Source organism: Pleurodeles waltl, chromosome 9 (genome assembly GCF_031143425.1).
Source record: "Pleurodeles waltl isolate 20211129_DDA chromosome 9, aPleWal1.hap1.20221129, whole genome shotgun sequence".
NCBI classification, from domain to species: domain Eukaryota; kingdom Metazoa; phylum Chordata; class Amphibia; order Caudata; family Salamandridae; genus Pleurodeles; species Pleurodeles waltl.
Window position 1 is genome coordinate 354,185,175 of NC_090448.1, and position 72,089 is coordinate 354,257,263.

The window sequence follows — 72,089 nt, forward strand, 5'->3', positions numbered from 1 at the left end:
GGGACGGAAGTCCCCTGTGCATGGCCATTGGGCAAGGGGGCATGACTCCTGTCTTTGCTAAGACAGGAGTCATTTCAATGGGGGATGGGCGTCGTAAAAAAATGGCGCAAATCGGGTTGAGGCGATTTTTTTGCCTCAGCCTGACTTGCACCATTTCTGGATGTCCATACGCCATTTTCCCCCTACGCCGGCGCTGCCTGGTGTACGTCGTTTTTTTTAACGCACACCAGACAGCGCCGGCGGCTAACGCCGGCTAACGTCATTCAATAAATACGGCGCCCGCATGGCGCTTCAGAATGGCGTTAGCCGGCGCTAATTTTTTTTACGCAAAACTGCGTTGGCGCAGTTTTGCGTCAAAAAGTATAAATATGGGCCTAAGTATGAAATGGGGATGGTCCAAAAATAAGTCATATGGATGGTTGGAATAAAACTTTAGGTCAATTTGGAGAGTTGCTTATGGGGAGTTGGGAATAGGAGAAAGTGTCAGTATAGTGAAGACTTCAGTGGAAGTCTTCCAAATAGGACTAAGGCCCTCATTATGACATTGGCGGTAAATCCCACTTACCGCCATGCTGACTTCCGCCACATACCATATTATGACACACGCACACAAACCCGTCACTATTCAGAAACACACACAAATCCGCCACACCAAAGGTCAGTGATAAACTGGCGGTATCTGATGATGAATGATCTGGCAGACCTTCTTGGGTGAGCAGCACAGGGATCCACCTGTTAGATGGAGGCAACGAAACCTGGCCTTCAGGAGGCCGAAGGTCCTTTCTATTATCCTTCTTGTTCGCCCATGTGCCTCATTGTAAAGTTCTTCTGCCCATGTCCTGGAATTCCTCACAGGGGTCAGTAGCCATGAGAGGTTGGGGTAACCAGAGTCACCTGCAAGTATCGAGGGACAACTGTTAGCCACACACTATCCTACATGGCCCATACACAAGCATCCATTGAGTGGGAACCAGGACTCACGTATTAGCCACACCCTGGGCCTCTGGAGTTGGCCCATCACATTTGAGATGCTGCTATTCCGCAGGATAAAAGCATCATGCACCGAGCCTGGATACTTAATATTGACATGGGAGATGTACTGGTCCGTCAAACACACCATCTGCACATTCATAGATAGATAATTTTTTTGATTTCTGAAAACCTGTTCATTTTGCACGGGGCGGACAAATGCAACATGAGTCCCATCAATCGCACCAATGATGTTGGGGATATGCCCCATTGCATAGAAGTCAACCTTCACTGTGGCCAAATCCTGGGCACTGAAGACGGCAGAGGCCCAGCTGGGTATGGCCTCCCAACGAGGAAGGGGTGCCTGTGGAACCCTGACCCCCTGATGGCCCGCATACTGGCGGTGGCCTATCTGGAGCTGGATGGGCATTTGGGGCCATCACAGCAGCAACAAGGGGGTAAGTACAGTGCCCTTCATTACAACTTACACCTGGTGGGATGGTATCCGGGTGGGGGATGTGGGCCTGTGGGTGCCCCTAGGCCAGGCCTGACATTGCAGAGTTGGTCCCATGTTGGGCAGGGTTCTGATGTGAAATTCCTCCAACCTAGCTAGTAGGCATCCAGTACTGGGCATGGGTGTGTAGGTCTAAGGTATGCTGCAGTTGGCGGTATGTGTCCGTACCCATGACCTGGTGACTAGCAATGTAACTGGTAGTGCATTGCCTGGTGCGTAGGGCTGCCCCTGTGTGTGAATGTGTTGTGTACGCCAACAGTGGTGTTGGTGCCACCATTGACCAATATATCCTTTGTCTCTCCCCCCCCCTTTTTGTTTTGTCATCCTGTCCTTATGTGCATTAGCATCATCTGGCGGAGGAGCAAAGGCACCAGCGTCAGAGGGAGGTGCTTCACACGGGACCCAGGAGGCCGAGTCCACGGACAGTGAGGGCACCAGTGGGACGGAGGGCGATGGGAGCACCACAGCGGAGACAGGAAGGGACAGTTCGGGAGACGGATACCGCCTCTGATGGAAGCTCCCTGGTGGTGACGGACACCTTTGTGCCCACCCCAGCTACAGCCTCCACTCTGGTACCACCACCGCCCTCACAGCAGCCCCTCAGTGAGTTTCCTGTGCCCGCTCACCCAGGAGTGTGGGCATCTCCTTCACCCCAGGAACCTCAGGCCCTGCCCCAGTTAGCCCTGCTGCCCTGAGTGAGGAGGCTATTGACCTCCTGCGATCCATCTCTGTTGGGCAGTCAACCATTGTGAATGCCATCCAGGGCAGCCCAAATGCAACAGTCCAATGCATTTCTGGAGGGCATTCACACTGGCTTGTTGGCCCAACAAAGATCAATCCAGGCTCTGGCCTCTTCTCTGATGGCAGCCATTTTCCCTGTTTCCATCCTCCCCCCTCCAACTTCCTCTAATCAATCCCATCCCTCTCAACCCCAACCTATCCCAAGCACACAGGCAGACGAGCATGCACACAGGACAACACACAGGAGTTGCTCAGGCAAACACAAGCACCACACTTCATCCCACAGGCACTCACACAAACACCATCCACATGCAGACATACCAACATCTACTGCCTCCACTGTGTCCCCCTCCTTCTCATCGATTTGCAGGGGGCAGGCCGCACAACAGCCCATGGACACAGGTCTACAGAATGCCTGCCAGCGGTGACGGCTGTTCAGTGGTGGCAGTGGTGGTGGTGCTGCTGCTGGTAGTGGGGGAAAGCTCCAGCCCATCCCCTGCAGCCTCGGACGGCTTCCCACTGGTGCTGCTGCTGATGGTGATGGTGGGAAGCTCCAGCCCATCCCCTGCAACCTTGGACGGCTGCCCACTGGTGCTGCTCCTGCTGGTGGTGTAGGGGGGAAACTATTGCCCCCCCAGAGCCAGTGGGCAAGTCACCCACTTGAGAGACTGTGGCCTTGCACTCCCCAGGACCAAGCATAGGGCATGTTGCCCCCTCCAGAGCCAATGGGCAAGTCACCCACTTGAGAGACTGTGGCCTTGCACTCCCCAGGACAGAGTAATGGGCATGTTGCCCACTCCAGAGCCAGTGGACAAGTCACCCACCTGAGAGGCTGTGGCCTTGCACTCCCTAGGACAAAGCAAACGGCATGTTGCACCCTCCAGAGCATGTGGGCAAATCACCCACTTGAGTGATTGTGGCCTTGCACTCCCCAGGACCAAGCACAGGGCATGTTGCCCCCTTCAGAGCATGTGTGCAAGTCACCCACTTGAGAGACTGTGGCCTTGCACTCCCCAGGAGAGAGTAATGGGCAAGTTGCCCCATCCTGGACCAGTGGTGTTGTACCATCTTCCAGCTGAGGTGCCCCCCGTTCCCCTGAGATGTCTGCCCATTTTCGACCTGATGCCCCTGCAGTGTTCTCTCAGTGTTGTTGCAGGAGTAAAGTGGGACCTTGGACTTTGGAATGTGGCCCTGTGGTCCACGAACATTAAAGACTGAGCAGTGTCCCTACATTTGTAAATACGCATATACTTTTTGATTTGATGCACGTATTTCTACAATTTTATCCTATTACACTCTTATGACTCTATTTGGAGTTGTCCTTGCATTATTCCTGAGGGGTATGGGGTAAATATGTTATGTTGCTGCATCTGTTTGTGTGTATGGTGTTGGAGGTGGGGGTGTTGTGTGTGTGTGTGTCACTCTCTTTTTCCTCCCTCCCTCCCCTGTGTGCTAGGCGGCTGTACTCACCGTGGTCATCTTCGCCGCAATTGGTGTTAGTAGTGGAGCAGAACGTAGAAGAGCATTGGGAAGACATGCAGCTCGGGCTCCATGGAGGCGTGGTTGTTCCCTGAGTCTCCACAGGTAAGTTGTTTCCCTTCTGTGCAGTGTTTCCGCCAGGATTTTGATGTCAATGGTACCACCCCAGAAAAGGTGGCGGATTGGTGTGTCATAATACAGTGGGCAGAACATTGTCTTCCACCTGGCTGTAGGTGGTTACCAGCATGGTATCTGTTAATTCCGCTATTGCAGTCGGTGTGTTAAAGTGGCTGTCTGTCTGAACTGTTTCCGCCATGGTCATCATTTGGCGGTATTTACCACCGGACTGTTGGCGGTATTACCGCCGCTTTATCACCAACTGCCAGAGTTGTAATGAGGGCATAAGTGTTTAGCATAAATCCTCAAACTTGCAGGAGTAATGAAAGCAGAGAGGTCTGCATCCCTCAAAGGTCTAAGGGAATCTGCCTTAACTTTTAACAATGTAAGCATTAATTAAAACTAACAGAACCTTCAACATAAATGTTATCTTTCCCTTCCCTCCAGGGAGCAATGATCTTCACGTTTGCCTCTTAAAATGTAACATCATCCAGGTTTCTCATCCCACAGAACCCAAACAGTCTCGGTGGCATTGAGCATCCCACGTACCTGGTATACAATGAATAGGAGACCTCAGCTGCTCATTAAATCTTCATACTCATGCCAAGATTTTCTCTCCTGAGGCCTTACTATCAGTGAAACCAATTTTGTACTCCTCTCATCTAGCTACCAAATTCTTGAAACACACCTGTAAAGAAAGAACATGCTAACCAAACAAAGAATGCATTTGAGAATTAAGGCCTATAGTCAGTTAAGTTAGCCTGCATTCTGAATACATGGCTATACATATGCACATTCAACTTGTCATAATAATTGCAATGTGAAGAAAGAAATACATGCTACTTGAACAAATGGAATTTAAGGTGTAAATATAAAATGTGAATAGTGAATACATGTAAGTATTTTTATGGTTTAAATCTGTTTTATTATTTACAACCAAAGGGTCATTACAATATACTTCCCACCTGCATCCAGAGGTTTGTGGATTTTAAGAAAAATAAAACACAATAACTGGGGATAGACCATTAGGAAGGTGGACCATGAGTGTGAGGAACAGGGAAAGAATAAGGGTGGAGGGACAAGGGAGGTGGGGGGGACAGAACTTCCTTGACAACACACTTGGGGTCAGATTTGTGGAAAGTGGCACTGCACCTAGTGCAGCGTCACTTTCCATACGCCCCTTAGCACCCTCCTACCTCCACCATGTGGGCGCTGTATTTAAAATATGGTGCACCATGGTGCTGGGTAAGGGTCAATAGCGTTATCTTTCATAACGCTATTGATGTGCTCTGCAGAAGTAGCGCCAAAATATTGCCGCTACTCCTGCAGAGTACATAGAGCCCGATTCTAAAGAATGGAAGGCCCCTTTTAACACCTGGTCTTGAGCAGGCGTTAAAAGTGGCGTAAAAATTGGGATAAGGAAATCTTATAGATTTCCTTATGCCATTTTTCCGGCTCCCCTATACGGGGAATGCCTCCTTTGCATACATTATGCCTGCTGCAGGCATAATGTAGCGCAAAGGGTTACAGGGTGGCACAATGCATGCATTGCACCACCCTGTAAATACGGCGAGGAGATTTTGGGCACGTTGGGCCACATTAACGTCAGACTAAATTACATTAATGTGGTGCCAGGTGGCACTAGGGGCCTATAAATTTGAATTTGCCCTATGGGGCATATTTACAATCCCCTAGCGCCACCTGGTGCCACCATTGCATCTTTTTTTAATGCTAAGGTGGCTTTTCCCCCGCGCAATATTTACAAAGTGCTGCAATACTTGCATTGCAAAACTTTGCAACCCCTTGTGCCACATTAGGCCTGCATCCAGCGCTATGTATACAAAGGGGGCGTTCTGACTCATTGAGGCCCGAAACAATATAGCAGTGAAAGTTACAACATTTCACTGCGCCATTTTTAACGCCTGCTCAGAGCAAGCGTTAAAATGATGCACCCATTTTAATCAATGGGCCTCCCTGTGCTTTGCTGTACTGGTGCCATAATTTTTGATGCTAGTGCAGCAAAATACCACAATAGCATAAAAAATGTTAACCCTATTGTCCTAATGACTGCCATGGTGGGCAGTATTGTAAATATGGCGCAACCATTGTATCGTTAGGTAGGGCAGGGGCAATGCAAGAAACGTGGTGCATCAGGACCGATGTGCCACTTTCTTGTAAATATGCCCCTATGAGCGAAAGCGTAACACAACTAGTACAGAAGGTTGGGAAAAGTTAAGAAGCATTTATAGAGTAGCACAGTCCTTGCGGGTGAGTCCGAGGAGTCGTAGGTAGGCCAGGCATGTCAGCTCCTGAAATTCATTGAACAGGAATTGCACACAGCGTGCTCAAGTTTTCTCAAAATGCAGTAACATGCGTGATGCACTGGCTGTTAATTTCTCCATTCCCAGAAGATCCCACAGCTTATGGAGCCAATCTAGGTGAGACAGAACCAAGTCTGAGCCCCAGCATGTCAACAGAACCTTTTTTGTCACCCAGAGCGACAATGTGATAGCTCGCCCCTTTGGTGACTTCAACAGGTAAGTGAGTGGATTCAGAAGGTATAGGGGAATGTAACTAGGGAATCTGAGAATGTCTTCATTACAAATCTTGTTAATGTCAGTCACTACTTCCACCCAAAATCATTGTATCTTGGGGCAGTACCATAGCAGATGTGTGAGTGTACCTATCTGTCAACAGTGTCTTCAACAAATTGCATTTCTGCAGTACCATAGCAGATGTGTGAGTGTACCTATCTGTCAACAGTGTCTTCAACAAGTTGCATTTCTGCTCTGGTGTGTAGTACCAGTAATGTGCAATCTTGAACATAATTTCCATACCCATTGCACTACATGCTGGGGTGTGGACCCTGTGCCAGATGTCTCCTCAATCCTTAGCGGTGAAGTTTCACTCACAATCAAGCTCCCAGCATTTTTGAGCTAGAGACGTCAAGGGCTTTAATAGGGTGTTGAGGAATTTATAGATGTCGGAGAGTATGCATCTGTTGGATGAGCAGGTGATGAGCAATTTTTCAAAGGAGGCCAGGGGACACCTTGTATGGGAGCGGATATGAGGCTGCTAGAGCTAGTGCGAATGGCCATGTATTGCTAGCGGGCAGTGGAAGGGAGGCCATAATGAGAGTGGAGTTGTGCAAAATCCATGATGCCTTCAGTCTCAAAAAGATCTTCCAACCTTTCGCAGTCAGCCTTCTTCCAGGACATAAAGGAGGAAAGTCGGGGTTGCCTATAAAGGGGGTCAGGTGAAATATGCACATGGAGAGTTTATACAGCGTTTGTATTGTGTCCCAGAATCCTACTATGGCTTAAGTCACTGGTGAAATATTTACTACTAGGGGGAGTAAGGTTTAGGGAGCCAATGTACTTTCCAGATATGGATGCCAGCCACAGCTTGATCTATAAAGCACCACTGCTTTTCAATGTATGGCCTAGCCCATTCCACCATGCAGCAGAGATGGGCAGCTTGATAGTATCTTGGTAATTGAGGGATTCCCAATCCACCCTCTGAGGGGGCCAGGTAGTCTTGCTTCTTCACAATGCCCACCTTTTTTCCACCCAGACAAAGTCATCAATGTCATCTGGAACTTGCTGAGGTGCGCTATAATGCTAGAGTTGGTACTATGTGTAGAATCTTTGGTAGAAGAGTCATCTTGACTGTCTCTACCCTCCCTAGCCATGAGAGAGTGTATCTCTTCCAGGAAGAGAGAACAGATCCAGTAGTGGCCAGGATCTATGCATAATTACTTGCTTTGGTTTGGCCTGGTGTTGGGTGTATCTGGAGGCCCAGGTAGGCCTCCCTCTGAGCTTCCTAAGAGAAAGGTAAGAGGCATTCCAAGTGGGCGTGGTCAGCCTTAGGGAGGGTGAGATTAACCATATTGAACTTCAGGGAAATTATTTTAAAGCGAGAGGCTTTTCTGAATGTCTCCATATCCCTCATCAGTGAGGGTAAAGTGGAAAGAGGTTTCATCAGTATTATCATCACATCTTCAGCATAGAGTTCCAATTTATGCTCTCTGCCCCCCATCTGTAAGCCTTCAATGTTGTTATTTTGGTGTATCCATTTGGCAAAGGGTTCCATATAGAGGGGGGACAGCCTTGACAAACACCCCTAGCATTATGAAATGGCTGGGACATCAGGCTGTTGACCCACACTGCTGACCGACGTTGTGTGCAACTGGACAATACCCAGTGGGCCTAATCCCATTTCGGCGAGGACAAGTTGGGGATACAGCTAATGTACCTGGTTGAAAGCCTTTCTGATATCAACATATAATAGAATACTTGGGGCGTGAGGCTGCTGGACTTTCTCAAGGAGATGACACAGATGCTTGGTGTTATCACTGCAGATGTGTTCAGGTATGAAACCTGCTTGATCAGGGTCCATGAGGTTTTGCATGTAAAGGAGCTAAGTAGGCGGATCGCCTATATGTTTAGGTTCTTCTTCCATATAACTCACCTTGTTCTCCACCTGCAACTGCTTATCCCTCCTATACTTGTTCAACTGAGCTGCACTGCTTTAAAGCGACCTCAGAGTACTGCCTTTAAAGTATCCCATAGTAATGATATGGGGTTCTCTTGGATGCCATCCGTTTGCAGAAAGTCACTGATGTCAGTTGTTATTTCATCAACTGTGGCGTCATGGCTTATAAGTGTGTGATTAAGGCACCAGGCACGCTGTTGTGATGTAGGACTTGGTAGGTGGCTTGTGATGGATATGGGAGAGCGGTTGGAGAGTGAAGCAACTGAAATGTCAACCGCTTTCGTTACTGCGGTCAAGCGCTTAGAGATAAGAAAATAATCGATTCTAGCATTGGAGTAAAATGTGTAGCTCTTTGTGAGAGGGTGAAGCTGGTACCAAATATCGACCCAGGCCAGAATCCGCCAACCACTGGGGGCACCCCAGCGACTGCGCTCCAGCATGCCTTGACCTCTGAGTTGAACTATCCAGGGAGGCATCAGGGACCAAATTAAAGTCTTGCCCCTACTATAATAACTGCATCTGGAGTGGTTAACATCTGTCCCACCACCTCTTCAAGAAAGGCCTCCTGATGGTCATTGAAAGCATATATGATTGTCAATGTGAAAGTGTAATCTTCTATATCAATGCATAGGGAATGAGTCAGAAATACTGGGAGTCGTACCATCCTGAGCGTAAGCTCTACACATACGTCTTAAGGAGGTGTGTCTCTTGAATGAGTCAGGCATCGCAATTTGAATTGCTGTGCAGGGAAAGAAGTGCCAGCCGTTTCTCTGTGGCATTCAGACCATGACCATTAAGGCTCAGGACTTTAATTATGTGGCATGAGGAGTACAGAGCTACTGTTGTGGAGGAGGGTAATGACTCCCGTTGGTACTAGTAACATAATCGACTGAGTGTATATTGTCTAAATAGCATCTAGCCTGGTATGATCTGTGAGTGCAAAGAAAACAGGCATAAACAATAAAACTGGGTGGTTCCCCGCAGGGGAACATCATTATGGATCGAAGTCTGAGGCTTCATGTCATCAGCGAGGCTCATGGGAATCCTCCAATGAGGTGGAGAAACGAGGCTCCACTTCTGATGTTGGAAGTCAGTGTGGCATGAAGTTCCTGGCTCCTGCAGTACCCTAGAGAGGAGGGGGAAATTCCAGTATAAGTGGCCAGATGCAGCAGGAACCAAGCAAAAGAGGAAGCATTCCACTAATCATTGACCGGATCATAGGTGCTGTCCCTCTTTTGAAGTTGATGAAGTAGGGAAGTCCATTCCTGGCAAGGATCTAGAGCAGAGGGTTTGCAGGATCAGTTCTTCTTCAAACAGGGGGTGTGAGCATCGCTACAGACAGGGAAGGGGAGCCTCCAGCTTGAGATTCAGAAGGATTATTGAGCTGTAAGCCGTCCTCGCCAAACAATGATTGTGTTTCCTACAGGATGCTCAGGCTTTGGGTTTCATTATTCCATACAAACATGATGCGGAAGGGGTGCCCCCATTTATATCTGATCCTGTTATCATGAAACATACTGGTGAGGGTTCGGAGGGCCCTGTGGCATTGCAGGGTAATAGATGACAGGTCTTGATGTAGCCACACCTTAACACCTTTTAAATCAATAGCATTTTTGTCTCACTCTGCAGACATGATGGCTTCTTTCTGTGTGTAATAATGAAGACAAGTAAGAATGGCTTGCGGTAGTACTGGGGACCGGGCGACACACTCTGTGTGTGTGATCTAGAATAATCTCTTGGTCAGCCAGGGATGGGGCCACCTGACAGAATAGGTGGGAAACATAGGGACTGATTCAGATGTCGGGGGAGGGAAATACTCCATCACAAATGTGACAGATATCCTGTCCGCTGCATTAGGACCCCATTATATCCTATGGGGATCATAATATAGCGGGAGGGATATCTTACATGTTTGTTGCGGAGTATTCCCTCTGCCGAAATTTAAATCAGACCCATAGTCTTCCTGCTTGTTGGAGCCTGCCTGTAGCAGGGCGCCTTTAATGCAGATATTACAGCGACTCTACTTGTTCTCTAGGTCCTCCGGTTGGTAGCTAAGATCAGACATTTTGTCCCTGAGTGTAAGAATCACACAGTAATGTTCCTCTAATTCTTCTTCTCTGAAGTTGTGGACCTTTTACAAGGATTTGTCCCTCTGTTCCAGTTAACCCTCCTATTGTCTTTGACGTTGGTCGCTAGTTCCTGTTTCAAGGCTGCTATGTTATCTCTTAGGGTACTTAAGAGGCTTTCCAGGAATGTCCATGTGACTGGGGCATCTTTATCATGGCCTCTCTATCCCCCCAAGGGGACAGCATCAGGAGCAGCCGCCTCCTCCGCTCTGTCCCCCGAACAGTTGCCTTTCTGTGTTGAGGGCTTTGTGAGCAAGACTTTAATGAATGAGTCCTTCAGAGGTTGGCGGGCCATTTATATAATAGCTGTGGGATATCTTGAGGTCCTGGTGAGAGAAGGGCATGAGCCTCACTTGGTCATTTCTCCCGCCAATAGTTTAAGGGTCCAGCGCTCCACAACCAACAATCCTCTCCTTACAGGCAGCGTTGTGGCCCAAGGGGCATGCAACGGGGGAAGGGAAGCTCCCCGCCTGACACAGCGCAGAAGGATGCCACAGTGCACCCGACTCCATAGTTCACAGCACTATAGGCCCCAAGTGGGAGCGTTTTGCTATCTTGGTGCACTCAGCTGCAGATTTGCACCAGCGTGAGTGTCTCCTGTGCACCCCTATCGGCCAAGATCAGCCCACAGCCAGTACAGTGTGTGGTTTAGGTTCCTCCACGTAGCCAGGCCTCTTCCGCGGGCAGACTGTGCCCCCAAGCCAGTAAAGTGTCCACCGGGGATGGCTGATAACCCCTGCTCTCCATATTCCTAACAAGGCATTGAGGCCAGTGGCCCTTCCCGTTCCTCTAGGGGAGGGGGACATCAGAGAAGGTTGATAGAGTGGCAGTCTATAGGTGTGTTGTATTTTATGGTGAAACACCCATCTTTACTCATTCAGTGCACTTCGGTGGTCATTACAACATTGGAGGTAAAAGCCACTTACCGCCGTGCAGAAGTCCGCCAACACACCGCCGCGGCCGCGGAATTCCGCCACGGTCATTATGACCCACAGCTCGGAATCTGACAAAATTTAGACACCCACACAAGTCCGCCACACCAAAGGTTAGTGATAAACTGGCGATAAGAAATCCTCACGTCACGCCAACAGGAATACGCCCACACTTTCACGATCCACGCAGCGGTCTTTCAACCGCGGTACTCCATTGGCGGTACACACCGCCGCGCTCAAAATACACACATATTTACAAAACACATCCACATTGGCAATTTGAAATACACCTGATACACATACACAAACCACACCCACACACCCAATACAATGTAAAACACACACCCACATCACCCACAATCCCCTACTACCAAAAATTCAGAAGGAAGGCCGGAGAGAGATACCACAATCTACAAACAAGCATCCATAGGCACTCAACACCATCACCCACATAACATCCATGTACCTCACACAACACATCACTAAATATAACCCCACACATCCCAACACACACCAACCCACACATCACCCACACCACCCCATGGCACAGCAAAGACACCCCAGGTTTTCTGAGGAGGAGCTCAGGGTCATGGTAGAGGAAATCATCTGGGTAAGGCCACAGCTTTTCAGATTACAAGTGCAGCACACCTCCATAGCTAGGAAGATGGAGCTATGGCGAAGAATAGTGGGCAGGGTCAACGCAGTGGGACAACAACCAAGAAATAGGGATGACATCAGGAAGAGGTGGAACGACCTACGGGGGAAGGTGCGTTCCATTGTCTCAAGACACCACCTTGTGGTTCAGAGGACTGGCGGCAGACCCCCACCTCCTCCCCCACAACTAACAACATGGGAGGAGCAAGTCTTGGCTATTCTGCATCCTGAGGGCCTCACAGGAGTAGCTGGAGGAATGGACTTGGGTAAGTCAAATCTTTAACTATTTCATCCCCCACCCTACCTGCATGCCATCACAAACCCTCGCCCTCACCCTCATCACTCCAACTCCTCACAAATGTCCCAATATCACAAACCACCCATCCCAACACAAAGCCCTGCATGCAACAACAAAGTATGGACACCCATCACCAAAGCATGGCCACTGCACATACCCATACACACCCCTAAACCATCATCACACAAGGTCCCACACAGGAATGCAAGCAATGGAGTACACGGTCACCCACCCATTGCACACCATGGTACACACAGATGCAATAATCATGCTTTTACACCCCCGCAGGACCCCTACCCAACGTGACCGGACAGGAGGGTCCAGACATGTCCACACCACCAACAGAAGAGGCCCACACTGATGACAGCAGCTCTGTCCAACTGGATCCAGACGACCAGCCCGGCCCGGCCCGGCTGGGACCTCGGGACAGTCGGTTCCCCTGACATAGTTACAGGCCACCACAGACCTTCCCCCCTCTGGAAACACCAGCACAGCACCCACCCAGCGGGCCCATACCTCTGTCCCCAGGACCCGTCAATCAGCAGTGTGTCCACCACTACAGGGAACCCAGGCTGACCCACCACCCCAACAACACCAGGGACCTGGGGGCAGTGGTAGTGGGCACATGGTTCAGGGGACAGAGGCCCAGGAACACAGGGGAACTGGGAGGGCTGCTGTGCGACAGGGGGAGGACAGGCCCAGGGAACCCACTCTCCACGAGGCCCTCTCCAACATCATCGGAGCTTACCATCATTCCCAGGAGACGATGGCAACGGTACTGGCCAAGTTTCAGGAGACCCAGCGGCTGCAGAAGGAACAGTATTTGGGGTTCAGGGAGGAACTCAAATCCATCAATTCTACCCTGGGCACAATTGTAGGGGTGCTGAATGAAGTCCTCAACACCAGGAGGGACACTGTGGCACAACAAGGGGCCCCTGACACTAGCCTGGACGATGAACTGCCCACCACCTCCGCTGGCGCAAGAGGAGAGGAGGCACCTCCACAGGACCACCACACCAGCACCCCACCCCCTGCAGATGGAGAACCACCCCGGAAAAGGTCCCTGAGATCCAGGACAAAGACAGAGAACAATGCCAAGACCCCCGCCAAGAAATGAGACTACCCTGATTGTCATCCTTTTGTCCCACCCTGTCCATCCTCAAACTGCCCCAGCTCCACTTCCTATGCCCCTTTGGACAATGCACCTGTGAGACTAATAGACTGGACTCTGCCATGGACATTCCTCCACCATCACCCCTCACCATTTTACAACCCCCTTCAATATTGAGCACTTAAATAAACACCCTTAAGGCAAAAAACAATCTGGAGTCTGTCTGTGATTTCGAAATAGTGTATTAGCAATTATAGTGACAAAATGCTCTTTCAAATGTAATGTCAACATACCTATGTCACACAGTTAGAGTCCATGAGGAAACAAAGCAGATGTCACACAGTGGGACCCACATCACTGAAATCGTAAGGGAAAGTGAAAACTCAGTGACCATACACTGGGTGAAAATGACAGACAGTAGAGAGGTAGCAGTGTTAAAGTACATGTAGCAGGCAGGTTTGTCTTCTTACCTGTGTCTCACTGGAAGTATTGCAGGATCACCGAGTTCCTGTTGTCGATGTCCTCTTCTTCTGCTTCCTCGTCTTCACTGTCCACAGGCGCCATAGCTGCCACAACACCTCCATATGGACCATTCCCCTGCAGAAAAGGCATCTGTCGTCGCAAAGCCAAGTTGTGAAGCATACAGAAGGCCACGATGATCTGGCACACCTTTTACATGGTGAGTAGAATAGGGAACCACCTGTCAAATGGAGGCACCAGAACCTGGCCTTCAGGAGGCCGAAGGTCCGCTCTATAATCCTCCTAGTTCGCCCATGAGCCTCATTGTGGCATTCCTCTGCCCTTGTCCTGGGATTCCTCACTGGGGTCAGAAGCCATGACAGGTTGTGGTAACCAGAGTCACCTGCAAATGGCGAGGGACAACTGTTAGACACACACTATCTCTTAGGGATGTCCCCAGACAACTATTCCCACTGATTTGGTTCCAGGGGCTCGCCTAATAGCCACACACGGTGCCTGTGGAGTTGCCCCATCACATAAGGGATGCTGCTATCCAGCAGGATGTAAGCGTCATGCACTGAGCCAGGAAATTTGGCATTAACATGGGAGATGTACTGGTCTGCCAAACACACCAACTGCACATTCACCGAATGGTAACTCTTCCCGTTTCTGTACACCTGTTCACTCCTGCGGGGGGGACCAAGGCCACATGTGTCCCATCAATGGCACCTATGATGTTGGGGATATGTCCCAGGGCATAGAAGTCACCTTTCACAGTGGGCAAATCATCCACCTGAGGGAAAACGATGTAGCTCCGTATGTGTTTCAGCAGGGCAGACAACACTCTGGACAACACGTTGGAAAACATAGGCTGGGACATCCCTGATGCTATGGCCACTGTTGTTTTAAATGACCCATTTGCAAGGAAATGGAGTACAGACAGCACCTGCACTTGAGGGGGGATTCCTGTGGGATGGCGGATAGCTGACATCAGGTCTGGCTCGAACCGGGCACACAGTTCCAGGATTGTGGCACGATCAATCCTGTAGGTGATGATCACATGTCTTTCCTCCATTGTCGACAGGTCCACCAGCGGTCTGTACACCGGAGGATGCCGCCATCTCCTCACATGTCCCAGCGGACGGTGCCTATGGAGGAGAACAGCGAGCACAGAGTTAACCAACTCTGAGGTACGTAAACACAGCTTACTCAGAAAACTATTCATAAACCGAAATTTGCCTGTATGAGTGTTGAGCCAAGGCCTAGGTATGTGTGACGCAGTTAAAAATAAAGCCATGTGGGCCCCTGAAATGGCGTCTGCCTGACCTGTAAAGTGGGACAATCGGATATGAGGTAACTGCGCTGGCGTTGTACACCGTCGCGGTAGGCGGGCGAAGACTGCGGCGCAATTCTGCATTGGTTAACATTGGACCCTATGGGTCCCAGGAGCCAATGACGATGTACGCCGGCGGTGACAGTACACACTGCCACGGACGTGACCGCCATTTTCTATATGTTCAGTCACTCAATACCTGATCTTCGACAGGAGAGGACCTACACTGCAAGTGCTGCTGTTACCTCAGTCTGGAAGAGACAATGGCTTGTGTGTCTGGGGAAATAGCCCCTGCCTTCAGCATGGAGGAGTTTGAGAAGTCGTGGATGGGTTCCTCCCCCAGTACACGCTACTCTACGGTCCTCTTGACAAACAGGTAAGTACACTGGGAGCATCTCTGTGTGGAGTGTGGTGGATGAAAGATGGGGGGGGAGAATGAGGCGTGCATGAAACGACAGTGAGTGCATGTGCCACATGGCAAGGGTAGGGATGCGGGCCAATGACTGTGACGGTGCAGTTGATAATAACTTCTATTTTTCCTCTGTACAATTCCTGTATTTGGCGTGCCATCGCCAAGGAAGTCCGGACCCTGGGGTCTACCACAAACGGAGCACCCACTGCTGGAAAAGATGGGAGGAAATTCGCCGCTGGAGCAAGAAGACGGCGGAGGCCCAGCTGGGGATGGTCTCCCAACGTGGGAGGGGTGTCCTGGCAGTGGCGTACCCGGAGTTGGATGGGCGCTTGAGGGCATCACAGCAGCAACAAGGGGGTGAGTACATGCTCATTCAGCTGATTCAGCGTGCATTGTAGGTGTCTGGGTGGGGGAGGTGGGCTGTGGGTTCCCCTAGGCCAGGGCGAGTTTGCAAGTTAAATCCCCTTTTTCAGGCAGACCTTGTGACACCCCACCCCACCTGTGTACAGTGCCAACTACACCTAGTCAGGCTCCTGTGACATCCATGTGTGAAGAAATCGGCCATAGCCTTGTAAGCCATGTCCCAGGGATTGAATAGTGGACCCCAAGTGCGCAGCGTAGTGCAGGGGGCTTCTGTGTCTGTCGTGTCCGCCAACAGTAGCGGTATTGCATGCACTCAACATGTCTTTCTTCTGTCTCCCCTTCCCTTTTTGTGGTCTCCCTGTACTTGTGGGCATTAGCATCATCAGGCGGAGGAGCAGTGGCACCGGAGCAGGAGGGAGCTACATCCCACATGGCCCTGGAAGGCGAGACTATGGATTCCGAATTCACCAGTAGGGCGAGGGGAGCTACACGGCGCGGACAGCAGCTGACACCAGCGATACGGACTCCTCCTCTGATGGGAGCTCCATTGCGGTGGTGTGCCCATCTGTGCCCACCGCATCTACAGGTACAGCTGCCACCCCCCTCCAGCACCGCCCTCCCCGCAGCCCCTCAGCCTTTGCCCCGTGCCCGCTCACCCAGGAGGGTGGGCATCACCTTCGCCCCAGGCACCTCAGCTCCTGCCCCTGTCACCCCTGCTGCCCTCAGTGAGGAGGCCATTGACCTCCTCAGGTCCCTCACTGTTGGGCAGTCTACCATTTTGAATGCCATCCAGGGTGTAAAGAGGCAGTTGCAACAAACCAATGCATTCCTGGAGGGCTTTAATTCTGGTCAGGCAGCCCTTCAGCGAGCTTTTTAGACTCTGGCCTCAGCACTGATGGCAGCCATTGTCCCTGTCTCTAACCTCCCCCTCCAACTTTCTACACCCAGACCTACAACCCTGTACCTCAGTCTATCCCAAGCACACCATAAGACCAGACTGCACACAACTCAACACACAAAGGAAGCTCAGGCAAACATAAGCACCACACATCCCACAGGCACTCACACAAGCATCACACACCTGCAGACATACCAACATCCACTGCCTCCACTGTGTCCCCCTCCTCCTCGTCTCCCTCATCCCTCCCTGTCTCGTCACCACTCACACCTGCATGCACTACTTCTTCAGCCACTACGTCCATCACCAGCACACCCACCACCACACCCCGCTCACACCACCCCCACTATTATTCGCACATCCCCTGTGTCCTCTCCCAGCGTGTCTGTGAGCCCACCTCCCAAGGTACACAAACGCAGCCACACACCCACCCAACAGACATCCACCTCACGACAGCCTCCAGCCCATGCACCTTCACCCAAAGTCAGCAACCGTACACCTCCTACGACCACTATCTCTTCCTCCACTCCCAAACCCCCTCCATCTATCCGTCCCAGTGTTCCTAAGAAACTTTTCCTGGCCACCCTTGACCTCTTTCCCTCACCTCCCCCAGCCCGGCAGTCTCCTAGGACCCGACTATCCAGGTCCCAACCTAGCATCTCAGCCACAACATCTGCGGGACCTTTGGTGCCAGTAGTCACCGGAATATGGAGTGCACCAGGCAGCAGGGCAGGCAGTGTGGCAAGGAGCCACAGCACAGACAGTCCCCCACCTGTCAAGCATCAAAAGTTGGCCAGTGCACGGGGGGGGGGGAATACACCAGCCACCAAAGCCGCTCCCAGGGGTACAGTCGGGATGGTTTAGTCAGCTGCAACACCTTCCCAGGAGGCGACCACCAGCAGCCCCACTGCCCCAGACAGGACCATCAGCAGCAGCCTTGCTGCCCAGGAGGTGACCGCCAGCAGCCCCCCTGCCCCAGACAGGACTGCCAGTAGCAGCCCCGCTGCCCAGGAGGCGACCGCCAGCAGCCACAATGCCCCAGACAGGACCGCCAGCAGCAGCCCCGCTGCACAGGAGATGACCGCCAGCAGCCCCACTGCCCCAGACAGGACCGCCAGCAGCAGCCCCGCTGCCCAGGAGGCGACCGCCAGCAGCCCCACTGCCCCAGACAGGACCGCCAGCAGCAGCCCGCTGCCCAGGAGGTGACCGCCAGCAGCCCCACTGCCACAGACAGGACCGCAGCCGCGGAACCGCTGCCAAGGAAACCGCCGCCCCAAGCAACGCTGCCAAAGACACCACCGCCACAAGCACCGCTGCCAAGGACACCACCGCCACAAGCACCGCTGCCAAAGACACCGCTGCCACAAGCACCACTGCCCAAGACACCCCCGCCACAAGCACTGCTGCCAAAGACACCGCCGCCACAAGCACTGCTGCAACGGACACCGCCACCACAAGCACGGCAGGCCCATGAGTACCAAAAGCTCTGACGCTACTGAGGCCGCCACAAGCAGGATGAAGCACTCTGGGCACAAAGCCCCCTCCAGAACCAGTGGAGATTGACATCCACTACCTCAGTCCTTGGCAGGATGAAGCACTCTGGGCACACAGCCCCCTCCAGAACCAGTGTAGATTGACATCACCTACCTCAGTCCTTGGCAGGATGAAGCACTCTGGGCACAAAGCACCCTTCAGAACCAGTGGAGAGATACATCCACTACCTCAGCCCTTGGCAGGATGAAGCACTCTGGGAACAAAGCCCCCTCCAGAACCAGTGGAGAGATATACCCACTGTCTCAGTCCTTGGTAGGATGAAGCACTCTGGGCACAAAGCCCCCTCCAAAACCAGTGGAGAAAGACATCCACTACCTCAGTCCTTGGCAGAATGAAGCACTCTGGGCACAAAGCCCCCTCCAGAACCAGTGGAGAGATACATCCACTAACTCAGTCCTTGGCAGGATGAAGCACTCTGGGCACAAAGCCCCCTCCAGAACCAGTGGAGAAAGACATCCACTTGAGAGACTGTGGCTTTGCACTCCCCAGGATATAGCAGTGGGCAAACCACCCACTGTAGAGACTTTAGAGACTGTGGCTTTGCACTCCCCAGGATTGAACAGTGGGCAACCCACCCACTGTAGAGACTTTAGAGACTGTGGTTTTGCACTCCCCAGGATTGAACAGTGAGCAAACCACCCACTGTAGAGACTTGAGAGACTGTGGCTTTGCACTCCCCAGGACTGAAGAGTGGGCAAACCACCCACTGTAGAGACTTGAGAGACTGTGGCTTTGCACTCCCCAGGATTGAACAGTGGGCATGGGGCCTCCTCGTGGATTTGGCGTTGTGCACTCAACCGGCTGAGGTGCCCACACTTTCCCTTCCCCCTGAGTTGCCTGTTTTATTTCTATCTGATGCCCCTGCAGTGTTCTCTCCGTCTTGTTCGGTTATCTTGCGTGGGCCTCGCCCAAGCCTTTTGGGCCCAGTTGTCCATGGACTATGATGGTGGACTCCCTTCGGCTTGTCTTCTTGGTGTATATAATTGTATATAATATAAATGTATATATTTGTAAATATTTTTGATGTATGTGATTGAATATATCACAATAATTCGACTCATTTCCTTTTGACCTTGCATTCTTCCAGGAGGGTTTTGTGGGTGTAACTGTGATGTATCAATATGTATTAGAGTGTGTGTTGTAGTGGGTGGGGGTGGGGGTGTTGCATGTGTGTGTCACAGTTTTGTACCTCTCCCCTCCCCTGTGTCGTAGGTGCAGTACTCACTGTGGTCTTCTCCGCCGGCGTTCGTGCTCCTGGTAGAGGAGCAGGAAGATAAAGGCTGGAAAAATCTGGAGCTCTGGTTCCATGGTGTCCTGGTTCCTCGTGGGGTGTGCAGAGATGAGCATTTTCCCTTTGAATTCCTGTTTCCGCCGTGTTTTTGTTCGCGGTGAATCCGCCCCGGAAAAGGTGGCGGATTGGTGGGTTGTAATTCTGTGGGCGGTACATTGTGTTCCACCTGTCTGTTGGCGGTGACCGCCGCTGTGTTTGTTTGTACCGCCGTGGCGTTCGGAGTGTTAAAGTGGCTGTCTATGTTGGCGGTTTCCGCCACGGTCGTAATTCCATTTTTTTTACCACCGGACTGTTGGCGGTCTTACCACTGCTTTAACACTGACCGCCAGGGTTGTAATGACCACCTTAGTCTGTGGGATCCCCAGTGCACTCAGCATTCAGTTAAAAAGGCCACCTATTATCTCTTCATTCACCCAGGATGGCAGTCCAATTCCACTGACCTGAGGCAAATCCAGTCCAAAAGAGCATAATCTCCTCTGTTCTTCCAGTTGGGCCTTGCCGGGTGGGGGTGGGGGCTATTGCTCTGTCTCCAATCCCAGGCAGGCCTCACTGTTGATGGGCAGAGGATTGCCCTATGTTGGAAGCACATAAGGAAGTACAGCCATGCTCCCTGCCATCAAGTCTTCTACTGGCCATGTATGTGGGCTGTCAATAGTTTGTGCCCTGGGGGGCTTGCCATAGCAATGGTCAGCCGCCAGGCCCAGCGGCCTACCCCACTCAATGGCTATGTCCTCAGTGGCTCCTCTGTTCATCACCCCAGGCAACCACAGTTTCCCTAGGGCCTTTAATCCACAAGCAAGCCTGTAAGGCAGTGGGTCTCAGCACCCCCAGTGCAGAAGAACCAGTGCTTCCCTGCACCGCGAGGCCTCGAGTTCGGGTGCCGGAGTCCCAGAAAAAGTCCAATTGTGGCCTCCATTTTGCCCACTGCCACGCTCCGCCTCTCCCCAGTGAAATCTTCGCCGGCTGCCTCCATCCGCCAACAAAACCACCTCAGCTGGTTCCCTCTACATTTGGGAGATAGCTCCAGTCACTGTGATGAGGTAGGGAGCCCTTTCAAGAGCCTGGACCCCACTGCTAATGATCACGGCGGCAGAGCTCCATGGTGTCGCGTCTTACAGGAGTGCCGTGTTGGGCATGCCTCCATATGAGTAATTTTAAATTAACATTAATGTGCACATTTATAAACTTTCAATCTTTCAGTGATTACATTATATTAATGGGTTAAATAGGCACACATGTTAATAATATTAAAACACACAGTACATTTAATGTGAAATATAAATGTGCATTTGCACAAAGATTGACTTGTAAAAGACAGAGTCCGAATTGCACTACTTCAATGGTAGTTTGGGAATGTCAGAAAACTTCCATCATTGTGGGCATTCTCAAAGTTTCAAGGCAAGCCATGCCTTGAAACATCCATTTCCCCACGCCTAAAGAGGACTCATGGCTGAGAAGATTCTCCCTCATGGCAGAGATCTCCACCTCTGCAAATGTGCCTACACTTACCAGTAATCCGTTTGTGAAAACCTGGCAGGCATGGAAAACATAAATTTGGTTGTAAACCTAATTTTCACCAAATTTAACTTAGTGAATAGTGCCATAGTTCTGCAGGTTTACATGTTGAAACTAGGATTGGAGCATAGACCTGCAGGTTTCAAAGTGAGGATAAGCTCATTTGGAAATAATCATTCTGTACTTTGAACTGGGCAGTAGGACTAAGTACCCATGGGTAAAATGTCACTTGTTTCACTACCTCACTCTCTGACAGCAGAAAAAGGCTTTTTTTACATTCTTTATTAAAAAATAATGATTTACCTTCATCTACCAGGATGGTGGAGGATGCCCCTACACAGTCCTGCAAACCCTGCTTATGGGAAATTATCGAAGGTTATAAAGGGACTCCCACCCAGGGATTCTGCATAACATGCTCCATCATTGAGCGTCTCACCTAGAACAATGGTGCATGTAGGTGGGCTTGTCTAGGTTCACAACGCACTTCATATTGTAGGGAATCATGTTTTCAAAAACAAAATTACCTAAGATATTACCCAAGTCTTTGCCTTTATTGTGGGTTACCCTGATAAGATTAAAAGCATAGTCGTACTAGATTGTACCTTGGTGTTTGCTGGAAGGTGCTTAGTGTCCCTGGGACATTGGGCTAGATGTTAGAGCATGCTGGTTTAGGTCAGTTGGCCTTTTTCAGAACTGAAAACATCTCCAACAATAGTGACTGAATTCACACAAGTGAGGTAGCATTTTTATCTGGACAAGTGGGAGAACTCTGGGTGGTAAAACTTTTATGGATTCCTGCTGATCCCTGAAGTTTACTCGCAAAAAATGCAATGAGGATGTGCAATTCTAGGCAAAGGTAGAGGTTTGCAGGGCATTGTGGGTAAGAAAACTCTGTGGGATCCATGTGAGGCATACCACCCTGGACTCTCCTGGGTGTCTAGTTTTCAGAAATATCTGGGTTTTGTAGGTTTCCCTGGGGGGTCATTGATCCCCGTCCAAAAAACCCTGCCTCCATTGCCCAGTCAGATCACTTTTGTGAAAGGAAATGTTGATGTCTCCACATTGTATTTTGGGGCCTCTCCTGTCCCATGCTCTTAGGCCTTCCCACACAAATGAGGTAACTTTTTTATCAGAGGACTTAAGAGAATGCTAGGTGGAAGGAAGCTTGTGGCAACCTGCAGAGACCAGAACTTTCCGTTACAGAAATGTGAGGAAAATGTTTTTTTTGGTTCAAAATGTGAGGTTTGCAAGGGATTCTGGGTAAAAGCACCTGGTGAGAGCCACGCAAGTCAACCCATCCTCGATTCCCCTAGGTGTCTTGTCAAGTCTTCTAAAATGTACAGGTTTGCTAAGTGTCTCTGGGTGCCGGCTGATCTAGGGCCCAAAATCCACAGCTACCCACTTTGTAAAAAAACAGCCAGTTTTGGATGGAAAAATTTGATGTATCCATGCTGCATTGTGGGTCATTTCCTGTCACAAGTACAAGGCCTACCCACACAAGTGAGGTACCATTTCTACCAGAAGACTTAGGGAAATGCAGAGTGGAAGAAGGTTTGTGGCTTCCTGAAGATTCCAAAACTTTCCATCACAGAAATGTAAGGAAAGTGTGATTTTTTTTGGCAAAGTTTGAGGCTTGCAAGGGATTCTGGGTAAAACAACCTATTGAGATCCATGCAGGTAATCCCATCCTGCATTTGCAGATTTGCAAGGTTTCTCTAGGTGCTGGCTGAGCTAGGGCTAAAAACCCACAGCTACCTACTTTGCAAAAAACAGATCAGTTTCGAGTTGAAACATTTTTATGTATCTGTGTTGCATTTTAGGCTGTTTCCTGTCATGGCAGTAGGCCTACCCACACAAGTGAGGTACCATATTTTTATTAGAAGACACGCGGGAGCATAGAATACTAGGATATTTATTATTACCATTTGGATTTCTCTGCATTTGTGCCTTCCATATGTAAGCCAGTGTGTAAGAAAGAAGATATTTTGAAAAAATACCCTCTAAATCATAAGCTCCTATGGGTACCAGTGCATCGCTTGGAGGCCATGCATCAACATCAAACCATCACAAACAATGCATTGCACATTTGTATATGTTGTGCGTAACCCATGCCTTGCCTATGTCACTAGCGATGCATTTTAAAAAGGGTGCTTTTGTAGAAAAAGTGATGCTGTAGTTGGAAATGTGATGCTTTAGTAGAGTGTTGCACGGAAACCAGGCATCAACTACAAACTGTCAAAATCAATGCCTTATCTACTTATTTATTGTAATGTGTGTCTAACTCGTGCCATGCCTATGTCACTAGCGATGCGTGAAAAAAATGATGCTTTTGTAGAAAAAGTGACTCTTTAGTCAGAAACGTGACACTTTAGTAGGAAGAGCATTGCAAGGGATCCACGTATTAACTACAAAGCATCAAAATCAATGCCTTATCTATTGTAATGTGTTGTGTGTAACTTGCACCTAAGCTAAATCACTAGTGATGCATCCAAAAAAATGACGCTTTTGTATAAAAAGTGACACTTTAGTCAAAAACATGATGCATCCACACAGGAAAGGATGCAATGGCTCAGCCATGCTGAAAACCAGGACCTCTGAAGTTCCTGTTGCTTTCACTTACATTCTTTCTGTCAGGAAATAATACAATGGCTCAGCCATGCTGAAAACCAGGACCTGTGAAGTTCCTGTTACTTTCACTTACATTCTTTCTGTCTGCGCTCGGTGTTGAAGGCATTTGTAGTGTGCTGGTGAGGGTCGGTCTGTTTTTGTTCTTGTTTGTGTCTCTGCTGTCCCTGATGTGATTTTAAACCGTCCTTCGTCTACTGTATATTGAATATTTTATAGATTTGTGTATTGTATTGTCCGGTGTCTGTCTATTTAGGAGTTCTGTAGGTTAAGTCTTTTTTTGGGTGTGTTTAGGGAGTATAGTTTTGGTGCTGGGACTTCGGGCAGCTGGCAGAGCAAAAAACATCACAGAGGATGACTTTGTGGCCTGCTGTGGTTGTTGATGCAAGGCTACCCTACCCAAGAGAGGTGACTGCATAGGGAGAAGGTGCAGCACCAAATTGATTGTGTCTTCAAAGTCCAGTGGAACATCAACCAACTGAAGCAGCATTGGGCAGATGATGGGAGCTATGAGGTTGATTTCCTTGATCATCTGGGAATTGAAATTGGTGACTCGACCAGTAAGTTCATATATACCATGAACTTGTTGCTGTGTGCTGTTTGCAAACATGTTTGTTTCTCTTCAAATGTAGGTTCATATATGTATTTGTGATAGTATGGCCTTCTATGGAATAACACACTAAAATGAACAGTAAAGGCCACAGGAGCATGTTTACAGGGGCATGAACATTGCAAAAGGAGACCAGACCATGCTGTGCCAGCTTGGTCCATAGTTCCTGTGGGACCCATTTGCAATTGTGGAGGGAGTAATGTCACCTAGCATGCTAGGTCATTACTGACTCTAAAATGTGGGGGCCAGGCTTGCAAGTATGTTGCAGGAGAGCGCACCCACTTGTCTTCAGGCAACTGAATAGGCAAGGTGTTTGCTTTACCACCCATAGTATCACACATACGTGTGTATTGGGAAAAATGGTCATGATTCCTTGATGAGCCTGCACATGCCTTGAATGCTCATTGTAAATTTCCAGTGAACTGGTTCCATGAAAGGAGCCAAGTGAAGAGGATAGCCTTGGTACTGCCAGAAGTGTGTATCTTTGTGACAAACAGGTACTTACACGAGCAGTCCCCAGCATTTTTATGCTCAAATTGAACTGTTCACATAGCCATCAGATCAAAGCACCCTTGAACCCTGTAGAAACTCATGAGGGTTTTGTACCTTCTGTGCAACTGATACGTAATGTGTCTGGTATCATCTGACTATACTGCAACATGGCAGACATATGTCCATCATCAGGACATTTCAACTTTGCCTCATGTGTACATGTTCAAATGTAACAGAGAAATGTACCATGTTCTTGTCCTCTAGGTCGACCTGGCCCATACACCCGTGGCAAGGTGGACAGTTTTTGTGATCCAAATGCTACCAGTGAGTGCCATCTGATTCTTTCTGTGCTTTGTGTATGGCCCCGGATATAGTTTGCAGTGATGTTTAAGCGGGATCATCAGTCAGCAGCCAAAATATACTTAACATGTAGATACACAACAGCAATAGGCCGTAGAAAATAGAAGTAGGATGGTGGTAGGAAGGATGTTGTAATGGAAGTGGATGTGAACAAATGAGGAACAAACTTCTATCTGCCTGTCTGGTGCACAATGGTAGTGTAGGCCTCCAGATGGAAATCTAAGGTCAATCTTATGTAGCCGGGCCACACAGGCAATGCCGACTCCTAACTCACTGCAGGCGGATTTGTCATGAGTTGATGTGGGACATCACCATTCCACACATGCCAATGCTGTTACATGCCTGACTCATGCCTTCATGTACCAAATTCCCTATGACAGGCACGTTCATACCCTTGTAGTGTTTATATAGGAATAAGAGCAGTGTACTCTGTATCACAGTCATGCATGCACAGTGTTGTCTGCATACAGTCCATTTCACAACCAATCTATAGCTGGTATTGCCCATACTGCCTCCCCAATGAATTGCCACCATAGAACCTTTTACCTGCAACATACAGGACAACATACTCCTAGATATGAGATCCAGAGCATTCATGCACACACACATCACATGTACTAAGTATGAGTTGATGTGCACCCAGGTTATATTCGTAGAGAAATGTATGGACAGACACTTGGCCATGTAAAGGACCACATGCAATATCTTGAATTCCATTGCATGATCTCAGTCAAAGTGTTCCAGGTACCGCCATGAGTCAACATTTCAAGGGTGTCCAACATGTCTGTTGATTTAAAGCTAGCGACTAATATTCTGTCAATGTTACAATTGCCTGCCACTGAGTCATGCTATGCTGCAATGTGTGTTGCCTTATGTTCTTGCCATATCAGTGAAGCATTGCTGAGGCACAATGTGTGTATTTTTACACATTACTAATTTCACAGAGGTGTTTGGCCATATTTCATACCCGAAGTGCATGTTGCCTGACAATCCCCAGGGAGTAACTAGATGAACCATGTGTACCATTCCATGTGAACACATCATTGTTCCCAACCTATCTTAATGTTCACATTTGTATATGCTTATGATGCCAGACACAGCCATTTGATGTAACTACAAGGAAATTACATTAGCACTTTAGCATTGTAACTGTAGGAAAGGGAGATGCCTCTAATGACAGTTGGTCATTCTTCGTTCCATGGGTGCCCAATTTATTGGCTGGATATGCCACTTGTGCTTCTAACACTAATTTGTGTATGCCATTGTTACTAAATTATACAACTTCAGCCTGGTCTGATCCTTCCTCTTCAACAGCCAACATGTCCAAAGAACAGGAAAAAGCTTACTGGATATGTTTGGAATGGTACCAGCACCTCTGAAAGGTTGCCAAGGGCTTCAGGTGCATGGGCAGAAAGCACAAGCAGTGGAAGGCAGGCAGGACCTGGCAATCACCACCTCGGTTCCAGAAACTGCGGGACAGGCCAAGCACCAGTTACAAATTTGAGGAGTCCCAAGCAGTTGATCTTGAACCAGTTACAGAACCCTCTACAGCACAACCAGCAGTTCCACAACTGGCAGTCACCACAAAACCAGGCCCATGGACTGATTTTGAACAGCAGGCCCTGAAGCTCAATGCGAAGGTGAGGTCGAGGCTGGCTGCCCTGGGACATGTTAAAGAACTTGCCCAAATCTAGGAATCTCTCCAATTTGATGCCCCTCCTCAGTTCTTGTTTAATTTAATTTATGTGTAACATTTTTTTATAGTTTAGGATAGTTTTTAGAACAGGGACTGGTTAGGTAAGTTTTAGTGCTACTATGGATGTTAATGTTTTATAGCTGTTAGTTGTGAATATGGGTGGGCAGGTCAAATATCGGGTGGGGGTCAAGTTTAGGTGATGTATAAAAAATAAAAAAACAAAAAAATAACAGTAGGTAGTTGTAGTTAGGACCTAGGGCCAGATGTAGGAAGAAACCAAATTGCGACTTGCAATTTGCGAGTCCGTGCGACTCGCAAATTGCAAATCGCAATTTAGTATGCAGAAAGGTGTCTCAGACACCTTCTGCAACTCGCAATGGGGTCGCAAAGACCCACCTCATTAATATTAATGAGGTGAGTCGCATTTTGCGACCCCATTGCGAGTATGGGCACTCACGGGGATGGTGGCCTGCTGGAGTCAGCAGACCACCATGTCCGTGACTGCTTTTTAATAAAGCAGTTTTTTTTTCTATCTGCAGCCCGTTTTCCTTAAAGGAAAACGAGCTGCACTTAGAAAAAAAAACGAAACCTTTTGTTTCGGTATTTTTCAGAGCAGGCAGTGGTCCATGGGACCACTGCCTGCTCTGAAAAATTAGTTTTGTGTCCAGTCACAAAGGGGAAGGGGTCCCATGGGGTTACCATCCACTTCAAGTTTGAATTGAATTGCATTGCGAGTCGCAAATAGGAAGGGAACACCCCTTCCTATTTGCGAGTCGGAAATGCATTTTGCGAGTCGGATCCGACTCGCAAAATGCATTTCTGCATACCGGTGAGGCTATTGCGCCTCGCAAACCGCATTTTTCGCCGTTTGCGACTCGCAAACGCCTTCTTACATCTGGCCCTTAGTTTCCATTGCAAAAGCGTTTTGACTTGCCTATATCTTTGGCATCGTTTGATGAATCTTCACAAAATTGTCCCAAAAAAGTATGCCAAAAGGTCTTGTTGTGCATGGAAAGGTTTGGAACGATTCACAAGTGGGGGCCGAGAAAAAGGTGCGGGGCAAAAAAAAATTATTTTCCCTTGTAAATTCCCATAGACTGTTTAGACATGCCTGCAGCCCGAACCGCTGGACAGAATTACACTTTACCTTTCTTGGTGTAAATCCGCTCAGTAGTTTTCGAGATATTAAAGAAAACCAGATTTGTATATCTGGGTGGAATCTAAGCATAGACCTCATTGTGAGATTTGATTGGCTGTAAGCACTTCAACCAAAAAGTGATGACAGCCATCCTGGGGCCAATATAAATGATTGCACCCATTGAAATGCATTGTAATGAATGTAAGGTTTTAAGGGTCACAAAAAGGAGAACATATAAAGGGTGATAACAGATTCTATGTCAGGATAAGAGGCTCTGATTAAGCTTTTCTTTCCATGCTTTATTTTTCTCATCAGCCAGTCAAGGAAAAGATTTACAAACACATTTCCCAGAAAGTAAATATAGTCACATGACCAACCATAGACATACTCCTCTATAAAACCTTATAATATCACACCACTTCCGCTTTCTTTGCTCCTCCGCAGCCAGCTAAGTGCTTGTCTATTTTGCCATTATATTTCAAGGTGTTCAGTGTGTTATGCATTATTTTCATGGTGCGCTGTCAGCGCCTAGTCTCTGATTGTTCTAATCATTGTTTCTGTCCTCTAGGGGAGCGTTTCGGCCTCCTGGGATGCGAGGGCTCCTCACAGACCCAGAAATTAGTGGAGAGGGAGAGGGAAGGAAGATGGGACTGCCATCTTGGATTGGTTGCGTCTCCTTGTTCTAGCACTAGAACGAATGTGCACACGAGAGTATGCATGAATTGCCGCACCCCTGTAATCGCAGCATTGGAGGCTTGGAGACAGCGTTGGATGGTGCACTTCACTGTTCTCTTCATAGTTTATCTCCCCAATGATACTTCCTCTTTGGGCCTTATTGTGCTCCCCACGCCCTGTGGCATCAGGGAGTGCCCAGAGTCGTAAAATTCAGCATAGGTTCTGCCAAGAGTGCTTCAGGCGCCTCCCTCCACACTCTAAACATTAATTCAGCACCTGCTGGAATTGGCATTCCCCCGACTGTAACTGAACAATTATATTTGCCATTTTGTCATTTCCCTACGCTATCAAGGCCCAATATGATCCAGATGAGGAGGATGGGGGATTACCAGAAATGTTCCCCCTCTTTTGAAGACAACCTGGTGGAAGCACTAGATAATAATGTGCAATTATCAGGTAATAAGACATTGGCCAAGCCCCTGGACCCCCTGACCTCACACCTCAAGGGTTTTGCTTATCAGCAGGGTTGGCTCCCCTCTCTTACTGCCTCTGGTGGTCCAGCACCTAAACCATCTAAGCAAACGGAGGGAAAAACCAAGGGTAAGGCCAAAGCAAAATGATGGCACTTCAAGGCTTTTGAACAGCTGTCTACGTCAGCCCTAGATTAACATTGATATAGCCATCCTCAACCGCAAGCCTCCTCTTCTGATGAGCCCTTTAAGCTGTCAGACCTTATTGGTTCAGATTCATCCAAGGGCTGTTCGGAGAGTGAACAGGCCAATGTCATGGGGCCCAGCAGGAAGAGGCGTCATGATCCCAGTTCAGATATGGGCCCTATCCCTCCCTAAAGGTACTTACCTTCAATCCAACAGAGATTGTCCATCCCCGGTCCACCAACAGGACTCCTCTACCTGAAGTAGCCAACTATGTTCAGTTACACCTTAGACAAGGTTTTGACAACGGGGTCAGAGCGAGGCTGAAATCTAAATGTCCCAGACCAGATCTGGATGGTAAGGTGATGGATACGCCTGAAGTGGATCCCACGATAGTAAACTTCATAAAAAAATAGTCCAGAGACCCAAGAAAGGACAGTCCAGAGCCTGGAGGTCCTGACAGGATAAACTGTTGGATATTGCCGGGCCCCTTACTAAAATCCTGGAATTGGGGTTCCATTCTAAGGAGTCTGGCATTCCGGTTGACCCAGACATTTTAATAGGATTGGCGCAACGCGCAGTTTGCCAACTGGGTAATGCCTACGTGGTCATGTCCACAAAAAAGAGGAGGTCGATTCTTATGCGGATTTACCCTAAGTTGAATGACCTGGCAGCCTCTGAGGGCAGTCCGAGTTCACAGGGCTTACTTTTTGGGGGTCCTTTTGTCAAGCATCAGGCAAAGTTTGCAGCGACGTATAATACGTTGAACAAGGCACACCTGTCTCTAAAGAAAGTCTTCCGTAACACCCTTTTTGGAAGTGCCGGACGAAACAGAGCCCATTCATCAGGCCGTGGATTTTACCAGGGCTCCTAGCGTGAAACGTCCAACAGGTCTTGTGAAGGTTTGCAAGACCAATCCCCTGACCAGACGTTTTACCCCTCCAGACCCCTAGAGGGTTGTCAACATTTCCGTAGGGGCAGAGGTTACCGCAGAGGCTCCCAAAACACAGGACATTCAGATGAGAATTCTACCTTATTCAGAGGTGATTTTGGGAGGAAGAATTTAGTTATTCTTACACAATTGGGGGCTCCTCACTCAGGGCGCATGGATCCTAGAGTCAGTTTAGGGATACAAGCTGGAATTTTACAGCTATCCAGTTCAAAATGTGCCCCCTCTACAGATGTATTTTTCCCTATGAGATCAAAAGCTTGTAGCAGAGGAAATTCTTTCCCTGCTTTCCAAAGACGCCATATACCTTTCGTCTCCTCATCCAGGAGGTTTCCTCAACAATGTTTTCTTGGTCAGCAAAAGAGGTGGGGGTTCCCGCTTAGTGCTCAACCTAAAAAACTTCAACTCATGGATAATATTCAGGCATTTCACAATGGAGGGTATTTATCTCCTTCGCAATCTCCTTCAGGAGGGTGAGTGGATGGTCAGATTGGACCTGTAGGATGCTTACCTCTTGGTCCCCATCTTCGCTTTCTTCAATTCTTTTGGCAGGTGCAATGTTAAAAGATTCTGCCATTCGGTCTCTCGTCAGCTCCATGGTGTTTCACCAAGCCGATGAGACTGGTGGCAGAAGCTCTCTGTGCCAGGAATGTCAGACTCATTGTCTACCTCAACGATTTACTCCTGATGGCCCAAGATCCTCAGACGGTAATTCTTCACCTTTCCTGTATGATCCAGTTATTACAGGAGCTAGGATTTCTCAACAACCAACAAAAATCCTTTCTGATCCCTTCCCAAGAGATGGAATTTTGGGGATTTTAGATAGATTCGGTTTTATCCCAGTTAATTTCCCCCTCTCAGAAAATTCAGAACATCAAGAAGGAAGTGAGATCAGATAATATTGTGGAGGTCTGAAGCACGGATTGTGGGTCTCCTAGCCTCATCTATTCAGGCAATATTCCTGGGAGCCTTACAATACAGTGCCCTTCAACACCTCAAGATTCAACACCTACAGTAGGGGTTGTCATATTCAGATCAGATTCAGCTTTCTGCGGAGGCCAAGCTGGAGTTGAATATGTGGTTGACGCACATGGAAGCCTGGAATGGCAAGGCAATTTTTGGCAACACTCCGGACGTCATTCTGGAATCGAATGCCAGTAGGTGGGGTTGGGGCACCAGGTGCGGGTTCCTCTCCACAGGAGGTCGTTTGACGGAGAACAAACTTTATCTCCACATAAACTGTCCGGAGTTGTTGGCGGGATCTTTTGCGATCATGAGCCTTTCCCCTTCCAAGCCAGATTGTTGCATTCTGCTGAGGATGGACAACGATTCAGCAGTTCGCCATGTCAACAGGCTGGGTGGCATGAGGTCTTGGATGTTAGCAGAGATTGCCAAGGATCTTTGGCATTATTGTATGCAAGGCCAGATTTCGGTTATTGCGGAATAGCTTTCAGGGGCGAAGAACTCAGTGGCGAACTGGTATTCTCGTCACCTCTGAGATTTCAGCGATTGGAGATTACACCCGGAGATCTTCATACAACTCAATCACATTTGGGGTCTTTGTTCAGTGGACCTGTTTGCCTCCAGGATCAATCCACATATTCATGCCTTCTTCAGTTGTCGCCTGGAACCGGAGGCTCTGGCGATGGATGAGTTCTTGCAGGATTGGTCCGTTCACAAGGGTTACGCTTTCCCTCCATTGAGTATGATCCCCAGAGTTATTTTTCTGGTAAATCATCCAAAGGCCGAGTTGGTCTAGGTAACACCATTGTGGAGAGCACAACAGTGGTTTCCCTTGGTTCTGGAAATGTTGTGCGACATTCCTCTTCTGATCCCTCATCGCCGGAATCTGCTACTGGATCCGGCAGGCCTTCCACATCCCCTGATATCATCGAATGAGCTCAAATTAGTGGCCTGGAGGGTTTCAGGAATAGATGGAAATTGCCAGGCATTTCCAGTAATACCCTTAAATGATTTGCTTCGGCATGGCGGAGTTGGGTTTGCTGGTGTAGTGAAAGAACTTTGGATCCCTCTCAGGCAGATGTGTGTTCCATATTAAATTTTTTGTCTTCATTGGCTGAATCAGGACTAATTTATAGGTCAGTGAATAACTACAGATCCGCTATCTCAGCGGGCCATGTCCCCGTCAATAGTAAACCAATTGGGGAGGAACCTTCGGTATGTAAGTTATTTAGGGGTATTCGTTTTTCCAATTCCCCTCAGCCGAAATACTCTTGTGGGACGTGAACATAGTGCTACTTTTTTTAAATCTTGGCCGGATAACAGGTATTTGTCGCAAAAGCAGTAGTCTGCAAAATGAACTACCTTGTTGTGTCTGATTTCTTGCAAAAGTGTTTCAGATGTCTGAGCTTTGGACCGCAAGGGTCGCCAATTTTCTCCAGAAGGTGTATCCTTCCCAGTCTCTGGACGGACCAAGACTAACATTAGGTTAGTTTCTTATCCAGCGTTTCCTAATGATTATAATCTATGTGTGGTCCATTGTCTCAGAGCTTCTGAAGATGCGACTAGCGAACTTCGCATAGATCCACCAGGGCAATTGTTCATTGCATTGCAGAAGCCCTTTAGACCTGTCTCATCTGCCACATTGGCTAGATGAATGCGTTAGCTTCATTTGGAAACAGGTATCAATGTTTCAGTGTCTGTGACTGCTTTTCAATAAAACAGTTTGTTTTTTATAATGCAGCCTGTTTTCCTTAAAGGAAAACGAGATGCATTACAAAAACAAAAAATGAAACGTTTTGTTTCATTTTTTCAAAGCAGGCAGTGGTCCATAGGACCACTGCCTGCTTTGAAAAAATGTTTTCTGTGACATTCACAAAGGGGAAGTGGTCCCAGGGGGACCCCTTCCCATTTGCGAATGTGTTACCACCAGTGTGACACTTGTGGTAACTACGTTTGCTTTGCGATCGAGTTTGCAGTCACAAAACTATCCTACATAGCACTGCGAGTCGCAATTAGGAAGGGGATACCCCTTCCTAATTGCGAGTCGCAAACCTGTTTTGCGATTTGGTAACAATGTTGGCGAATCTCAAAACTGGGTTCGTGCATCGGGAAGTGCTTTTTGCACGTCGCAAACAGCCAGATTCGCTGTTTGCGAGGTGCAAAAAGCTTTGTACATGTGGCCCTTAGTAACAAAAATTTGGAAAAACATCTAACTATGGTAGAGCAATTGACAATCAGCGCAGTTGGTACATAGGAAGAAAAAGCAAATTTGCATAATAATCAGAGTCTGGATATACCTATCCTCAGGGTGGATCAGTAAAGCAGAATCAGTCTTAGTCCTCAGGACATCAGTCGGTCAGCAAGACATCAGGCTTCAGCATCAGAATTTAAAAGGGCAAAGTCTTTAAGCATTAAAGTTAAGCATGTCTCTAATCAAGACGCATAAGAAAGTAATAACCTTTTGGTCAGGAAAAATACGGGCAAAATGACAGCATGAACGCAAGGACAGAATGTCTGTCTTCTCGCTGTGCAGTGTTGTTAAGGTGAGGTCACCTAAACTTTCCCCCAAATCCCTATTGGCCAGTTAATCATGAGTTTACACTCTGTCCAATAAAACTAATCTCCCAAATCTATGAATTCTAATATTTCTCCGTTCTCATTTTATTGATTGGTTCATCTTACGATGTCCTCATCATCCAGCTTGTCAGGTAACTATATTGTTGCAGCTTCTACTCTAGTCAGTATCTTCATTGTTCTTATCCTGGGAAAGTCAGTCTCACACACATTACACATAAAATGTTGCATTAGCAAGAACATCATCTCCTAGTTGTCGGTTCTCACAAAAAGCTTCCGTTATGAGCACATTTAAACAATACAATAGAGAAAGCTAAAAAATACAGCTTTTACATGAGGTCTGGCAAATAGGCCAAGATACTCGCTAAGTTAAGGACTACAATTAATAAAGTTAAAGCTAAATTAATAACCCTAAATATGACATATTACTGCATTAGTCTCACATATATTCAACATTTCATACTATTTAATCATTGATCAGTACATTTTGTTAATATTGGTGGCCATTCTTTGTGATCACATTTTCAAATATGTGAATTATTTTTCTACGGTATTTTATTTTCTACACAAACTTATTATTCAAAATACATAAACATTCAATAATATTTTTTATTTAGACACCTGCACTAGCAATCCCCCCTCTGATAACCAAACATGTCCTCACACTAGCTATTTCCAACAAATTATTTTCACCTGCTAAAAGTCAATCTTTTCATAATTTCGTTTCACCCTTGAATTTTCCCTGTAAAATTGTTCCCTTTTCTTTTCTTCTCTCCTCTGATTATTCTTTGACCTTTTCATTTGAATTATTTTGCATAATTTGCACAATCCCCATATTCCAATTAGACAGACAGCAACAATTAATATTCCTTGTAGTATTTTCAATAAAACCCCATTCCAAATGTTGCTGAGCCAATTTCCCACTGAAGCAAACCCCTTGCCAACTTTTTCCCAAACACCTGGTTCTTCCAATTCTTTCAAATCAGCACTTGCATTAGTCAGATTAGTAAGTAAATCTTTTATCTCATTACTATTATCTGGTATATATACATTCTACAGACTCAACCATCCTTCGCTAAAAGAATGTCTAAAGCAAGCCTATTTTGAAGAGTCATAGCTCTATCAGCAGCTAATTCAGTAACTATACACAACTATAGCATATTATCCACAATAGTAGACAACTTTTGAATCTTTCTCAAATTCAGAATGACTCGCACTGAAGGAATCACTGCGCCAAATATATCTCCAACTATACCAGAAGAGGTCTTCCTCCTCTGTCTCTTATGATGTAACTCAGTCACTTTCGGAAACTTCTTCAGATCCGCCATTTGATAAATGTTTGGGAAAACTATCCCTAAATAACATGGCCCATACCATCCTCTTGGAAGACAGTAATAAGCATTAAGTCCACAGATGTAGTAATTCCCTGGAATTGCAGGGTCCTGTCCATTCAACATAAATGTCCATTTACTCTGAAACAAAAACAGATGCCTACATTCACTCTTTCCCACAAATAAAGTGTCAGTGGCGATTTAGGCCTATATATACAAAGTTTCCCTATGTGTTGTGCATCTAAAGCTAATGTTCCTTGCATTTTAATTGCACTGTAAGCATAATCATTCTTGTAAGTCCTTTTCTCTAAGCCTTTTTCTAATTCTTCTTTTAATGATTTTCTCCTGTCATCTGTGTGATCTAAGAAGCTTTTCTCTAATGGTGTAAGCAAGCATGTCAAATTATTTCTATGTGCATAAGCTGTGCCAAATGCCAATGTATGTTCAAAGAAACCTCTAACTATTACTATGTCATTGTCCTTAGCTACTTTACTCCAGTACCTAATTATAGAAACAAACAAAAACACTACATTATAGTTAGAGTAAAAATATTGAATGTACTCCTGGTTATAAAGTCGTGTTAGTAACAGACTACGGGGGTCATTTTGACCTTGGCGGACGGCGGAGGCCGTCCGCCAAGGTACCGCCGCTGAATGACCGCACCGCGGTCAAAAGACCGCGGCGGCCATTCAGACATTTCCTCTGGGCCGGCGGGCGCTCTCCAAAAGAGCGCCCGCCGGCCCTGAGGAAATGCCCCTGCAACGAGGACGCCGGCTCAGAATTGAGCCGGCGTAGTTGCAGGGGTGCGACGGGTGCAGTTGCACCCGTCGCGTATTTCAGTGTCTGCTTTGCAGACACTGAAATACTTTGCGGGGCCCTCTTACGGGGGCCCCTGCAGTGCCCATGCCATGGTCATGGGCACTGCAGGGGCCCCCAGGGGCCCCGCGGCACCCCCTACCGCCATCCTGTTCCTGGCGGGAGACCCGCCAGGAACAGGATGGCGGTAGGGGGTGTCAGAATCCCCATGGCTGCGGAGCGCGCTCCGCAGCCATGGAGGATTCACAAGGGCAGTGGTAAACCGGCGGGAGACCGCCGGTTTACCCTTTCTGGCCGCGGCTGAACCGCCGCGGTCAGAATGCCCTCGGGAGCACCGCCAGCCTGTTGGCGGTGCTCCCGTGGTCGGTGACCCTGGCGGTCACCGGCCTCCAGGGTCAGAATGACCCCCTACAACTTATCCCGTAGGTTAAAGGCAAGCTATGATAGTTGACTCCTTCCTCGACTGATGAAGGAATCTGCATACACACAAAACAATTCTTTGCATCCATTGTATCAAGATACTCACTCAATCAGCGATAGAAAACATTAGAAGAAAGTTCTTATGCAAATATTTCTCATCTAACCTAAACTTCTCTGTTGCCGTTAGTGCAGTAGTTGTCTCAAACGAAGAGTATGGTAGGCTTCCCTCTTATCAAGAACAGACATACCCACAATCAGCACCACAAACAATATCCCACACATAATCGCCAAAGCAATGCTCATATATTTACAGTGCCTAGCACCTCTATCCTGATTAATAATGTTACCCATAATCTGTAAAGAATCAGAAAGCAGAAGAAAATCAGGAAAACTTGCAGCAAAAATAAAAAACAAACAACTCTTATTTCAACGGTTCAGTTTCACTTCCAGGGTCCCTTGTCAAAATCAGTTAGCACCTTTGTCAAAATCAGGTTTCAAAAGGTCAAATCAGGTTATGAATGTATTTTCCAGTTACTTTCAACAGTCTCTTTCTCAATAAATTTCCTTCAGATTGTTTCAACAGTTCAGTTCATTAACCTCCTTCACGTGCCAAAATACTGACCCGGAACTTCTCTAGCAAAACAAAAAGACATGAACTATTGCTGCCATTCGTTAGTAGTTTCATGCACCCATTCAGGACCTGCGTATCTTCGACCTGCTATTTTCTTTCTTTTCAATTTTTGATCACCTTTCAGCTGTCCTTCACTTAGATCTTCTTTCCTTGTGGTATCTATTTCTTCCTCAATTGTTGTTTCAACAACTACCTAATTTCCTTTCTCCACTTGTGATTCCAGACACTCCCTTCAGTGGACCTTTCGTCAGTATTCCCTTCAGAATCAAACTTGAACCTTTTCCTTGTTCTATGGTGTTTTCTCTTGATAGACCTGCAACCAGTTCAGGAGGCGTCAGATCACATTGACTTTTATCCACTTCAACTCCTTCCCCTTCTGGGTCTGACAATTGCTCTTTTTGTCTCTCAAGATCGTCTGCATCTGGAAAAGCCCTCCTCTGACTAGGCTCTCCTGCTGCTTCATTTGAGATTGGCTCTCCGTGACCCTCCTGGAGGTCTCCTCCCTCATCTCTCACAGGAGGGATTAAACCGTCCTCAACGGGCTCAGATCCGGTCTCAGTTCCCCTTTGTTCTCCCTCCGGCCCTGAGACTTGTTTCCCTGTTGTTGGTACTTTCAACAGCGCTTCTTTATAATCCAGTGGACATGCCACTTTCTTAGTGTGACTTGTGTGAATCCAGTTCGGAACTCCTGCATACTTCACAGCTGTGGTAGTTGCCAGAACTACCTGATATGGTCCCTTCCAACAAGGCTCCGAACACGTCTTTCTCACATGCTTTCCGATGACAACCCAGTCCCCAGCTCTCAGGTTGTGTCCTTGGTCATGGATCAGTGGCAGTGTGGTGGCCTCCATCTACTGAGAAAAAGAGCAGACCACATGAGCCAGATCTTTGCTGTAATCCAACACCATGTCATCTGTAATGTTGACAAGTGCATTTGCAGGCAGCGCTGGTAACCTCATTGGTCTGCCCATGAGGATCTCATGTGGCGACAGTCCTGTCTTCCTGTTATTTGTGTTTCTCATTGACATTAGCACTAATAGCAATGCGTCAGGCCATTTCAAATTTGAAGCCACACTTATCTTTGCAACTCTTGATTTCAATGTACCATTCATCTGTTCCACAAGTCCTGATGCTTCAGGGTGATAACTACAATGCAACTTCTGCTCAATGTTCAATGCTGCACACAGTAATTTAATTACTTCATTGTTGAAGTGACTTCCCTATCTGATTCTAAAGAGATCGGAAACCCGAAATGCGGTATCAGTTCCCTAAGCAGTAGTTTCGCTACTGTGAGACTATCACTTCTTCGTGTGGGGTACGCTTCAATCCAGTGACTAAAGATGCATGCAATCACCAACACATATCTCAAACCTCCACACAGACATCTCAATAAAATGCATTTGCATTCTGTTTAATGGACCTCCCGCTCTTCCAATGTGGCTCAAATTAACCACTGTCCCTTTCCCTGTGTTTAGTTGTTGGCAAGTGACACATCAATGGCAAACTGCTTCAGCAACTTGTCTAAACTTTGGGTTGAACCAATCATGTGTGAATAAACTAACCATGGCATCCCTCCCAATATATGCTTGACCTAATAATACATTGCCATTTGAAACAACAGGCTATTTGGCAAAACCAACTGACTCTCCTCAGAAACCCACAATTAATCTTGTCTTTGTACAAATTTCATTTTGCTCCATGAACGTTTCTCCTCCCTGTCAACATTATCCTGCAATGCTTTTAAATCTTCCAAAGTGTCAATTATTTTCAATGCATAGCTTGTACAAGTTTTGTCTTCTCCAGGTAACAGTTCCCACTTATCTTTGAACGATATACAGTTCTATGCCCATATCCGTTTCCCAATGACACATAGTCCTGCGACTTTGGATGTGCACTGCATTTCACCATGGCAATCGTTTCAGGCCTTTGAATAGCATGTCACAACTCTTTAATCCTCTCACCATTTCTTACTGGTGAACCAGAGGAGGTCAGGAAACCTCTCTGTGACCACAACTGACCAAAATCATGAACTATTCCAAATCCATACTGGCTATCCGTATAGATTGTAACTTTTAGCTGATCAGAAATATGGCACGCTCTAATAGGGGCTATCAGTTCCGCTACTTGGGCACAATACACTACTCGAAGCCAAGAAGCTTCCAAGGTACTTGTAATTGTGCACACAGCATATCCTGCTCTCAGTGTCCCTGTATTGTCTCGCAGACAAGAACCATCAACAAAAATAATTTGGTCATTTTTTTCCAATTGTGTGTCTCTAATGTCAGGTCTCGGTTTTGTGCACAAATCAGTTACTTCAAGACAATCATGCTCAACATCTTTCTCTTTTTAAATTTCAGCATTTTCATTTCGAAGTAAGGTTGCTGGGTTCAGCACTGTACATCTTTTCAATGAATCATTTGGTTACCCCAAAATACTAGTTTCATATCTAGTCAACCTTGCACCAGTCAAATATTGGGTTTTCGTCCTTGTCAGTAGAATCTCAATAGAGTGAGGGACCATTACAGTCAGGGGATGTCCCATCACAGTGCCTTCACACGGTATAAGGCACTGACCAACTGCGGCAACTGCAAACAACCTGGTAAGGCTGCCAAAGTAGCTGAAAAATATGCTACTGTGCGGTTTACGCCTCCATGGACCTGTGTCAAGACAGACAAAGAACATGAAACAGACATTTTATACTATTTAATCATTGATTAGTACATTTCGTTAACATTGGAGGCAATTCTTGGTGATCGCATTTTCAAATGCGTGAATTATTTTTCTACGTTATTTTATTTTCTACAAAATCATATTATTCAAACTACATAAACACTCATTAATAATTTTTATTTAGACACCTGCGCTAGCACTTGGAATTACAAGAGACCCATTACAGGGTCACAGTGAGCTCCTTGCACCCCTGAGCACCAGTGACACTGAATCGTGTGACCCTAATCATTCTATGTACCATTCTTGTCTCTTTGCTATTGTCATGAATCTCATCTCCTCCTCGCACCTTTTCTTATCTCTATCCACTTCTCCTTACCTTGTTTCTCTCTTTTTTAAAGTTTTTGGCGGTCATTCTGACCCTGGCGGTCAAAGACCGCCAGGGCGGAGGACCGCGGGAGCACCGCCGACAGGCCGGCGGTGCTCCAATGGGGATTCCGACCGCGGCGGTAAAGCCGCGGTCGGACCGGCACCACTGGCGGGCTCCCGCCAGTGTACCGCCGCCCCATTGAATCCTCCACGGCGGCGCAGCTTGCTGCGCCGCCGAGGGGATTCCGACCCCCCCTACCGCCATCCAGATCCCGGCGGTCCGACCGCCGGGATCTGGATGGCGGTAGGGGGGGTCGCAGGGCCCCTGGGGGCCCCTGCAGTGCCCATGCCACTGGCATGGGCATTGCAGGGGCCCCCGTAAGAGGGCCCCTAAATGTATTTCACTGTCTGCTGCGCAGACAGTGAAATACGCGACGGGTGCAACTGCACCCGTCGCACAGCTTCCACTCCGCCGGCTCGATTCCGAGCCGGCTTCATCGTGGAAGCCTCTTTCCCGCTGGGCTGGCGGGCGGAAAGTCAGAATTACCGCCGCGGTCTTTCGACCGCGGAACGGTAAGCTGACGGCGGGACTTTGGCGGGCGGCCTCCGCCGCCCGCCAAGGTCAGAATGAGGGCCTTTGTCTTGTCTCCTTGCGCCTCCTTATCTTCCCCACTTTTCTTTCTCCCTTTCCACTCTCCTCTGCTTCTCCCACAACCTGCCTCCTCTCTCTTCTAGTCTACATCCTACCGTTCTCTCTTTCCCAAACTCTCTGACGTCCTTGGTTGTCATCTTTGCCTACCTATCTCCTTTTTTTGAAAATCTTTTTTATTCAAGTTTTCAATTTGTTACATTAGAAGAACATAACTACAAAACGCTCCCCCTGGATGAAAGCTCCTAGGCAGCAACCATGTGCAAATCCACATAACTACTGTACTAACAAATTTTGTTACCTATGAGATCAACCTATCGAACTAGTGCGCTAGTGTTACACTGATATTCTTCTAAATGTCCCTTTCAATCTTTTGCCTCCGCTCTGGTTACCTATCGCCTTTTGTTTGTTCTTATTGTCCTTCCTTATTTTTTCCTTTTTCTCTCATTACCATGTTTCACAGCCCTTTCTTTTTCTCAGCAATTCTTGTTTATTCACATCTTCTTTTTTAATATCTCAATCCCATAGTTATCCTCTCCACACATTCCCCCTTTTGTCACTACATTCAAATCCCTGTTTCCCTCATCCTCTCCTCCAAATCTTCTTCCCTCCTCATCTTTTTATTATTTATGTCCTTCCTATTATTCTGCTTTCCTATCCTGCACCTTTTCTTTCTTTCCAGTCCCCGTTCCTATCTTTTCTTCTTTTGTTTACACTCCCATCTTTACTATCATACTGTCCTTCCTACATTCTTTGTCCATTTTCCAACGCTGGGACTTTCCTGTCTTTATTCTCTCTACTCCATATCCCAATCTCACTGTACCCTTCTGTGTCCCTCCTTAAATTCCTTCCTCAATACCATTCCTCCACAGTTGCTCACTCCTCCTCCCAACCTCTTTCTATCCAGCTCTGCTGGATTCCAACCTTCTGTTTTTCTTAATTTCCATTGTCTTTTCACCTTATTTATCAACTTCCACTCTGTCCCTTTGTCCTATTTCTTTTCCTCTTCAAGGCAAGCTTCTCCAAAAACCCAGTGAATGAACGTCTGGCCTGTGCATCCCTCATCACCGATGACCTCCCCCATTCTGAGTAGCCTCTGGCTCCTAGTGGCATGGTCCAGGCTCTTTCACCTCCTGACCCAGGTTGCCGGCCTCCAACTATTGTAGGTGTATGGGGCTTAGGTTTCAAGCCGGCTCCCGTTGTCACAATACATCTGCGGGTACCCTCAGCCTGTGCCAGGCCTCGGAAGGTACCTCTATCCAAGGAGCCCTCACTGTGCGCATATGCATGCCGTGCATTTCACCAGATGGAACACGTGTGCAGGAGTGCAAATCAGCCTTCATGACCCATGTGCTGAGCCCCCTCTCTTCACAGAGCTCTAACTCTATCTCATTCTGCTAAGGTTTCTTCATTGGCCCTTCCAGAGCCCAGTGCTGGTGTCCCCATTCACTCTGAGTTTTCCACAGTACTGACATGCTTCTTCCCTGAAATCCCTGCAAGCCAATCTGTAAGTCCTTCATACTCCTGCCTCTGTGCTGACATGCCGCTCTCTGACCCTCAGCCTTCCAAACTCTATCTCCAGTGCTGGCTCCTGCCCTTTAATGAGAGCAGACTGATTCTCTGAACTCTATTTTACATGGATAAGGATTATTGTATGCCTGGCTACTCATTCTCATTTGCACTAACAGAAGCGTACAGCCAAAGGCTATGAACTATTACCCAAATCATGGGTGCTCAGTCTGTCGACCTCGAATAAAAGGCTTACCTTACAACCAAAGCCCCAAATTTTCCTTAATCCGGCTCACTTTTCCAAGAATAGAGCTCTTGTCCACCTGCCCTCTGTGGGTCTGGTGCTGCCACAAGACACTTAGGGGGTCATTCTGACCCTGGCGGCCGGTGGCCGCCAGGGCCACCGACCACGGGAGCACCGCCAACAGGCTGGCGGTGCTCCCACGAGCATTCTGACCGCGGCGGTTCAGCCGCGGTCAGAAGCGGCAAGTCGGCGGGCTCCCGCCGACTTACCGCTGCTCGGGGGAATCCTTCATGGCGGCGGATGAGGATTCTGACAGCCCCTACCGCCATCCTGTTCATGGCGGGAAACCCGCCATGAACAGGATGGCGGTAGGGGGTGCCGCGGGGCCCCTGGGGGCCCCTGCCGTGCCCATGGTAAATGGCATGGGCACGGCAGGGGCCCCCGTAAGAGGGCCCCGCAAAGTATTTCAGTGTCTGCCTTGCAGACACTGAAATACGCGACGGGTGCAACTGCACCCGTCGCACCCCTGCAACTACGCCGGCTCAATTCTGAGCCGGCGTCCTCGTTGCAGGGGCATTTCCTCTGGGCCGGCGGGCGCTCTTTTGGAGAGCGCCCGCCGGCCCAGAGGAAATGTCTGAATGGCCGCCGCGGTCTTTTGACCGCGGTGCGGTCATTTGGCGGCGGTACTATGGCGGACGGCCTCCGCCGTCCGCCATAGTCAGAATCACCCCCTTAAACTCTTCCCAAGACCACACACATGTATCCTCTCTCTGCCCCCTCTATGATGCCCTTAAGTATGAAGGACTCCGAGGAGTGGTGGGAAGATAGTGCATGAGCGAGATGCTGCTGGCTGTGGGAGAAAGGAGTAACCTAGCAGTTTACAAGCAGCTTTGATAACAATTTATAGGTCACTGTGCTATATAAGGATTGTAACTTATGAATTGCAAGTAGTAAAAGGATCTCTGTGACAAAAGCAGTAACTCACTTAGCTATCTGCATAAATACAGTTCTGTTTGCATGGTGCACTTTCTTTGCAGCAGGCATTTTTAACCCTCGGTGCTACCTTAGATGTCAAAACTGCCTCTAGGCAAAACTCTGATCTCTCTCCCATTAACCACCAGTTATCTTAACACTTTTACTTTTGCCTGAAAACTGTTGAACACACAGCACAACTCTAAAACCAGCTCTGTACCATAGGCATCATGAACTCACCTATTTGAAGGAGCTCTGGTATGTGATAATAAATTAATAGGAGGCTTGGTAAAAAAAAAAGTATTTGCCAAGTCTTTATGCAAAATAATCAAGTTCAAAGTGTTTATTTCACACTGCCCCGGATCAGCCACCTCAATCAATCAATCAATCAATCAAAAAAATGTATTAAGCGCACTACTCACCGGTTAGGGTCTCAAGGCGCTGAAGGGGGGGGCAGGGGAAAGGGTTTGCCGTTTACTGCTCAAAAAGCCATGTCTTGAGGTGCTTTCTGAAGGTTAGGAGGTCCTGGGTCTTGCGTAGGTTGGTGGGGAGGGAGTTCCAGGTCTTGGAGGCGAGGTGGGAGAAGGATCTGCGACCGGAAGTGGTGCGTTGGATGCGGGGGACTGTGGTGAGGTCAGCGGAGCGGAGAAGTCGAGTAGGTGTGTGGAAGTTTACTCTTTCGTTAAGGTAGGCTGGTCCAGTGTTGTGGAGGGATTTGTGAGCGTGGATAAGGACTTTGAAGATTATCCTTTTGCTGATGGGCAGCCAGTGAAGGGATCTGAGGTGAGCGGAAATGTGTTCATGGTGGGGGAGGTTGAGGATGAGACGTGTGGCTGCGTTCTGGATTCGCTGGATTTTTTGCTGAAGCTTGGCTGTGGTACCAGCTTAGAGGGCATTGCCGTAGTCCAGTCTGCTGCTGATGTTAGCGTGGGTGACCGTTTTTCTTGTTTCTAGGGGAAACCATTTGAAGGTCTTCCCTAGCATGCAAAGGGTGTTGAAACAGGAGGACGATATGGTGTTGATTTGCTGGGCCATGGAGAGAGATGAGTCTAAGATGATGCCGCGGTTGGGTGCATGGGTGGAGGGTGTTCGGGGGTGGTCCGAGGGTGGTGGGCCACCAGGAGTCGTCCCATACTGTCTTGTTGGGGCTGAAGATGATGATTTCTGTTTTGTTGGAGTTGAGTTTGAGGTGGCTTGCTATCATCCATTTGGCAATGTCGAGGAGTCCAGCGTATAGGTTTGTCTTTGCGTGGAAGGGTTCCTGTTGAGCGAGATGATGAGCTGGATGTCATCTGTGGACGAGATGACGGTGATTCCATGGGGGCGGAAGATGTTTGCGAGGGGGGCCATGTATATGTTGAGGAGAGTAGGGCTGAGGGAGGATCCTTGGAGGACCCCACAGATGATCTTGGTGGCTGGGGACTGGAAGGGAGGGAGGCGAACTCTTTGGGTTCTTTCGGCGAGGAAGGAGGTGAGCCAGTCTAGGGCCTTGTGTCGGATTCCTGCGTCAAAAAGGCTTGCGCAGAGGAGTTGGTGGCATACAGTGTCAAAAGCTGCTGAGAGGTCCAGAAGGATGAGGGTGACGGTCTCACCCTTGTCCACTCTGGTTCTGATGTCGTCTGTGCAGGCGATGAGGGCGGTCGCAGTGCTGTGGTTCTTGTGGAATCCAGACTGGGAGGCGTCAAGTGCGTTGTTTTCCTCTAGGAAGTGACACATTTGGGCATCCACTATCTTCTCAGCGACCATGGTGGGGAAGGGTAGAAGAGAGATGGGACGGTAGTTTGTGAGGTCTTCCGGGTCTGCTTTGGGTTTTTTGAGGAGCGTGTTGACTTCAGCATGCTTCCAGGTGTCTGGGAAGGTTGCAGCATTGAAGGAGCTGTTGATTACGGCACGGAGCTGGGAAGCGATGATTTGGCTGGCCTTGTTGAATATGTGGTGGGGGCAGGGGTCTGTGGGGGAGCTTGAGTGGATGGAGTTCATGATTTTTTCGGTTTCTTCATCCAGGTGTGTAGTTGGTTGGTTTGGGGGGTTGTTGTGCTGTCAGTCATGTTGGTGGTGTCGGTGGTTGTGACGGTGGGTGCAGATGCTGTGAAACTGTTGTGTATGTCTATAATTTTGAGGTGTAAGTAGTTGGAGAGGGAGTTGCAAAGGTTTTGGGTGTGAAGGGGGTCGATGGTGCTGGATTTGGGTTTGGTGAGCTCTATGACGATGGTAAAGAGTTCCTTGCTGTTGTGTGAATTATTATCTATGCGTTCTTTGTAGAATGACCGTTTGGTGGTCCGGATGAGTTGGTGGTGTTTGCGTATGGTAGTTTTGAGGGCAGATAAATTACTCATTGAGGGCTCTTGGCGCCATGCTTTCTCAATTTTGCGGCATTCACGTTTGGAGGCTTGGAGTTCTGTGGTAAACCGGGGGGGTCATGATGGTGCGAGTGTTGTTGTTTGTTTTCAGGGGGCGAGGGAGTCTGCGCAAGTTGTTTTCCATTGTGTGAGGTTGTGGGCAGCAATGTTGGGGTCATTGGTGATGGGGGTGGGGCTTGTGTGAGTTTGGTGTTCAGGTGTTCTTTGGAGACCTTGTCCCACATTTGGTAGGGTGCAGTGTATTGTCGGTGGTGGGTGGGGGGTTTCATGAAGGAGAAGTGGACGCAGCGGTGGTCAGTCCAGTGGAGTTCGGTGGTGTGGGTAAAGGGCACGTGGTTGCTGGAGGTGAAAATTGCATCAAGTGAGTGTCCTGCTGAATGAGTGGGTGAGGTGACCAGTTGCTTGAGTCCGAAGTTCGTGAGGTTGTCTAGCAGGGTTGTGGAGTTGCGGTCGTGGGTGCTTTCCAGGTGAAAGTTGAGGTCACCAAGGAGTATGTAGTCTGTGGAGGTGAGGGCATGGGAGCTGATAGTATCAGCAATGGTGTTGCAAAATGGGGGAGGGGTCCTGGTGGTCTGTAAATGAGGGTTCCTCTAAGGGTGGTGTTGGCGTTGATGTGAATTAAAAAGTGTAGGTGTTCTGCGCTGTCTAGGGTGTCGTGGGTGTTGGTGGAGATTTTGATGGTGTTTTTGTGTATGATGGCGATGCCTCCTCCTGGCTTGTTTATGCGGTCTCTACGGGAGATTTTGTAGCCTCCTCGGATGGCTATGGCTATGTCGGGTTCTGATGAGGAGTTCATCCATGTTTCCGTGAGGAAGGTGATGTCAGGGGAGTGTGTTGTGATCAGGTCCCAGAGCTCGATGTCGTGCTTGTGGACGGAGCGAGTGTTCAGGAGTATGCAGTTAAGGTGGTTGCGGGGGTTGTTGTTGTGGTGCGTGTTGGTGTTGTTGTGGTGCATGTTGGTATTGTTGTGGTGAGTGTTTAAGTTGTTGTGGTGCGTGTTGGTGTTGTTGGTGTTTGTGTGAGTGCAGAAAAAACAGCATGAGTGGCATGTTAATGGTCCATGTGTGTGCTTGGGGTTGGCCTGGGCGCAGGCGGGATGCTGTCCTGGGTTGAGGGCGTGGAGTTTGGTGGAGGAGTAATGCTGCCTCGGTGGTTGGAGCAGTGAGGGGCAGGGGGACTGGCGCTGGGTGCGATCCAGTCACAGATGGGTGCAGACGGGCTTGCCTCTGGCACACCAGCGGCACGGCTGCACAGCGACCGCCATTAAGAGGGGGAGGTGGGAGGGTGGAGCAGCTGGGATGGTGGAGCAGCTGGGAGGCGGGAGGGAAGGGCCAATGGGGGCGCGAGGGGGGTGGGGCCGCAGGGTACGCAGCGGCAGGGATCAGGAGACCGGCGAGAGACAGATGGAAAATGGGCGAGCTCACAATAAGGGCAAAAATTAAGCAGAATACAGGAAGGGCACAGGGGCAGATTAAAACAGTTCAGAAAATGAAAAAACGATTTGAAAAAATAAAATACACGAAATGCAACAAAGCACGCTGCCTAAAGGGAACATAGATCACTACATTCTAAAGTTACAGTACAAATCAATAGCAAGAATAACTGCACAATAGAAATGGCATACGTTTAGATTCAGCAAAGAAACAACATCAGCTGTTGTTAATATTTAGCAGGCATCAATCAGTGAGTATCCTAGCTAACCTTCAGATTAGGATAGCATGTTTGGGCTTCATGCAAAACAATTTAGTCAACTCAAATTTGGAAAACATCTAACTATGGCTCTATCAAAACTAGTGGTTGGTACCTAAGGATAAAAGTAAATAGATAGAGCAATCAGTAAGATTGTCTTCTACCTTGCCTCAGTATGATTCAGCAAGCTCTGACTGTCTTTTTCAATTGGACATCTGTTCGGTCAGCAAAGCATCAGAATTAAGCATTAATGTTCAAGACAGATATGTCTCAGAAACTGACATAACAGAATGTTGCTCCTCGGCAACAAAGTTAGGAAAAGTAAGCAGTCTCCTTTCAGGACGATCAAGAAAGATAATGGCGAATAACACCCCCTCCTCTCTGTGCAGTCTGGCTATATAGGATTCTCTAAAACTACTTCCCCCGTTGCTATTGGTCAGAGAATAGTATGTTTACGTCTAGTCTAATGAAAGTAGAACCTCAAATTTAAGAATTTACTAAACCATTGTCCACATGTCGATGATTGGCTCCTCTTCTCCTGTTCCCGTTGTTGGGCTCATCAGGTAACAAATTTGTATCAGCTTATACTCCAGTCAGTGCATTCATTGTTAAAAAAGTATACTTAGCCAGTACAACATATTCTATCAAGCAGTTCCATGTGAAAGGATTCTAGCTACTAACATTTGGTCAGTGCAATGGAAAATTACAATTTAATTCACTAAGCAGCCATTTTTTGATTCGTCTAAGCAATGCAACGTGTCATGAGGCTGTGGAACTAGGCCCAAGGCCTCGCTAAATTAAGGCCTATGATTAAAGCAAATACATAATACAAGACCATTATTATGGCATACTACTACATTAATCCAAACATGAGCTCGACATTTCACATTAATATACTGTTAATAAATACACTCCGTGATTATTGGTGGTCACTCAAGTAGGCACATTTTTAAACCTGTGTATTATTTTTCTATGTTTACTAATTTTCTATGTAAATTGAACATTCAGAATAAATGAATATTCATTTGTAAAATGTAAGCGTTAACACCACTGGGGGCTGAAGGGAGAGACAGTGGCAGTACAACCATACATGCCAACAGACTCAATTGCGGCAGGGGACTCCTGTTGTTTTTAAACCCAAAAAGGCTTGATGGCAAATTGAGGGCAGGAGGGATATGGGCAGGGGCACCAAACTGACCTTACATGGGAGGCATCAGTGGTTTGAGCAGCATAATACACCACATAAGGCAAGCTTGACAGCAGTGAAGGACAATGAACAATGGAAAGCAATAGGGAGGGGACAGGGCCACACACATGGACATCAGAGAGCAGAGGGGAAAGAGGCAAGGGCAGCAAGCTGACCATACCAGACAGACAGGAGGGACAGATGCAGCATAACAGACGACCATGAATTGCAGGGACAGGCAGATGTTATCTGACCATGCTAGGCAGGTGGTAGGGGCAGCGGCAGCTGAACAGAACACTCAGGGCCAGATTTACTCAAAAGTGGTGCAGCGCGGTGCTTTGCAAACATTTGCAGCGCCGTGCTGCATCACTTTAGAAACGCAGGGTGCACAGTATTTTCAAAAAATACGGCACACCCCTGTGTTTCCCAATGCACTCGCGCTACATTTAGCTGCCAACGCAATCATCCTAGTACCATAGTGCAAGGGTGTCTACATTAAAGGGACAGATTGTTTATATGCAGGAAGGTGTCCGTTCCTGCACATAAACAATCTACAATCGCAATTTGCTACTTCTATGTTTGCTGCATATTACAGCACACACAGAAGTACCAAATCGTCATTTTTTTATGATTGTTTATGTGCAGGAAGGGGTACCGTCCTGCACATAAACAATTATTCATGGCCTTTAGCTCTTCCTATGTGTGATGCAGAATGCAGCACACATGGAAAAAGCAAAAACAATGAGGAATAAAAGTTTTCCTCCTTGTTGTGCCATGCTAACTCCACCCCTGGGGTGAAGTTTGTTTATGGCGCTGCCACAGATTTGCACCTTCTTGTAAATCTGGGACAGTGTCAAAAGCAATGGATTTTACAGTGGAATGCACACAGCTTCATCCATTACACACCCCTCTGCTGCAGAAAACTGCGCCGGTGGGGCCCACATTTATAAGGTGGTGTTAAGCCACAAAAAGTGGCTTAGCACCATCTTGTAAATATGGCGCACTGCACAGCTCCACCAGGGACTCACAAAAGCTGTCTCTCTGGTGGCACTAGGGCCTTGTAACTCTGGCCCTCAGAGTAGATAGGAGGTTCAGTGGCAGGTCCATGAAACATGGTGAGCACAAAGGAGGGAGCAGGGGCAAGCATACAGGCATCAGAGGGCAGGGGGAAGGAGGATAGGGGCAGCAAGCTAAGCACAGAGAGGGCAATGATGGGCATAGAATAGGGCAAGAGAAGTGGGCAGGGACATCAAGCTCAATGGAGTGCAGTGGCAACACTTCGGACCATGCAGGGCAGCGCAGGGGGGCTGGTGCATGGACTCAGACAACAAAGGGTAGGGAGGAGTTGGATGGGGCAGCAAGTTAACTATTTAGGGCAGGCGGGAAGAGGGCAGTGGTGGGAACAATGGCCACACAGGGATGTAATGAGGATGCAAGGGCCTGGACATGGACAATGGATGGCAAGGAGGAGGGAAGTAGGAGTAGTAAGCTTGGGTGGGGGTAGCACAATGCCTGGCCAGACCCTGTGTCCAACCTCCCCCAGTCCAGCCCCCCCACGTGCTTTGCGATGGCCATCTTACTTAACGTGAAAAAACAGAAATTCACTGAAAAATCACAAAGGTTACAGGGATATAATTGTTAGGAAATAGAATTAAAAGAAACATAGAAATTCACTTAAACACTAAAGGTTACAGGGTTGTAAAAGTTAGGCTCACATTTGAACACAACCACAGAAATTCAACAGTTAGAGTTAGAGTTATTTCAAGGATCTACAGCTCATGCCATAAGGTAACTATAACTTGTGGCCTCTCCATGCACTGCTAACTACCCCAGATATTACAGCACTCATGACATCTTTTATTACTTCATTGATAATATCACTGTGACATTTGCAGTAACATTATTCATGAGAAAACTGTGCATGGTGGGGCCACGAGTTATAGTTAACTTAGGGCACAAGTTATAGTTACTTGAAAGAACTCTAACTATAACTGCTTGAATTTCTATGGTTTTGTACATTTGAAATGTGCGCCTAATTATAATGTCCCTGTAATCTTGTATGGGAGTAGTGTTTGTTTGTCTCGTGTCCTATTGTGCATTGGGGGTAGGGAATTGATGTTTATTATGTGTGACGTGGTATATGTGTAGAGTTGGATATGTTAAGGTTAGGTACGTTAGGTTAATTGTAAGTTATGGAGGCATGGATTATTTAGCATAGGTTAGTTTAGGCATAGTTTACTTAGATTACTTATTTAGTGTAGGTTAGTTTTTGGTTAGATGTTCATAATAAAAATCTTTTAATCACTTTCACAACTGCTCCCTTATTAACCAGGTGGCAGTTTTCGTATATGCTTTTGCTGGATTCAGCACATGATGTATGTTTCCCTGGCAGTGCTTGTATACATGGGAATCTTGGTGAAGCACCTAAGGAGTACATACTGTTACTGTCACTTAAGGGATTGTCCAATGAGATTGTACCCTGAAAGTGACGTTCTTTGTGAATGGACACCCAGCCCAATATATGTGTTGTGTATGTATTCACCTACTGTTTTGACTGTGTGTCTACTGTGTGTGTAAGTGCAGCAACATGATCTGTATGGACAAATAAGTGATGCAATTGTGAATAATCAAGGATATGTTGGGTCACACACTGTTGACAGCCACTTACACGCTTTCCCTTGCACCAATTTGCTGTCACGTCAGAGTCGAATGCGGGCTAGTATCCATGAAAATGTCCCCCATCTGGGCAGTAACTTCATTCAGTCTTACATTGACTGATTGCTAATTGTAGAACTTCATGCATTTGACATTGGGGGCCATATTTATACTTTTTGACGCAAAACTACGCTAACGCAGTTTTGCGCCCAAAAAATAAGCGCCGGCTAACGCCATTCTGAAGCGCCATGCGGGCGCCGTATTTATTGAATGGCGTTAGCCGGCGTTAGTCGACCGGCGCTGCCTGGTGTGCGTGAAAAAAAAACACGTACACCAGGCAGCGCCGGCGTAGGGAAAAATGGCGTTTGGGCGTCCAAAAATGGGGCAAGTCAGGCTGAGGCAAAAAAATCGTCTTAACCCGATTTGCGCCATTTTTTTTGGGCGCCCAGACGCCATTAACATGACTCCTGTCTTAGCAAAGACAGGAGTCATGCCCCCTTGCCCAATGGCCATGCCCAGGGGACTTCTGTCCCCTGGGCATGGTCATTGGGCATAGTGGCATGTACGGGGGCACAAATCAGGCCCCCCTATGCCACAATTTTTTTTTTTTTTTAAACTTACCACAACTTACCTTTTCTTCCCTGGGATGGGTCCCTCCAGCCTTGGGTGTCCTCCTGGGGTGGGCAAGGGTGGCAGGGGGTGTCCCTGGGGGCTTGGGAGGGCACCTCTGGGCTCATTCTGAGCCCACAGGTCCCTTAACGCCTGCCCTGACCCAGGCGCTAAAATCCGGCTCAAATGCGGGTTTTTTAGTCCCGCCCACTCCCGGGCGTCATTTTTGCCCGGGAGTATAAATCCGACGCAATAGCATCGGAGTCATTTTTTAAGACGGGAACGCCTACCTTGCATATCATTAACGCAAGGAAGGTGTTCACGCAAAAAAATGACGCTAACTCCATGAACTTTGGCGCTAGACGCGTCTAACGCCAAAGTATAAATATGGAAAAAAACGACGCAAATTCGGCGCAAACGGAGTATAAATATGCCCCTGGGTAACTACTTGCTCGTTGAAATGCAGATACGGTTCACATATACTTTTGCCATTGCCCTGTGCTGATTTTGTCATTGGTCTATTGAATACAACTGCTTTTTGAGAATATGTTCTATCTATTGGGGCAGCACATCCACCATGGTCTACTGTGTCTGATCATGAACAGACATACAACAAGCTGCATCTGGTTAGTGATTTTATTTACAAGTGAATATAGGAGCAAGGTACAAGTGGCAATCCTTTGTGATACAACCCCGCCATTGTTTGTGAGCCATAGAATGTCCGGACAGAGTCCGTGGGGGATACATTTTATTAGACATGTGGAGGAGAGCAGTGTTTCAGGGAGGAAGAGAAATAGAAAATTGCCAATAGGCAAGATAGGCCACATTGGCATTCCATAAATGGGTGAGATCAACAGGTGGGACAGCAAACTGAGGACAGTACCAGTTAGGAACTACACTGGCATGGTCACTGGCACTGGACAAAGGATGAACTGCCAATTTGGCACAGAGAAATGCTACCGGGCAGTTTTACATTGGAAAGAGGTGAAGTCCACATCATCCTCCTCTCATGTGTGTGGTACCTCCCGTGAGGGGGGGTTATAGGTGCCGGAGGCGACAGAGGCACACACTCATCAGGGGCTGAAGATATGGAACCCCAGTCCGTAGCAGCATTTCTCTATGCCAACAAGTGAGTCAGCACTGCTCTGAGAAGGGCCTGCTGGTTTGTCAGCACAGCACCAACTCCGCAGCAGTAGGCTTCCATTGTGGCGATGTACCTGTCCTACTTGTGCTCCATAGACTCCAGGACATTGCAAATTGTCCCCAGCTGTTTGACAACCTCGCTGGTGCCACTTTGGCAGTGCAGTTGTTCCTGCCTTATTCTCATGACATTAGAAATGTCAGCCAGGGACTGTTTGAGTCCACAGAGCAGAGGGTAGGTGCCTCGTGTAGCACCTGAGATGTCCTTATTAGGACTGAGGCACCTACGGGCTGCATGCAGGGTGCCAGCCAAAGTCTCCATTCCCACCCACACCTCATCAACCATCTCCCGCTGGACTCCTACCATATGACATCAGAATTCTACTTGGGGGTCCTCGGAGTCCAGCGCTAGAAGTGGGCTGGCAGTTGGTATTTGTTGGGTGATAGGTGGATCCTCTGGAGACCCTGCAACGCTGCCCGTCCTTCCGCAACTGGAGATAGTGTGTTGTAGGAGCACAGGATTTGCTGGAGGGTGTTTTGGTCAACAGTTGGCAGGCTGTCATCCTTAGCCAGATCGTCATCCCGGACAAGCAGCAGCTCAGGAAGTGTAGGCACATCCTCTACAATGAAAGAGAGATATGTTAATGGTGTCCTATGTTAGATGTTGACATAAGTAATCTGATTGACAGTCTGACTTGCTAATATTGGACTTTCAATTAAACATTGATGTGTAAGATATCTGTTACATAGAGGTGAGGAGCCCAAGTTGCAGTGTACTTGCCTTTCATATGGCAGTATATCTACTTTCTTCATACAACCACTGCGTGACAAGGCAGACTTTTTGTCTCTTGGCACATATTGCAACACAGTTACACACGTCACTTGGCTCACCATTCCTGGCCGTATGATAAGAGGTCAGGTCCACATCTGCCAAGGTGATTTGCAGTGTTTTTCATGATGCCTTTAGTGATTGTGTTTTAACATACTGACACCACTACTGTGCAGATTGTACCTAATCCCCAGGGTTCCTGTGCTCCCTGTGGCCAGTATTCAGCCCACTGCTCCTGTACAGGTGATGTAGGTCTGTTCACAAATTTGTAAGGACCCTGCCATCTGGCTTTCACACTGTACACTATGGCGCTCTGCCTTATTGTGCTGTCTTGCATGCACATTTTGCTTTCATGTGGGCAAGTGCTGATTTTGTAACATATATCCTAGACATCTCTACACACCAAACAACTTTGCTACACTGAAGGAATCTGTGAGGGCATGCAGTAACCATATATTTCCTATTTCTGTCTACTCATTTGATTTGATTGAAACTGTGTACCAAATCTGAGGGTATAGGTTCAGTCACACTATGTAGGTTGCTAGCACTGACACTCACCTCAGTTGAGTATTGCCAGAGTTGGTTAACTGGATGGTATGACACATCCTTGTACATGCATCCTCTACCATTTCTCATTTTCTGCCAATGGCTCAACTTAATGCCACACAGTGATGTAAGCCAGATCATACATTGACACTCATGTGCCTCCAACACCAACAATATGAGTGACTTTATTCAATGAACTGATATGTCTGGTTGTTATTGAGGGCTATGGATCAGGCTGTACCCCATATGGTAGTAGTGCTTGAATTAGTGACATGTATCTAGCTAGGTTTGCAGCATAACTGGGACATTCACCTCAGTCTCCAACCATCGCTGACTCCTGCCCGTTGTGGTGGTAGACTAGTATTTCATCGCCCTTGACAGATGCCTATTTCACATCCTTCTACTGAATCATATGTGACATGATGAGGCAATTTCCGTTCAAAATTCTCCCCTGCCAAATGCTATATTTTCACCCGGGGCCACATCACATGTAGGATGTTGTACCCCAATGGACTCTTCTCTATCATCCCTTCCCAGCTGCAACACAAGTAAGACACTGTCAGACACAGTAGTGCATGGGTATTAGTTAGGTTATTTTGCACAAAAAATATTCATTCTGACCTTTTTGCTATGCAATGTCTCCCCATTTAGACACAGTGGCAATTTAACCTACTTAGCCAGCACTTTCAATGCACTGCACAACCAATGGCCCACCAGGGCCACACATCAGCTTTGGTTTCAACACACATGGTCTGCTGATGTGCATCACTTGCAATAACCCTGACCCAACCAGATTTTATACATGGTGTGATTTGTGGTGGTCCCTACTGTGACAACTGACAAATGTGGGGTCTCACCACACACATCAGGACAGCTGTGTGCCATTTATTGTCATGCCAATTAATATACACTTAGACTTTGGCATGTTCCTATATATTCATACTTCACATACCCCGCACCTGACACCCCCCCATTCTAGGTGAGCTGTTTCTCTTCTAAAATGTATGGGCCCATGTACGAAACAGTGGCCTCATGGTGCAAGGTATCCTGCATTGTTACAGTCAGCTTGTATAGGGTTCAGGTGTCCATGCAAAATGTGTTGTTCCAATCCATGGGGCACATTTTCATGCACCTTCTGCCACCGGTACATCACGTTTTGTGACACACCGTCTGAGCAGGCTGCATATCCATATCTACAAGGCCACACAAAGCCACTTTGCATGGCTTTTCCTGTCCTTCTAGATATGGAGTGCGGCAATGCAGCACAAGTCGCCACATTGCCTTACTCTGCAACAGGGGGGCATACAATGGGTGTTGGTGTAGGCTTTCAAATGCAAAAACTCATGGATTTTGTTGTGTTCCCTGATTTAAAAGGATCTGTGAACAGGGAAATGCCACAGGTGCTTACACTTCCCCAGTGGAGCAGTAACAAGGAGTAAATCACTGTGTTGCCATACTCTGTCTTGGGAAGGCATTCCATGGGCATTATGTTGGCGTTCTCATGCAACTCCCATGGGATTTGATGCATTCCTAGATTTACCAAAACTGGTATGCCTTGGAAATGTCCCAAAAAGATACACCTTTTTAGGTGAGACACAAAAAGGATAAATATTGTCATTACTCCTTGTTACCGTCGCATTCTAAGTGTGCTGCATAAATAGAAAGAGGAATATGCCTCTCAGGATTGTTTTTGTGTAGGAGGGTGTCCCTTTCTGTACAAAACAATTCTGCATGCAATGCAGGCACCCTTGCACCATGGTGCAAGGGTGACTCCTTTGGCACTAGGCTGCCAAAAGGGTTCCAGTTGAGTTCCTGCCCTTTCCCAGTGATGCAGTACAGTGCAGCAAGGTGACTTGCTGCGCTGCATCACAATCTCATAAATAGGCTACCGAGTTCAAAGTGTTTTGCATCGCACATAAGGCCTATTATTATAAGGGCCAGGCTACCTGCAGAAATTAGCATCCACCTACATGGCAATCAGAGCCCGACACTCGGCAACTACACATTCCATTACTCAACAATCCTCCAAACAGAGAGAGCTTGAAGGCAAGATGATAGGATCTTGAGAGTCCCGCACCTCAGGTTGTGAGGCTACACTAATGCTAACTGAAGAAACTGAAATATTCTGTCTGAGCTAGAATCGAGCAGCACGAAAAAGGAGTGAAAACTGTGGCCCAAATACCTTTTGCCTCAAAACTGCGCAAATGAAGTTTTGAGGCAAAAAGTATAGCACCGACTTGCGTCATTCCAAAGCACCAGCCGGGCACCTAATTTATGGAATACCACAAGCTTGGGATAGCATCAGTAAAAATTACGTTAGCCGGGTGGGGGTGGCGTACGGATGAAAAATTCAGTTAACCAGCCTAGTGTCATTTCCTGACGCACAACCATCTATACCACATGACTCCTGTCTTGTAAAAGACAGGAGTCATGTCCACCACCCCAGTATCCCCTGGGCATGACCATTGCACCCAGTGCCATGCAGGGGGATCTATGTCAGGGCCCCCAATTGCACTTAAAAAAATTCTAAAAAATACTTACCTATACTTACCCTACTTACCTGGATGGGGTTCTCCATCCTATTGTGTTCCTCTTGTGTGGGTGTGGGTGTGGGTGTTCCTGGTGCTTGGGGTGAGCACCTGTGGGCCCATTCCATGGTGGTTGACTGTGGAAATGGGTCTACAAGTCCCCTAATGCTGGTCTGACCCAGGCGTTAAATAATGACGCTAAGCAGGCTTAGCACCATTATTTAGGCCCCCCTCCCACCAGTGCACCTTTTTTGCACAGGAGGATAAATAAGGCGCTACAGGCTTATGGTCATTTTTTGGACAGGAACACCTACCTTGCATCTCGTTAACTTCTATATTTTGATGCTAGACGGGTCTAGCATCAAAATATAAATAGAGAGTTAAGTTTGCACTGAATTTGCGTCAAAGAAAATTACGTAAATTGGGTGCAAACAGAGTATACATAAGCCCCTATGTCCATAGGAAATCAGATGGAAATATCCAGAGTAGCATCATGATTGAAGAATACTAGAATTAAATCATCCCTTCTCCAAATGGATTCTAACTTCTCAGGCCTCAGCTCTACAAACTCCGGCAGGTATTAAAACAGCCACTTAAAAATTAATTGATTTCTACAGTACTTCCCTGACACTATCACTGTCCTGCCTTGAGGCGGGCCCATTTTTATTGATTGCGTTATGGCCAGTCGCAACCTTGCTAAACCACTGTAGGTGTGTGCTTTATTTAATAATAAGAACCTTTTTCCTTACTAGCACTGTGTACGTGAGGTACATTTGTCTCGTAGGTCAACACAAGACAATCTAAATGACTATAGCCAGAGTGCACTGAGGGGTGTTAAGAGAACATGCATGCTTTAGATTTTAGTTAATTTCTCTTAATTGTATCCACCCCGTAACAGCACAATGACCAATGGACAACTCCTCTGATTGGACCACTCCTCTGTAACTGTATCTGTTGCTAGGTTGCATGACATTCCATATGATGTACATAAAGATCTAACAAATTACATCATAATTAAAGAGACATGAACTCTATCTGAAACACAACACATCCCCCAACAATAAAGCAAGTCATACAGCCAAAGAGAAAAAAATAGTGGTAATAAAATATTAAAAGAAATATGAAATAAAATGTGCACTAAGTAAAGTTAGTCTTACAAAACACACAAACTTCAAAACTAAGGATAAACAATACTTCTTCAAAATGCAATTGCTAATTTCTTTTCTTACAAAAACATATTATTCAATACAATTTACAATGAAAGAATAAGACAACAGGGCAAATGTATGTATAATACTTCCACAGGAACAAGCATTTTCTACACTAATGGCCAGTTGTATGATGCATTTTACTAGTCGCAAACAACCCATTGAGTTGTTTACGACTGGTAAAATGCATTTCCCTATGTGCACCCCTATTTTGTTAGTTGGTAGCTACTACCGACTTGTAAAATAGGGCTTGTGAGGGTGTGTAAAGGGGGTCCCTTCCCAATAGCAAGTCGCACTGGTATGTATGAATTTTTTTGTGACCATGAATGCAGTTGCAAAACATTCATACTTTACTGATTCCTTGAAGGAGGCGGTAACCCATTCGCAAATGGGAAAGTGTCCCCAAGAGACCCTTTCCCCTTCATTAATGGGGGTGCCAACATTTTTTAAGAGCAGGCAGTGGTCCCAGAGACTAAAGCCCACTCCAAAAAAAATTGAAAAGAAAACATAAAGGGGGTCATTACAACCCTGGCGGTCAGTGTTAAAGCAGCAGTAAAACCGCCAACAGGCCGGCGGTAAAAAAAATGGAATCACGACTGTGGCGGAAACCGCCAACATAGACAATCACTTTAACACTCCGACCGCCACGGCGGTACAAACAAACAAACACCGCAGCGGTAACCGCCAACAGACAGGTGGAAGACAAGGTTCCGCCCACTGTATTACAACAGGCCACTCCGCCACCTTTTCCGGGGTGGATTCACTGCGAACAAAAACACAGCGGAAACAGGACTTGGAAGGGAAAACGCTCACCTCTACACTCCCCACGAGGAACCCAGACGCCATGGAACCCGACCTCCAGATACTCCCAGCCTTTATCTTCCTGCTCCTCTACCGGTAACAACAAAGACGGTGGCAAAGACCACAGTGAGTACTGCACCTACGACACAGGGTGGGGGGAGGGATAAAAGAGTGACAAACACACGCAACACGCAAAGCTCCCACCCTCACCCACTATAACACACACACAAGTACATGTAGATACATTACATTTACAACCCCCGTGGAAGAATGCAAGGACAAAAGGAAATGAGTCAAACGTTTGTAATCTATTCAAATACAGTCATCAAAAATATATATATATAAATATTTACACTATAAACAAATATATACACCAAGAATACAAGTCCAAGATATTCCACCATCATAGTCCGTGGACCGCTGGGCCCAAAATGCATGGGCGAGGCCCACACTCAATACTCGATCAAAACGGAGAGAACACTGCTGGGGCATCAGATAGAAATACAACAGGCACCTCAGGGGGAAGGGAAGGGTGGGCACCTTAGCCGGATGAGTGCACGACGCCAGACCCACAAGTGGGCTCCATGCCCAGTGGGGAGTGCAAAGCCACAGTCTCACAAGTCTTTCCAGTGGGTGGGTTGCCCACTGCTTTATCCTGGGGAGTGCAAAATCCTGGGGAGTGCAAAGCCACAGTCTCACAAGTCTTTCCAGTGGGTGGGTTGCCCGCAGCTTTATCCTGGGGAGCGCAAAGCCACAGTCTCTCAAGTGGATGCCTTACTCCACTGGTTCTGGATTGGACTTTGTGCCCAGAGTGCTTCATCCTGCCAAGGACAGAGGTAGTGGATGTGATACTCCACTGGTTCTGGAGGGGGCTTTGTGCCCAGAGTGCTTCATCCTGCCAAGGACAGAGGTAGTGGATGTGATACTCCACAGGTTCTGGAGGGTGCTTTGTGCCCAGAGTGCTTCATCCTGCCAAGGACTGAGGTAGTGGATGTAAATCTCCACTGGTTCTGGAGGGGGCTTTGTGCCCAGAATGCTTCATCCTGCCAAGGACTGAGGTAGTGGATGTGATACTCCACTGGTTCTGGAGGGGGCCTTGTGCCCAGAGTGATTCATCCTGCTCGTGGCGGCCTCAGTAGTGTCGGAAGCTTTGGAGCTCATTGGCCTGCGGTGCTGGTGGCGGCGGTGTCCTGTTCAGAGGTGCTGGTGGCGGCGGTGTCCTGTTCAGCGGTGCTGGTGGCGGCGGTGTCCTTTGCAGCAGTGCTGGTGGTAGCGGTGTCCTTGGCAACGGTGCTGGTGGCGGCGGTGTCCTTGGCAGCGTTGATGATGGCGGTGATGTCCGTGCTGATGGCGGCGATGTCCTGTTCAGCGGTGCTGGTGGTAGTGGTGTCCTTGGCAGCGGTGCTTGTGGCGGCGGTGTCCTTGGCAGCGTGCTTGTGGCGGTGGTGTCCTTGGCAGCGGTGCTTGTGGCGGTCTTGTCCGCCGTGCAGGTTTTCACCGACTTGCCTGTTTTTCTGTGCCCCTTCCCCACCTTGGATGGTGGCGCAGCTGTCTTGAACACTTCCAACTGTACCACTGGGAGAGGCTTTGGTGGAAGATGTTTTCCCTCTCTCATGCCGGGCACTGGCCAACTTTTTGTGCTTTTGAGGTAGGGGACTGTCCGTGGTCTGGCTCCTTGGCACACTGGCTGCCCTGCTGTTTGGCGCACTCCAGAAGCCGGTTTCTACTGGCACCACTGTTCCCGTAGATGTTGTGGCTGAGGTGTTGGGACCTGGAAAGGCGGGCCCTAGGAGACTGGAGGGGTGGGGGAGGTAATCGGAAGAGGTCAAGGTTGGACAGGAAAAGTTTTTGGGACACACTGGGACGGGTAGATGGAGGGGGTTTGGGAGTGGAGGAAGAGGTAGTGGTTGTAGGAGGTGTACGTTTGCTGACTTTGGGTGAAGGTGCATGAGCTGGAGGCTGTCGTGAGGTGGATGGCTGTTGGGTGGGTGTGTGGCTGCGTTTGTGTACCTTGGGAGGTGGGCTCACAGACACACTGGGAGAGAACACAGGGGATGTGTGAATGGTAGTGGGGTGGTGACTGCACGTGAGCCGTGTGTGGTGGTGGGTGTGCTGGTGATGGAGGTAGTGGCTGAAGATGTAGTGCATGCAGGTGTGAGTGGAGACAAGACTGGGAGGGAGGAGGGAGAAGAGGAGGAGGGGAACACAGTAGAGGCAGTGGATGTTGGTATGTCTGCATGTGTATGATGCTTGCGTGAGTGCCTGTGGGATGTGTGGTGCTTATGTTTGCCTGAGCTTACCTTGTGTGTTGACGTGTGTGCATGCTGGTCTGATGGTGTGCTTGGGATAGGCTGAGGTACAGGGGTTTGGGTCTGGGTGGAGGAAGTCGGAGGGGGGAGCTAGAGACAGGGACAATGGCTGCCATCAGTGCTGAGGCCAGAGTCTGAAAAGCTCGCTGTTGGGCTGCCTGACCAGAATGAATGCCCTCCAGGTATGCATTGGTCTGTTGCAATTGCCTCTCTACACCCTGGATGGCATTCAAAATGGTAGACTTCCCAACAGTGAGGGACCTGAGGAGGGCAATGTCCTCCTCACTAAGGGCAGTAGGGCTGACTGGGGCAGGGCCTGAGGTGCCTGGGGCAAAGGAGATGCCCACCCTCCTGGGTGAGCGGCCACAGGGCACACGCTGAGCGGCTGCTGGGAGGGCGGTGCTGGTGGGGGGAGGGTGGCGGCTGTACCTGTAGATGTGGTGGGCACAGAGGGACCTGCCACTGCAAGGGAGCTCCCATCAGAGGAGGAGTACGTGTCGCTGGTCTCAGCTCCTGTCCCCGCCGTGGAGCTCCCCTCGCCCTCCGTCCCACTGGTGCCTTCTGACTCCATTGTGTTGCCCTCCAGGGCCATGTGGGATGCAGCTCCCTCCTGCTCTGCTGGCACTGCTCCTCCGCCTGATGATGCTAATGCACACAAGAACAGGGAGACCACAAAAATGGGGGAAGACAGAAGAAAGACATGTTGAGTGCATCCAATACCGCTACCGTTGGCGGACACTATTAATCACAGGGACATGGGTTACAAGGCCTATGACCGATTGCTGCACACATGGAAGTCACAGGAGCCTGACTAGGTGTTGTTGGCTCTGAACACAGGTGGGGTGGGGTGCCACAGGGCCTGCCTTAAGAAGGGACCTTGCCTACTAAACTCGCCCTGCCCTAGGGGAACCCACTTCCCACCTCCCTCACCCAGACACCTACAATGCGTGCTGAATCATCAAAATGAGAGTGTACTCACCCTCTTGTGGCTGCTGTGATGCTCTCAAGCGCCCATCCAACTCCGGATACGCCACCACCAGGATCTGGAACATCAGGGGGGTCATGGTGCGACGGGCACCCATCCCACGTTGGGAGGCCATCCCCAGCTGGGCCTCCGCCATCTTCTTGCTTCAGCGGCGAATGTCCTCCCATCTTTTACGACAGTGGGTGCTCCGTCTGTGGTGGACCCCCTGGGTCCGGATTTCCTTGGCGATGGCACGCCAAATGTCCTTCTGGTGGGCGCTGACCTACACAAATAGTACAGGGGAAAAGGAGAAGATAAAACTGTCCGCACCGTCACAGTCATTGGCCCGCATCCCTACTCTTGCCATGACGCACATGCACTCACTGACCCCAGTAAGGAATCCCAGGACAAGGGCAGTGGAACGCTACAATGAGGCACATTGGCGAACTAGGAGGATTATAGAGAGGACCTTCAACCTCCTGAAGGCCAGGTTCCGGTGCCTCCATATGACAGGTGGTTCCCTATTCTACTCACCAAAGAAGGTGCCAGATCATCGTGGCCTGCTGTATGCTTCACAACTTGGCCTTGCTGTGACAGGTGCCTTTTCTGCAGGAGGATGGTCCAGATGGAGGTGTTGTGGCAGCTGTGGAGCCTGTGGACAGTGAATACGAGGGAGCAGAAGAAGAGGACATAGACAACAGGAACACAGTGCTCCAGCAATACTTCCAGTGAGACACTGGTGAGAAGACAACAATGCCTGCTACATCTGATTTAATTCTTCTACCTCTCAACTGTCTGTCATTTTCACCCAGTGTATGGACACTGAGTTGTCACTTTCCCTTTCGATTTCACAGATGTGGGTCCTACTGTGTGACCTCTGCTTTGTTTCTGCATGGACTAGAGCTGTGTGAAATAGGTATGTCGACATTACATTGGATATAGCATTTTTCCACAGTTCTTGCAAATACACATTTTCGAAAGCACAGACTGACTCCAGATTGTTTTGTGATTTAAGGGTGTTTATTTAAGTGCTAAATAGTGGAGGGGGTTGTAAAATGGTCAGGGGTGATGGTGGAGGAATGTCCATGGCAGAGTCCAGTCTATTAGTCTCACAGGTGCATTGTCCAAAGGGGCATAGGAAGTGGAGCCAGGGCAGTTTAAGGATGGACAGGGTGACAAAATGGGACAGAAGGATGACAATCAGGGTGGTCTCATTTCTTGGCGGGGGTCTTGGCATTGTTCTCTGTCTTTGTCCTGGATCTCAGGGAACGCTTGTGGGGTGGTTCTCTATCTGCAGGGGGTGGGGTGCTGGTGTCGTTCTCCTGTGGCGGTGCCTCCTGTCCACTAGCGCCGGCGGAGGTGGTGGGCAGTTTATGGTCCAGGCTAGTGTCAGGGGCCCCTTGTTGTGCCACAGTGTCCCTCCTGGTGTTGACGAGTTCCTTCAGCACCCCTACGATGGTGCCCAGGGTGGGATTGATGGATTTGAGTTCCTCCTTGAACCCAAAATACTGTTCCTCCTGCAGCCGCTGGGTCTCCTGAAACTTGGCCAGTATCGTTGCCATCGTCTCCTGCGAATAGTGGTAGGCTCCCATTATGTTGGAGAGGGCCTTGTGGAGAGTGGGTTACCTGGGCCTGTCCTCCCCCTGTCGCACAGCAGCCATCCCAGTTCCCCTTTGTTCCTGGGCCTCTGCCCCCTGAACTGTGTGCCCTCTACCACTGCCCCCAGGTCCCTGGTGTTGGGGTGGTGGGTTAGCCTGGGTTCCCTGTAGTGGTGGACACACTGCTGCTTGACTTGTCCTTGGGACAGAGGTATGGGCCAGCTGGGTGAGTGCTGTGCTGGTGTTTCCAGAGGGGGGAAGCTCTTTAGTGGCCTGTACCAGTGTGAGGGGAACCGACTGTCCGAGGTCCCAGATGGGCCGGGCTGGTCATCTTGATCCAGTTGGACAGAGCTGCTGTCATCACTGTGGGCCTCTTCTGTGGGTGGAGTGGACATGCCTATACCCTCCTGTCCGGTGACGTTGGGTAGGGGTCCTGCAGGAGGGTAACGGCATGATTATTGCATTTGTGTGTGATATGATGTGCAATGGATGGGTCACCCTGTACCCCAGTGCTTCCATTCTTGTGTGGGACCTTCAGTGATAATGGTTTAGGGGGTGTATGGGTATGTGCAGTGGACATGCTTTGGTGATGGGTGTCCATGCTTCGGTGTTGCATGCAGGGCTTGGGTTTGGGATGTGTGGTTTGTCATAGTGGGACATGTGTGAGGAGTTGGAGTGATGGGGGTGAGGGCGAGAGTGGGGGTATGTGATAGCATGCAGGTAGTGTGGGGGATATGCTAGTTAAAGGTTTGACTTACCAGAGTCCATTCCTCCAGCTACTCCTGCGAGGCCCTCAGGATGCAGTATAGCCAAGACCTGCTCCTCCAATGTTGTTAGTTCTGGGGGAGGAGGTGGGGGTCCGCCGCCAGTCCTCTGAACCGCAATCTGGTGTCTTGAGACCACGGAACGCACCTTCCCCCGTAGGTCGTTCCACCTCTTTCTGATGTCATCCTGTGTTCTTGGGTGCTGTCCCACTGTGTTGACCCTGTCCACGATTCTGCACCATAGCTCCATCTTCCTAGCTATGGTGGTGTGCTGCACCTGTGATCCGAATAGCTGTGGCTCTACCCGGATGATTTCCTCCACCATTACCCTGAGCTCCTCCTCAGAGAAACTGGGGTGTCTTTGTGGTGCCATGGGGTGGTGTGGGTGACGTGTGAAGTGGTGTCTGTTGTGATGTGTGGGGTGATGTTTTGGGGTGAGTGGTATTTTGTGCGTGGATGTGCGTGAATGATGGTGTTGTGTGCCTCTGTATGCTGGTGTGGTCTTTGCTTTTCTTTCTCTCTGCTTCTTCCAAATTTTTTGTTGTATGGGTTTGTGGGTAATGTGGGTGTGTGTTTTATATTGTATTGGGTGTGTGGGAGTGGTGTGTGTATGTGTATCAGGTGTGTGTATTTCGATTTGTTCAATGTGATAGTGTTTTGTGTGAGTGTGTGTATTTTTAGCGCAGCGGTGTGTACTGCCAATGGAATACCGCAGTTGAAAGACCGCTGCGTGGATGCGTGGGTCATGATAGTGTGGGCGTATTCCTGTTGGTGTGACGGTGGAGGTTTTGTTATCGCCAGTTTATCACTGACCTTTGGTGTGGCGGACTTGGGTGGGTGTCTAGATTTTGGCGGATTCCGAGCTGTGGGTCATAATAGCTGTGTCGGAATTCCACGGCCATGGCGGTGTGTTGGCAGTCTTCTGCATGGCGGTAAGCGGCTTTTAACGCCAATATTGTAATGACCCCCTTAATTTTTATTTTTGGATGCATCCCCATTTCCTTTAAGGAAAATGGGATGCATTTTTTTTTTTTAAACGCTTTATTTATAAAGCAGTCACAGACATGGTGGTCTTCTGATCCCTAGCAGGCCACCATCCTTGTGAGCGCCGGCCCTTAGCAATGGGTTGCAAATTGTGACCTGTCTCATGAATATTAATGAAGCAGGTTCCTTGCGAACCATTTGGGAATTCCAAACAGTGTCTGAGACACTGTTGTACATCCGTGTTTGTGACTTGCAATTTGCAAATGTCAAACAAATGCAAACTGCGAGTTGCAAACACTGAGGGTCGTACATCTGTCCGCAATTGCCATTCAATAGCAAAATAAAGAAATTACACATAATCCTTAAGGTAAGTAAGTATTCTTCTGCTTCGGACTTCCCTACATGGCAAACTTGTTCCAACTTTAAGTCCAGATCCAAGTTCATGTTCTGGATTAGCATCCTGTTTGACCTCATCATACACAGGATCACTCTATCCGTTTCTTAGACCCAAAATACTGCTAGCTAAATGATACAAACTCCACACCTCCCCATTATCTAACACCACTACATACTTCCTGATCTCCTTCATACAGAAAGGTCACATGAATTTGGATTCTCCTTTAGCTAACCACTTTGGCCTTTTAACATACACCTCCACACTCCAGTTTCTGAAGATGGCACCATGTTTAACATCAAAATCCTTTTTGTATTCCCTCTGATGAACAGCCACTCTCTTCCTATTAAAACCCACTCCTTCCCAATTCAACCCCAACCACCTGGGGTTATGTTTGGAACCAGCCAGCCGTCCCTTCAAACTATGGGACGGAGACGTGTTAGTTATCATGTTAGAGGTGGTGTGGAGCACCCATAATGTTTCTCTCAGGATTACTCTGAGAGATCCTCTACCTGCCACAGCAGCTTGAGCACAATCTCTAACAAGACTCTTCTGTTAATTCACAAGGCCATTTGCTTGGGGAGAATACACTGGTGTGCATTGATGCTCTATTTCTAGCTCCTCAAGGACACCCTTCATTTAATCAGATACAAACTGGATCCCATTATCCACAATAATTATTTTGGGGATTCCTTCACATGTAAATACATCTGTTGAAAACTCCATTAAGCTTTTTGTGGTAATGGAATTTGTACAACAAGTAGTCACCCATTTGGACATATAGTCCACCAGTACAAATACATATTTCCCTTTGGAGTCCAACAAATTAAGGGCCCAACAATGTCTAAACCTTGTTTAAACCATAATTCCTCTATCTTTGTCTTGGTGATATTACAGCGCATATGTCATTCATGAGCCAGATTAATTATCTTGTCTCCAAATCCTCACGGTGGGACCAAGTGTTCACCTCTGGCTTGCTTGCCATCAACAACACTCATTTCTTCCTTCGCTCCCCAAAATGTCTTTCATTTATCTTACAATAACCTACTTTTAGGACATTCTTCAACCACTAGTTTCTTCACTTCTGTCCAACTAGCATCCTTCTTACTTTCCATAATCTATTCTGCTGACTCCATCACCCACATCACTAGAACATCTGTTTCAAATAACACTTGCTCCTCAATTAGCAGTCTGGATAGGCAATCTGCTGCAGCATTTCTAAGTCCTGGTAAATACTCAACTTTGAAATTAAAATCTGCTATGCTATCTACCTACCTCTTGATTTGCGGGGTAGCTCTTTCAGAGCCTGTGCATGTAAAGACCTGTACTAAAGACTTGTGGTCATATCTCAAAGTAAAAGGCAAACCTCCAAAGAAAAAACTCAAAATGGTGTATGGCCCACATACATGAAAGTGCCTCATGCTCAATGACAGAGTACATCTCCTCCGCCCCTTTGAGTTAGCATGAAGCAAATGCTATTACCTGTTCTTTACCATTATGAACCTGGGCCAGAACTGCTTCTAATCCTCTGAGAGTGTTGTCTGTGGTCAATATAGTTTTCTTAGTTATGCCAATATTTCCCAAGTTGGGCATGCCTCCAATTACCTTTTTGATCTTAGAAAAAAAGCTTCTCATATTTAGCATATCGCACAAAATGTGCCCCCTTCATCAACATTGCTCTCAAGGGCATCACAATACTGGTGAACCCTTCAACAAATTTCAAGTAGTATTCAGCCAGTTCAAGGAATGACCAAACACCACCCTTGTCAACAGAATTGAGAGCCTTAGTAATGGACTCAGTCAGACTTACTTGAGTTTATGCCTTACCCTGAAATTATATTCCCAAAATAAACTACCATGCCCACTCTATATTTGCATTCTCACATTTAAGTGTGAGTACACTGGTTCTCAACCTCTCCAAAACCTTCCTTAATACAGCATCATGAGCTGATCTATCCTCACCATACACAAGAATGTCATCTTGGAAGAACAGTACATTATTGACTCTATCAAGGATTTTTTTCCTTAGTCCCTGGAAACACCTGGCTGATGCCAGACCGGACCGGATGGCATCCTCTTAAACATAAACCCTCCAAGGGGTGTCACAAATGATGCAAGATGATGAACATCTTTGTACAACATTACCTGGTATTATGCTGCAGAAAGATCCATCACACTGAAAACACGACCCCTGTTTAATATCTGCAGCATTTCTGGTATGTTTGGTAGAGACTGGTTGACCACCCATATACACTGGTTGAGATCCCTGAAGTCCAAACACATTCTCAACTTGGATCCATTATCTTTGAGTGCAAGAACAGGAAGAGTCAACTATTCTGATGATTCTATTTCTTCAACCACACCCAGCTTTTTAGGCTTACCCAGCTCCTCCTTTAAAGGGTCCAGCATAAGGTTTGGGACATTTAATACCTTGTGAACTACTGCCTTGGCATTGTTTTGATGATTATTTTCTGTTAGTAAAGATAGTTAATCTTTGAATACTTCAGGAAATTCTTAAATACATCCTCCACTTCACCACTGTTCTCTATAAGCAGCCCAACAAATTGTCTCCATGTTTTGCTACATAAACCTTCCCCACCATCTCACGCCCTTTAAAAGTGATTTTCATTATGGTGAACCCTATGAGATCAATTTTAGTGCCACCATACCTTCCTGGAGAGATATCTGGTGCCTTCAATTTTTTTTCTCTTTTCCAAATATATGTTCCCAGTTCTTGTTCTCCGTCAAGGTGTATGCTGATCCAGAGTTTGCAAGAACTGTGGCCCTTTGCTGTCTACAACAATTGTTTTGCATTTGTAATCATCCAACATCTACCTCGTCCTTGTTTTGATTGGCTTTATTCATTTGATCTTGTGACACACATGAAATAGCATGTTGGTGCAATTCCGAATGGGCATAAATATTTTGTACTTTAGTATTTCTACTTACTCTTACAAGGTGACCTTTTTTCCACAACTTGTTCAAGTAAAATTCCTAGCAGCACAGTTAGGGCTGTTGGATAAATGGTTAGGGTTACCACATCTGTAATATTTATTTATTTATGTATTGAGTTCATTTGGTCTAGAGATCTAGGCCATTTTGAGTAACAAAGATAACAATCATACATGATAAAATAGTATTTGTTAAAAAAAAACAAGATAACAATTAAAAAAAAACAGTAATAATCAGGACAGTATAACAATAAGATCAACAGGACTAAGTATTTGATTATAGATAAAAAGTACAATAAATAAGACATGGCTAAAATATTAAGAATAAAAAGATAAAAGATAAAATATAAAATTCTGTCTGACAAACCAATGTGTGCAATTGTTTCCCCTTAAGACCTGGCCCTCGTCAATCCTCATATAGAGGCAAAAAAATAACAGTTGAGACTCCTTCTGTCGACTAATGACAGGATGGCTCACATGCCCTTTGAAACAATAAGCCTACGCCGGATGTACCAGGCCTCCGCTAAAAATTTGGTAACTGTAATAGCTACCACGGAGGATGAGTCGTATGTACAGATTCTGGTGGCGTTTGCTCTATCATGTAATGACGTATTTTTGCAGAGGGGAATGATCCACCTCCCTCTGGGACTTTTATACAGAGGGCAGAAAAATAGTATATGCTCTATTGTTTCTTTACAATTTTGGCAAGAGATACATCTATCATTTGAAGCGATGTTAGATGACCAGTGAGCCGTAAAACCATTAATAGGCAGTGTACCATATCTTAGTTGGAGATATAAAGCACGGGCGTACGGAGGCATGGGAAGGTTCAAGAAGTTCTCAGGCCAGGGCTCGTGCTTGAATTGGAGAAATTCCATTGTTAGCCTGCCCGCCCCTTTTTGGTGCAAGGAGTCTTCGTTAACTTTCTCCCAATATCTTTTTGTGACAAGTTTCTTTGCATTATCGGGGATTTGATCCGGATAGTTCCAGTAGGAAGGAAAACCTATTTTGACCCAGGCAGATTTCATTTCCTTCAGCCATGGGATTTTCTCCAGTGCCTGGGGGGTGGCTATGAGCTCTCTTATAGCCAACCTATATGGTTCGAGTTCAACAGATTTCCATAAGCGGATCCAATAGGAGAGAGGCCTTAGGGCTGCTGTGGTTTTGATACTGTTTAGACCTAGGTCAAGCCTTAGAGGGGTCATTGGTGAGCCCATACCTAGCCGGGCAATCTGTCTAAGGAAATGGTTTTCCTTGGTTTGCAGAGTATCAAGGTTTTTGTGGGACCGCCAAAGTTCCGCTCCATAGAGGGCCGTTGCTCTGATTTGGACATTGTAGATCTCTGCAAGTATGTTCAAGGGGGGACTCGGAGCCTTTCTCGATCTACGGACAAGGGCCCCACCTCTCTGGCTTATAATGAGAGCCCCTTTGTCAATGGCTGCCATCCATTTGCCTGTGGTCGATAGTCTGAAACCCAAGTAGTCGAACTCTTCTACTTTCTCCAGTGGAATCGAGTTCATTTCTATGCTAACGCGCGAGCGTTTCTTGGAGGTACTATATATCATGAGTTTTGTTTTCTTAATGTTTACATCCAGACCATAGTCACTACAAAAAACACAGAATTGGTTGATCAGGTTTTGGATTCCCATTGGCGATTTAGATATCAAAATTGTGTCATCTGCATATAGCAGACACGGGATTTTTTTCCCAACCAATTTAGGTGAATCATTTATACAGTTCTCTAAGTAGTGGATGCAATTATTGATATATAGCAAAAAAAGAGTGGGTGCCAGAACACATCCCTGTCTAACTCCTTTTTTAATAACTATGGGGTCAGTCAACTCACCCCCCTGGCCACATCTAATTTGAGCGAAAGTATTTTCATGCAGTTGAGCAATGAGTTTCAGGAGACCAGATGGCACTCCCATGTTTGATAATGTTGACCGCAGCAGGTTCCGGGGGATCAAATCAAATGCGGCTCTGAGATCTATGAAGACCACATAGAGATTACCCCTCCCAGGTCAACATTCTTCCATTTTATTGACATGAATCTTAGGGCTTGGTCAATTGTACTACTGCTTGTAGGTCAGAAAGAGCTTCGGACTCCATAATCCATTCCTCAAGATGGAGCAAAAGATGCTTTGCATAGATTTTTTGGGAGTTGTCAAGGAGACTAATCGGACGATAATTGGCAGGGATGTTCGGATTTCCTTTTTTAAAAATGGGTACTATTTCGGCCCCTTTCCAAGTGGGAGGAGCGGGGGCCCCTGCTGCAATAGCATTGCAGATAAGGTTGAGATATGGTGCCCATATATCTGGACTTGATTTGTATAGATCGCCTGGGATCTTGTCTGGGCCAGGGGCTTTTCCCCATTTCAATGAGTCTATTGCTGCTCTTGTTTCGGTTAGACAGAATGTGATTGCGGTAGTCTCATGGTTTATTGGGGCATCAGGGGCCCACAAAGATGTTTCAGAAGGCCCTTCATATAGTTGCCCAAAGTGCTCTACCCATGATGCTGAGAGGATTGATGAGCCAGGTGCGGCAGGGGAGTTGCTACAGTCATCAGTTATTAGTTTCCAGAACCTAGATGTGTCATTAGATTTGGCAGTCTCCAAAATAATAACCCATCTGGCCTCTTCCCAACTTCTGCGTGCCTTAGAACATTCCTTCTTATAAACTTTTCTGGCTGTTCTTAACAGCCCAACATGGCCATCTTTTATTGCTTCCAGGAGAGACAGTTGTGCTTCTCTGCAACAGTTGTCAAACCAAGGAGCGCAGTGCTTTTTGTTAGATTTATTGAGAAACTTTTTTGTGAAAAGATGCTTTAAAGATTGGAACAAGTCAGTGTGGGCTGCTAAGACTCTGTCACCCTTCCCGTTCTCATTTAGGCAGATTATACACTCCATCTGGTTGGCAAGCAGGTTGTAAATGGATGCCAGGTGATTAGGGGAAGAATTAACAGATTCCCAT